Source organism: Coffea arabica, chromosome 11c (assembly GCF_036785885.1).
Source record: "Coffea arabica cultivar ET-39 chromosome 11c, Coffea Arabica ET-39 HiFi, whole genome shotgun sequence".
Taxonomy (NCBI): Eukaryota; Viridiplantae; Streptophyta; class Magnoliopsida; order Gentianales; family Rubiaceae; genus Coffea; species Coffea arabica.
The window spans coordinates 31,069,272-31,141,360 of NC_092330.1; the positions used below are offsets into that span (position 1 = coordinate 31,069,272).

A 72,089-nucleotide genomic window follows, 5' to 3' on the forward strand; every position below is an offset into this window, starting at 1 on the left:
AAATACACTGGATTAGCTGGACTAAAATGACCCAAGTTAAAGGCAGAGGGGGACTGGGATTTGGAGACTTGGAATGTTTTAACAAAGCTCTAGTGGCAAAGCAACTTTGAAGAATTATCACTCATCCAAACCTACTAGTCAATGAAGTTTTGAAGTCAAGGTACCTTGGGGGAGGCAAAGCTGGAATAAAGAGCCTCCCAAAGCAGCTTCTTGGGTGTGGAAAAGCTTCATGGGAGGAAAGCAATTGCTAGACAAAGGGACGAGACATAGAGTGGGGGATAGGAGAACTATGCAAGTGTGGAGAGACAAGTGGATCCCAAGTGATGAGGAAGGAAAGATCAAAACAGTAAGATAGAAAGAGTGCAATATAGAGAATATGGAGGAACTAATACAGGAAGGGGAATGGAATTAGGAGCTGGTAAAAAAGTGGTTTGAAGAAGAAGATGTGCAGAAGATTCTAGCCATCCCACTAAGCTTGATAGGGGGAAGGGATAGAATGCATTGGAAGTATACAACTTCTAGACAATTCACTGTCAAATCTACATATGCAACAGAAAGGGAAGGAACTGGATAGCAGGGTGAATTGGAAGACAGGGAGGGTACTATCTACCTTTAGCAGAGATCTAGAAGGTGGAAAAGCCTGTGGTCATTGCAGATGAAGCACAAACTTAGGTATTTTGTATGGAGATGCTTGTTAAATAGCTTACTAGTAAATGAACAGATACACAAAAAATCAGGGAAGCGAGATGGGTTTTGCGATTGTTGTGGATAAAAGGAGGAAACAGTGGAACATATACTATTCCTTCGTAAGAAGTTGAGCTCACGTGGAGAATTGCCCCAATAACTTGGGATGAGTTAAATGACATGAGAAATAATTTTGTCAGATGGTGGAAAGAGATATTAGATGCAAAACAGAGGGATAAGGGACAGGAATACATTGCTTTAATTGTAAATATTATGTGGCAGATTTGGAAAGCAAGAAATAGGAAGATATTCTTGGATAGGCCTGTCAATCGGGTCTAATGGGTTGGGTTTTCATAAGCTCAAACTCAGCTCATTTAATTTGGAATATTTTCGGGTTTCGGGCTATGAGTTTCGGGTTCATAATTGTGAAGCTCATATTTAGCGCACATAATATTCGGGTTATGAGCCTTAATCGGGTTTAGCCCAAACTCACTTATTACTTCTTAATTTTGTTAATACAATTACTATAACTATTAAGTTGTAAAACTAATTTAACATTTACAAGACTATAATATTAAAATTAAATATGAACAAATAATAGTTCTTAAAAAGTATATAAACCAAAAAATTTTCAACAATATTTATATTTAATTAGTTCAAAATACATGAAAAATAGTAATAAAACATGCGATCATAAGCCAATACATCTTTAAAAGTTGAAACTTTTTTATAATCTTGTGATTTGTATGCAAACATGCTTGATGATTTGTGTTTGTAGATCAAAAATAAATCAACCAATATTATGCCAACACAAAAATTTATTCAACCAATAAGAAAAGTTAGAGATTCAGTTATGCATTACTAATATTGGCTCTGAAGAAACCTCATGAAAAAGTCTTTAGATGTATTTTTGTATTTTGTAATTTATATATATTTAGTATTTAATAATAATATATTTGGATATATAATTATACATAATATCAAAATATAAATATTATATATATAAAGGTAATTAAAGGGTCGGGCCTATATCGGGTTTGAGCCTAATAAGACCCAAGCTCGGCTCATATTTAATTCGGGCCTAATTTTTAGGTTCAAAGTCAGATCGACTCACAAAAAGGTTGGGCTCATCGGGATTTTTGTCGGGCCAAACGAGCCGAGCTCGGGCTGGCCTGGCCCAATCCCATTGACAGTCCTATTCTTGAATAAGGAGGTAGATGCTAGACTCATTGTACAAAAAGTATAGAGAGAGTGGGTAGCATTCATGGATGCCCAGAATAGTGGAGGAGGGGCGTACATTGAACAAATAGGAAACTCAAAGTCAGCAACTTGGAGACCACCCGGTAAGGGAGTGATAAGGATTAACACGGATGCTGCATTCTCAATAGGAATGGACAAATATGGATTAGGAGTGGTAGCAAGGGACTAGAAAGGAAGGATACTGAAAGCATGGGCAAAATTTGCAAGGAAAACTAGTGAACCACTGGTGGAGAAAGCTGTAGCAATCGGAATGGGAATAATAAAGGCACGGGAATCTTATTGGAAGAAAGTAGAGTTTCAAACAGACTGCAAAGCAGTAGTGGAAATGATAATGGAAGAAAACATCAAGGATTCCAGAGTTGCTGTCTTACTAGAGAGGACATATAAAACATGAAAAGTCTATTTGACAAATATACTTTTTCTTTTGTTAATAGACTAGGAAATGGATATGCACACAATATAGCAAAGTTTGTTGTCAAACTTGTTGGAGAAGTAGACTAGGAAGAAAATTTTTCCATGTGGCTCAAAGAGAGCACACAAAAGGACCTTTTGGGCTATGTTTTCAGACTCGGACCGGGGATCGACTTGGCCGATCTCAGGGGTCAGAGGTCAATGGTTCGATCGGGGTTGATAGGAGATCGAACCGAATGACGTCATAAATACGTCATATATATATATATATATATATATATATATATATATATATATATATATATATATTAATAATAAATAAACAAAATAATAAATAAAATTTATCCTTAAATTAGTGGTTTACAACTTCATTTACATATTTGATAAGTTTAGATTTAGTCCAAAAGAATTCAATTTAAAAAATTTTAAAAATTATAGGTAAAAATGTAACTTGGAAAATATATTAGATTATTCTACAGTTTGTTAAAATAATACAGGGCCAGAATGTAACATAAACTTTTAGGGTATTCATCAATGCTAACAATTATCAAATCTAATCCATCTTGTTCCTTATTCTTTCTGGCCGTCAATTCCTCGTCTTAGTGCTCTCTCTCTCTCTCTCTCTCTCTCTTAATTTTCCTTTTTTCTTCTTCTTTCTCTACACCAAGACAATATCTTTTTCTTTCATGACACACAATAAACAAATATGAAAACTTTCTTTTCTTCTTTTTTTTTCTTTTCCCCTTCTCTCTCTTCTCTTTTCTTTTTTCTATTTTTCCTATTTAATATGAAATCTTTCAAGAACTTAAAGAATTTAGAGAATGGAATTTTTCTCTTAATTTGGGTTCTTAATGAAACATTTCAGATTCAATAAAAAGAACAATTCACCTAAGCCATGAATTGATCTCAGATTCAAGCAAAGATGAAGGGAGCTCCTTCTTTTCCTCCATATTCTATAAATGACAGCAGAGTTGAGAAGAAAATGATGTGTCCATGGCATAAATCATGCGACGATCTCCAAGTGAATTGATTGACACTCACCATTTCATTTGGATTTTTCGGATGTTGGAAAGTTGCAGAGGTATGAAACTCTCTACATGGTGAAAGAGTCAAAGGAAAAAAAATAAACAATCATCAAGATAGAAAATTGGAAAAATCAGGTTCTAGTCGGTTTTGCCGGTTTTCGGTGAGTTTTGACAACGGGCTTTTGAGGAAGACTCGGACCGGTCCAGTCTGAGTTGAAAACATGGCTTTTGGGTAGTAATCTGGTTGTAACTGAGCTTGTGGTATCAAGTTAGCAAATGAAATATAAAAATGCTTTTGACAAAAAAAAAAATCTAATGTGAAATTGTGCCAAGTCCAAAGTGAAAGTTTAGATATAACAAAAGAGGTTTCAAAACTTCTAGATCTAAGAATAGAAATCCAAGAAATTTTAGATCTAACAAAAAAAATAACAAAAAAAAAAGAGAAAAAAACCAACACAAGGCACCAATTTGGCAAATTTAACGCACCAAGTGTATCTACTAATACAAATAAAAAAGAATTAAGCAATCCTTTAGAATTAAAAATTCTAAGTAAGAATAGCTCTTTGTTAATTTTTGCAGAAGTTCTATGTGATATCAAAAAGTATCTTTTAGAATTTGATGCATCTTTTATAATTGTGAAAGTAAATGAGTTAATTGTCATTAATCTAAAGCTTTGAATTGACTTATATTTAGCTTATCAAGGCTCATCCAGTTGAGCTAAAACCAAAATGAGTAAAATATGCAAAATTAGTTTTCAATTATCTAATGTTGGACCTTTTTATATATTGTGTGCCAGAAGTAAAAATCTGGTCTCAATACCTCAAAACTAGCAAAACTCATTCCACTTCTTTCCATATCTTAAACCCCTTTTTCCATTTGTTGAGAATTTTAACTGTCATTTCTTCCTTTGGGGTAGGAGTGGACTGGACAGGGTTAGGCTAGTGTATTCATCCATATGGTTTTTCCAAAGATGATTTTTGTGAGACTGGAGAGGTTTAGCAGCTCTTACAGTTGCTAACCCTCTACAAGTGGGAGATTTTTGTAATGACGTGGGAGATTTTGGACGACTCAGTCTATAAGTGGAGTCGTAGATCGGATCTACCCAAGTTTTTGTCCCATTTTTAATCTACAAGTTAAATGACGTCGCTTATGATTTGAGCAAGGTGACTTGAGCCTTCTAAATCCAAATTGGCCCTAGAAAAATATGGGTCGGGTTAACTAAGGCCTTTTCCCCCCTAAAATAGGCTCCAGAAAAAAGGGCCTATTTAATTTTTTTAATTTTACCCTTCAATTATTCAAAATTTACTTTCGTAAGCTCGATAAAAAAATGAGAGCATGTGCAAGTTATGTGATGAATTACGAGTAAAAAGTTGTCGAAAATCTAGGTTTAAAATTTTCAAATCATTCCATTTTCCCGATTTGATTTTGTAAGATATTTAAAGTTATTATTTTAAAAGTAAATGACAAAAAATTCATTTAGTGAAACGTGAGAAATGTTATGAATAAATTTCCCTTTTGCCAAATTGTTATGTTGTGCTGTGGAGGAGGAGTAGGTGAACTTTTGTTGGCGAAACTAAATAGACAAAAACCCAATTTCAATCCTAAACTTTTGGTTATTCATTTTTTCACACTTCATGTTTATAATAAACTTAAATTCATTTTATCCTTTAACAACTCTTTTCCTTATTGAATTTAGATCCATCAATCGAAACGGATCCTTAAAATTTTGTATACAAATTAAATGGCTCTAAATATATTCAAATATATATAAAAAAAGATGTAGTAATCAAACAAGATTAATAGAAAAAGCACTGAATATATAAATTTTAAGTGTTTTAATGGAATCATCAAACACTCTTTAAGTCTTGTACTTTATTAAAGAATTGTATCCTTTTTCTTGTTGAACTTGTGGAAGTTTTTTATATTTTCAAATCGAGCAAAGGGAAATAATGAAAGTGTGCAAAAATTCTGTGGGCTGCCCACGAAATTTTCAAACTGATAACATAGAAATAAAAATTTTCTTAGAAGCGAGAGGTAGTTCCTCCACGCCAATGTTAATGGTAAGTTTTAGTCCTTTTGACAATTGTAAGATTGTAAGCTGGAAATCATTACAAAACAATTGATATTGCCTTATTGTTAGTTCATATTTGATCATAATATTTATGATTTACACTATCTTATGATGTACAATTTTTCATCTCACAAATTATTATTTGAAAGTAATTTTGCCAACTCATTAAATGTGTATGTTTGAGGAATTTAGCCTATAATAGCTGACTCTACAACTATCTGGTCATTTGTTTTAGAGTAAATCTTGTATACACTAACATTGTATACATTATCACAGTTGGATGCATGACACATGAGTAAAATTTAAATTTTAAATTTAAATTTAGATAATTTGTCACGCATCCAATAATGATAGTGTATACACCGTCAGTGTATAAAAAATTAATCCTTTATTTTATATGGGTCATTTTAAAAGTTGTTGCCCCTTAGGTATTTATCTTTTGTATAATTTTCTAAAAAACAAATAAGTCTATCAATTGTGATCTGGCTATGCATTTTTAGGATTCTTTAAAATAGTTTCTTAAGGGTAGTGATTAACACACGTCACTGAGTCACTGACTATGATGGTTTATCATTTATAACTTCTTATTCAATGTTTTTGAAAAATTAACACTTAAACTTTATCCAGAAAAAAAAACCTAAATCCCATGTAACCTGTGGTCCAAGGACACTCATTAGATTAAACAAGTTACATGGAATGCCTAGAAAGAAGACAACTTTAGTTACTTTTGGATTCTTCAATTTTTAAAAAACAAGTTTTTCATATAAAATGTTACAGTAATATACAAACAAAAACAACTCTAAAAACATCACATCCATACAATATATCAAAAACAACTCCAAATATACAAAAAAAAAAAAAAAAACCACCACCCATCACTCTCCACCACCACCACTACCACCTTATCGCCACCACTTCCACACTCACGACCCTCCCTCCTCTCTCCTCTCTCTCTCTCTCTCCCCATCTTTCTTCGCTCTCTCCTCCTCTTCCTTTCTTCCTTTTCCGCTCTCTCCTTCTCCCTTCCCTTTCCCCACCCCCATTCTTGCTCCCCTCCACTGACCGCAACCTTCCTCGTCGTGATCAAATCTGATCACAACCAGAGAGGCCGTGACTCATGGCTTCTGGTTGCGACCTTTCTGGTAGCGACCAAGAAAGTGGTGGCTAGAGTGGTGACGAGAGTCGCAGTCACCACTCATGATTGGGAGAGGGGTTTGGGGTTGGGAGAAAGGAGGGGGGAGAAAGGAGATGAAAGAGGGAGGAGGAGAAAGAGGAGGAGGAGGAGGAAGGGGAGGAAACAGAGGGGAGGAGGAGAGGAAGAGAAAGGAGAGAGGGGGGAGGAGGACGGAGGGGGTGGTGATGGGTGGTGTAAAATTAAAAAAAAAAACCCCAAAAAAGTTGTAAATTATAAACATATCCCAAAATATATTTTAAAAATACCTCTAAAAACAATCCAAAAAAAAATCTAAAAGATTTTGATATACACAACTACAGTAAAGTTTTTGAAAAATACCTCCAAAAACAGCTAATCCAAATAGAGCTAATTCTCCTCTTTATGTCTTTGACTTCAAAATAAAAAAGAGTTACTCAGCAGTAAAACATTCTTTCTACTCAACGGCATGCTATGTAAGTCCTTTTATAAGTTCCTAACTCCTAAGTGAACCAATTAATATGTCAATGAAGTACAAAAGTTTACATGATAAAAGTACAAATGTTTTTTATCATGTAATCAAACTACATATCAGATAAGTCAAAACTAAATTTAAGTAGGAAGATTAAACATAACAATCACACCACAGCTTATTTGAATCCATCAGTTGTGACAAATACAAGTTTTTTTTTTTACCTTAGGGTGTCCTAGCCTCAGGGCTAGACTAGTTCCCTAAAACTGTGTAGAGTTTTGCCTTAAGAATATACAAGAAGTCAGCATATAAGGTTAATTACGGGACCTGCTGGTAACTATCAGATTACAGAATCCGTCGAACTACCTGTGGGGGCTGACAAATGCAAGTTCATTAATTTGATTAAATTTGCATCCACACCTAAAGCCTTCATAAAAAATAGTAATTAAATCACACGAACGCAGCTTTAGAATGAAATAAGTTCCATTGTCGAATGTCAATAACCTCAATGCATCAATATTATCTAGAGCACGAAAAGGGCAAGAAAAAGCACCACATTAACAAAAACTATCAAAATTACACGCCCCAAATTTTCTTCCATATGTTAAAATTAACAAATAATAGTTAATATGGCGACAACTCACTCGAGTGCACCATTTACGCGATAAATAATTAAGTGTCTTTTCTTCTAACACCACTGTCAATGGATTTTCAGAAAAATCCAAGTACAAGAATTTTTGGTGTCTATTTACAATTTCAGGGACATCTTCTTGGCCAAATCATTTTTCTTTTTTGCTTATTTCACATAAATGACCAATATTTCATTTACATGCATCATCACAGCTCCTTGTGAGATTAGAGAAGTTACAAGAAGGTAGATTGTGAGATGTGATGCACTATCCCCAAATGGTAGTATTCTGACTTCTTAGTGAGTAAAATACATCAGAGAAATCCCATTTTAACTGAAACAGTAGTAAATTAGCAGGACAGGGTGACAATGTTGGAACTTGTGAATCCACTTTACATCTTAAAGCACAACATTTTTGGTCTCTTCACTCCAGATAAGAAAAGCCACAAAAAATGGATATGCTGCTGCATTCAGCAGAAACTCTCAAGTAAAATAATCTATCAGAAAAACGAAAACTATGTGTTGATTTAAGATACGTTTATCGAATCATCTAACAGATATGTTTAAGGAATCATCTAACACTGTTAGCACATTACAGACAAATCAAAAGAAGCACTCATTGTCCCCAAATGTGCCTTTTAATAAATGCCAGGAAAAGTTGTTAAGCTGGGGTGTCTTCAGGGTAACTTCTGTGACCCGGAAAGAAAAAAGAAAGGGAAACAAAATGCAATCCAACCACTTTCATACAATTGTTTCGATTTTACAGGACAGCCAAAAAAAAAAAAAAATCTTTTCCTGCAGACAGAAATTTCCCTTTAACAAGCGAGTCCTTCAAGTCATTTATTTAAGAACTAACTCTATAGAAATACAGGAGAGGAAACAGCATGCATGTTCATGTTCAAACCATTCCATGTGTCAACAACAATTATGTAAGACTATTTCTCGTCTTTATGAAAGTTCAATCAGGGCAGCAATCGAGGATGGAAGTTGGACTGTCCTAAATGACAAAAACAATTTGTCATTACCACACAACCCAGCTCCATACATGGACGTTTACCTCTCAGGAACATCCACAGGGTAAATTTTAACTGCCTTAACATCCACAGGGTAAATTTTAACTGATCCGTAGGTTAGCAGCTACACCTACAGTGAAATTCTGAAGCTGCATATCGCAGTGCATCAATACCTGGAAGTTTTGCTTGTCTGAGCTAGCCGTTCCATTTTGATGCTGATGGACCACAGAAACAAGGCCCTCTCTTTAATACAAATTGAAAATAATAGAGACCAAACCTTGCACAGAACAATAACAGATGGTAAGATCAGGAGTTGAAAGGTCATTAGGATGAACACCAATCTATGAAATGCAGCGCATTTGCCAAGTTTGGTCAATTCACTTAACTGCACGTTGCTAGCACAGGATGAACTGTAGTAAAAACAACTTGCATCTCTAATCATGATAAATAAGAGTACCAATCAACTTTTATCAGTGTCATGTGTAAGCAGCACTCACGTATGCACTGCTTGTCAAAATTCATGACCAAACTGAAAACTTGAGAGAGGAGAAGAAAGTCAGATTCAATCAGGGACAGCAGGAGTTTTGAGAATTACAATTAATGAATCTGTTGAGAAATTCGTCTCTGGAAAAGCTACATCCATCATCATTCACTTTACAAAAATTAATGTACTGTTATCAAGGTTCAGGATGCTGTTTATGCATATAAGAGAAACTATGTAATTGTTCATAGTTTTCACTTCCAATAGTAATTGCAAATGACTGACACTTCTTAAGAGAGTCAAGTTGTTTCAGATCTTCAACCACCTCGAACCCACTCCCCAACTGGACTCAACATCTCAAAAGAAACAAAGAAAATCCAAGACTCATTCCAACAGCCTCTTTAACCCTGGCAAGCACCAGCTCTCTGACTCTATTACGCTTTACCTGTCAGTGATTACCTTATGCAGCAGCAGATATTGCAGCAGGCCATAGCCACCCATCACAGACAAGGAGAGCCAAATACATTCACGCACTGGTAAAACAATTACTGTTCAATCTAGGCCTAGGTTATAAAGTATCAACACAAATTCATACACTTTTGTCCAAATGATTTTAGCTATAGCATAACCACTAAAAAGAATTAATTAAAGAGTTTCAATTTCCAATTGAAAAAAACCTCAATATTTTTGAGTTCATCTTAATTTCTGATCTATATCCATGGTACCAGCATGGAGTGCATCACCAGTGTGTACTCATGACTGCAATACCGGGAATTAATGACCAATGACTCATGATATTGTAGTAGAAAGGCAAGAAAACAACTAAAGCAAGTGAGAAGGGAAAACATAAATAAAATTTGCTTGCTTGGAGTCAACAAACTGAAGTTTGAGTTCCTTCAAAACAAGAAACAGAATAACCGTAATTTCCATAAACCAGTCCTGATACGACATATGTCCTTTTCCTATTCTTTTTTATTCTTTTTAGTTTTGCTTTACCAGTCTTCTTCACGAGAAACAAAAGTAATGTTACATGAAGTAGACTGCACAGTTGATTTATTTGTCTAGCATCCTCAACTTCAATTGTTACTGAACCCCTTTTTTGCATTTTGGAAAGTTTCATTTGATGACATTTTTTCCTTTCATTTATGGTTGGGAAAGCAGAAATTTCTGGAAAATATACAAGGCAAATTGTAATGTCACTTATAAACGATTAAATGAGTAAGCAGATTGGATCTAATGTTTCTTAGAACCCTTTGCAGGATCAATTTTCACTAAAACCAACAGAGATAGAAAAGCGGGATCATCTCTAAAAATGTAAACTTTTGCACAGAATGTAGTGCTTGCTTTGAATACTTAGAATCTAAATTATTCACCAAATGTACAACTTCCAATTACTCAATTGAGACCACGGGTCTGAACTAATTAGACCCCAGCATATCAACTTTAACAAAGCATGACAAATCAATAGATGAGACAGAGCAGGAAGCAATTCTGAATCTAAATTATCCACCAAATGTACAAACTTTCAATTTCTCAACTGAGACCACGGGTCTGAACTAATTAGGCCGCAGCATACCAATTTTAACAAAACATGAGAAATCAATAGATGACACAAAGCAGGAAGCAAGTCATCGAGGTCAATTCTGTCAGCTGTGTTGATCTAATCATCAATTCTAAGCACAATAGGATGGACAGCAAATCAAAGTAAAGAACTGATTCTTATGTTACTTATTTCATATAAACTACAAAGACTGTATCCATTATTCATCTCATCAAAAGCATCTCTAGCTTACAGTTAAGCGACCAAATTCGCTAAATTTCGTCATGAACTTCAAAAAAAAAAACTCACGCTGCCCGATGAGTTTCTGGCCTCCAAGTTGGCAGAGAACAGAACATACAACCAATCCATCAAAACTCTGAATCAGAAGCCAAAAACTCAATTCTCGTTCTCATCAGTTCCAAAAAGCTTCATCCTTGATAATGGAGTCCTCAAGTAGCCTTCAACCTCGAATTTCTTAGGTGAAAGCTCGCGATACTTGGCAAATTGTTCTCTAGCTTCTTTATTCCTATCCAGCAAACTATAAATCATCCCTTTACAAAAGTAAGGCCTAAAATCTGTAGGGTCCTCCTTCTCAAGCTCCTCGTAGCTCTGTAATGCTTCCTCCACATTCTTCTGCAAGAACTGTACTTGTGCCATTATAAACCTCACATCTCTAGCCTCTTTCACCTTCTTCTCCTCCTCAGCTATCTTCAATGCCTCCTCTAATCTCCTCAAAACCGCGGCCCCTTCTCCACACCTGTCCATCAACAACGCATTTTCAAACAATGCCTCAAACAACAATGGGTTTCTCACTAAAATCTCTTCAAAAACCTCTCTTGATTCTTGAGTTTTCCCCATTTCATTCAACAGCCTAGCCATCAAAAACTTCCACTCTGTATTCTCCGGCTGTGCTGAGCTTAACTTCCTCAATATCTTCAACCCCTCCTCATCCTCGCCCACCTCGAGTTTCTGCTGGAGCAAGCTTTTCAAGGCCTCAACAGCCTCAGAATTGGATTCCAAAAACTGGGTCAACGGGGAATTTTCTTGATCTTCTTCAAATCTTCCCTTATGGGTTTCTTCTTCCAATATCTCCTCTTGTTTTTCAAGAGTTGGTGGTGGTGATGGAGGGCTGGCCCTGGCCGGCAACTGGTGGAACTTTCCAAAAACTGCGGCGGCAAAAACTATGGCTGCAGTGGTCGTTTTCAGACTGGAAATTAAAGGATCTGGATTGGAGGGATTAGAACTAGGATTTGAACTTGAACTACAATCTGAAGAAGCTTTGATAATGGTGAAGTTTCTACTGTTCAGAGGCCTAAAAGAAGAGTGTTTGAAATTGAAAACGGGTTGATACAACTTTGAGGTTAGATTATGGTGAAGGAAGGAAGATGGTGATGATGATGCCATGATCAAAGTTGAATCCATTGATGAAAAAAATATTTTTTTTCCTCTGTGATTTTGGGGGAAAGGTTTTAGAGGTTTTGCAGAGTGAAACTGGAAAGGAAGAGGTAAAGGGTTTGGTAAGAAGCTGGAGTTTTTAAATGAGGAATGAGGAATCAATGACCGGTTTTGGCATTGACGGTCTGACCGGACTTCAGCTCTGCTGATCAGGCCGGACTTTGAATGATTTGCTCAAATGTTAAAATTTGTTTTTTTTTTTTTTAATTTGGTTGAAAACATGAAATATATTAACTAAATGTTCATCCATGTGAAAAACGTGGAATTGAAATCCTTTCAATGTCTTTTCGGAATAGTATTTGTGAAAATCTTATTTAAGGAAATCATAGTAAAAGTAATAAAACGTAATTGACTTTTTACTTCATTAAAAAATATACACATTTCTAAGGCAGAAGTGAACATAATGTGAAAAAGGACATTGTAAGGATGAAACACTGATTCAATAAAAAGATCATATGCATGCAATTGAGGACCGAAAACTAATACCTAAAGAGCAAAAACACTAAAACAAGAAAATCGTTCATATAATAAAACATAATCATCAATAAACATACTTTTTTGACTAGTTTTGAGCAAATTGTCCAGAATATGCCAATCCTAGCCAAAGCTGGAACTAAGCTTAAGGTGCTCAAGTTTTGGTTCCACATTAATATTTAAAAGCTTGTAAAACTCCAAAAGTCCTTTAATGGATTGCATTTTTCATTATTTTTCATGAAAAAATTACTGTAGCGATTTGATGTATGTGAAAGGAAAAAGATAATAAAAAAATGTGATCACGAAAAACAACGTAATTTTCCGACGAAAAACTGCAATCCAAACAAGGCCTAAAATTTAAGCGTCGGTTTCACTAAACAAATGTTAGAGCACAAAGTTAGTAATAGCATTCTTGCCACTAAATTCTAAATCCAGGACCATCTCCATCAAGTCCACCTCCTTTCTAAATGAAGGACTGGCTTGATTTATCATCACTGTCTCGAAGTTTTCATGTTGCTTGGGTCAAGAAGAGTAGTTAAGGCATTGCCTCCATCTAATATACTCTCTCCGTCCCACTTTGATAGTCCTGTATTCCTTTTTTATCTGTCCCAAATTGTAGTCCACTTTCCCATTGAAGAATGTAGTTGTATTTTAATTTTTCTAAAATACCCTTATTCAATGTAAGTAGTTGTTACTATAAACCTACCTCATTTAATGAGAGTTGATTCCTTTTTGACCATCAATTCAATTTTCCATAAAGTTATACCATATTTAATGTGAGGGTATTTTAGAAAAATAGCAATCTAAATTTACTTTTCCAATAAAATTAACTACTTTTTCTTAAAATGTGTGAAAAAAGAAACAGAACTATCAAAGTGGGATGGAGGGAGTACGAGAGAGATAGAGGTCCAAGTACATACCAGCTGACTGATTATTTTCATGAGACCACCTAAATAGGATTTGGTCGGCAATGGAAAAAGCCCATAATCCCAATTCCCACCAAAACACTGATTATTACCACTAAAGCTGCTATATCCAAAAGGATTAAATGTAGTAGAACACTTGTTCTTTCGATCAATCTCAATGTCTAGAGGAGCCTTTCCTTTATTGTTCTCACTGAACGAGGAGGCATTGAGATTATTGCTCCCAAATAAGTTTTGCATGAAGTTCGTCTCATCATTGTAAGAGTCTTGAATTAGATAGGATGAGGAATCATCAGTGAGAGAAAAAGGTAATAGGGAAATGTGATCACGAAAAACAACGTAATTTTCCGACGGAAAACTGCAATCCAAACAAGGACTAAAATTTAAGTGTCATTTTCACTAAACAAATGTTAGAGCACAAAGTTACTAATAGCATTCTTGCCACTAAATTCTGAATCCGGGACCATCTCCATCAAGTCCACCTCCTTTCTAAATGAAGGACTGGCTTGATTTATCATCACTGTCTCGAAGTTTTCATGTTGCTTGGGTCAAGAGGAGTAGTTAAGGCATTGCCTCCATCTAATATATGAGAGAGATAGAGGTCCAAGTACATACCAGCTGACTGATTATTTTCATGAGACCACCTAAATAGGATTTGGTCGGCAATGGAAAAAGCCCATAATCCCGATTCCCACCAAAACACTGATTATTACCACTAAAGCTGCTATATCCAAAAGGATTAAATGTAGTAGAACACTTGTTCTTTCGATCAATCTCAATGTCTAGAGGAGCCTTTCCTTTATTGTTCTCACTGAACGAGGAGGCATTGAGATTATTGCTCCCAAATAAGTTTTGCATGAAGTTCGTCTCATCATTGTAAGAGTCTTGAATTAGATAGGATGAGGAATCATCAGTGAGAGAAAAAGGTAATAGGGAAATGTGATCACGAAAAACAACGTAATTTTCCGACGGAAAACTGCAATCCAAACAAGGACTAAAATTTAAGTGTCATTTTCACTAAACAAATGTTAGAGCACAAAGTTACTAATAGCATTTTTGCCACTAAATTCTGAATCCGGGACCATCTCCATCAAGTCCACCTCCTTTCTAAATGAAGGACTGGCTTGATTTATCATCACTGTCTCGAAGTTTTCATGTTGCTTGGGTCAAGAGGAGTAGTTAAGGCATTGCCTCCATCTAATATATGAGAGAGATAGAGGTCCAAGTACATACCAGCTGACTGATTATTTTCATGAGATCACCTAAATAGGATTTGGTCGGCAATGGAAAAAGCCCATAATCCCGATTCCCACCAAAACACTGATTATTACCACTAAAGCTGCTATATCCAAAAGGATTAAATGTAGTAGAACACTTGTTCTTTCGATCAATCTCAATGTCTAGAGGAGCCTTTCCTTTATTGTTCTCACTGAACGAGGAGGCATTGAGATTATTGCTCCCAAATAAGTTTTGCATGAAGTTCGTCTCATCATTGTAAGAGTCTTGAATTAGATAGGATGAGGAATCATCAGTGAGAGAAAAAGGTAATAGGGAAATGTGATCACGAAAAACAACGTAATTTTCCGACGGAAAACTGCAATCCAAACAAGGACTAAAATTTAAGTGTCATTTTCACTAAACAAATGTTAGAGCACAAAGTTACTAATAGCATTCTTGCCACTAAATTCTGAATCCGGGACCATCTCCATCAAGTCCACCTCCTTTCTAAATGAAGGACTGGCTTGATTTATCATCACTGTCTCGAAGTTTTCATGTTGCTTGGGTCAAGAGGAGTAGTTAAGGCATTGCCTCCATCTAATATATGAGAGAGATAGAGGTCCAAGTACATACCAGCTGACTGATTATTTTCATGAGACCACCTAAATAGGATTTGGTCGGCAATGGAAAAAGCCCATAATCCCGATTCCCACCAAAACACTGATTATTACCACTAAAGCTGCTATATCCAAAAGGATTAAATGTAGTAGAACACTTGTTCTTTCGATCAATCTCAATGTCTAGAGGAGCCTTTCCTTTATTGTTCTCACTGAACGAGGAGGCATTGAGATTATTGCTCCCAAATAAGTTTTGCATGAAGTTCGTCTCATCATTGTAAGAGTCTTGAATTAGATAGGATGAGGAATCATCAGTGAGAGAAAAAGGTAATAGGGAAATGTGATCACGAAAAACAACGTAATTTTCCGACGGAAAACTGCAATCCAAACAAGGACTAAAATTTAAGTGTCATTTTCACTAAACAAATGTTAGAGCACAAAGTTACTAATAGCATTTTTGCCACTAAATTCTGAATCCGGGACCATCTCCATCAAGTCCACCTCCTTTCTAAATGAAGGACTGGCTTGATTTATCATCACTGTCTCGAAGTTTTCATGTTGCTTGGGTCAAGAGGAGTAGTTAAGGCATTGCCTCCATCTAATATATGAGAGAGATAGAGGTCCAAGTACATACCAGCTGACTGATTATTTTCATGAGATCACCTAAATAGGATTTGGTCGGCAATGGAAAAAGCCCATAATCCCGATTCCCACCAAAACACTGATTATTACCACTAAAGCTGCTATATCCAAAAGGATTAAATGTAGTAGAACACTTGTTCTTTCGATCAATCTCAATGTCTAGAGGAGCCTTTCCTTTATTGTTCTCACTGAACGAGGAGGCATTGAGATTATTGCTCCCAAATAAGTTTTGCATGAAGTTCGTCTCATCATTGTAAGAGTCTTGAATTAGATAGGATGAGGAATCATCAGTGAGAGAAAAAGGTAATAGGGAAATGTGATCACGAAAAACAACGTAATTTTCCGACGGAAAACTGCAATCCAAACAAGGACTAAAATTTAAGTGTCATTTTCACTAAACAAATGTTAGAGCACAAAGTTACTAATAGCATTCTTGCCACTAAATTCTGAATCCGGGACCATCTCCATCAAGTCCACCTCCTTTCTAAATGAAGGACTGGCTTGATTTATCATCACTGTCTCGAAGTTTTCATGTTGCTTGGGTCAAGAGGAGTAGTTAAGGCATTGCCTCCATCTAATATATGAGAGAGATAGAGGTCCAAGTACATACCAGCTGACTGATTATTTTCATGAGACCACCTAAATAGGATTTGGTCGGCAATGGAAAAAGCCCATAATCCCGATTCCCACCAAAACACTGATTATTACCACTAAAGCTGCTATATCCAAAAGGATTAAATGTAGTAGAACACTTGTTCTTTCGATCAATCTCAATGTCTAGAGGAGCCTTTCCTTTATTGTTCTCACTGAACGAGGAGGCATTGAGATTATTGCTCCCAAATAAGTTTTGCATGAAGTTCGTCTCATCATTGTAAGAGTCTTGAATTAGATAGGATGAGGAATCATCAGTGAGAGAAAAAGGTAATAGGGAAATGTGATCACGAAAAACAACGTAATTTTCCGACGGAAAACTGCAATCCAAACAAGGACTAAAATTTAAGTGTCATTTTCACTAAACAAATGTTAGAGCACAAAGTTACTAATAGCATTTTTGCCACTAAATTCTGAATCCGGGACCATCTCCATCAAGTCCACCTCCTTTCTAAATGAAGGACTGGCTTGATTTATCATCACTGTCTCGAAGTTTTCATGTTGCTTGGGTCAAGAGGAGTAGTTAAGGCATTGCCTCCATCTAATATATGAGAGAGATAGAGGTCCAAGTACATACCAGCTGACTGATTATTTTCATGAGACCACCTAAATAGGATTTGGTCGGCAATGGAAAAAGCCCATAATCCCGATTCCCACCAAAACACTGATTATTACCACTAAAGCTGCTATATCCAAAAGGATTAAATGTAGTAGAACACTTGTTCTTTCGATCAATCTCAATGTCTAGAGGAGCCTTTCCTTTATTGTTCTCACTGAACGAGGAGGCATTGAGATTATTGCTCCCAAATAAGTTTTGCATGAAGTTCATCTCATCATTGTAAGAGGCTTTAATTAGATAGGATGAGGAATCATCAGAGGCGGACTCAGAGAGCTCTGGATAAAGCAGATTGAAATGAGTTGATGTGAAGTCCTTCGGTAGAACAAAATTAGGCAGGGTTGGATAGGTGGTTGCACTGTTGGCTGGTGTTACAGTGGTGGAGTTGAGGTCTGCGTCAATGGCGGTTTTTTTTTTTATTTATTTATTTTTTTTAAATCTTCTCCATCAGCCCAGTAACTTACCCATTCTATAATGAGATTGCCGTGTATTGGCCTTGTTTGGTAGACGAGTTTTTTGCCAAGTTTGTTTACTACAAATTTTTTAAAAATTTTAATAATCTCAAAAAAATTTTTAAAGTTTTTAAACTATACACTTCAAAATATAAAAAAAAAAAACACACTTTAAAATTTTTTTTTAAAAACTTTTACAGTAAATTACAGTAAAATTTTAGACAAACACCAAAAAAACTCACTTGCTAAATTTTATTGTAAAAAAATTAGTGGTGGATCTGAAAAGTCTCATCTATGATTTGTACTCTGTTTTTTGGTGGAATTGAGGTGTTCTAAGTTTTAATAAGATTTTAATTTAATGATTCAGATTTTATTTGATTATGAATTGGGCTTGTTTGTGGCAAGTTTGGGAGTATAAAAATGAAAGATTTTTGTTCTTTTTTTTTATTTTACGTGTTAATTGTAGAAGAAGTTGAAAAATTAAAGAAGAGAGAAAGAAGCCAGGACGAAAAGGTCGCGGAGCTGGGGAGTCTGGCAACTAGTGCGTGGTGTGGGGCACGGGAGAAGAGAAAGCAAGCAAAGAGTCAAAGACACGGTAGAAATTAGTTGAAAATATTACTTAAATGTTGGCTTCATATAGGGCAGTATGGTTATTTAAACCAAAAGTAGTCTGAAGGTAAAATTATTGCTCTGGAAATCTCACCATCCGTAACTTTAGAGAAACACAAGACGAAAGACTTCTTCTCATGTTCCTTTATTTGTATATTCTTCGTGTTGAGGTTATTTTTTCGCCTTTGTAATTCTTTTTATTTAATTTCTAATTACTTGTTCTATGAGTCACATCCTTCTTTTATTTTTTTTTTCTTTTTGTCAGTGAAGAATTAATCCACTTCGGAGAGTGAATTTTGATAATGGATTCATGGATATTCGATGGCTGATTATCTAAACATTTTCAATTTTAATTTTATTTTTAAATTTTTTTTTTTCAGTAGAGAAAGGGTGGAACTTAAGAAATAAGAAGAGGGTAGGGGGATTTCTAGTTTCATTTGATTGATATGCTTCTCCAAATCTATAATTAGATTGAATTGAGAAGTTCTTCTATTATTTGTTTAAGAAATAAAAAACTTTTGATAATCCATTTTTTTGTTTCTTTTGAAATTGTTAGAAGTAATTTTGTTTTTGCTTTTAAAATTTTTAGAGCTAGAAAATATCCCCTTTTTAACTTTATAATTTTTGTCACCAATTACTTAACAATATTGAACTCAAAAAATGAAGATTGTTTTATGGGAGAACAAACGGAATAAGTTTACACTAGATACCTTATTATAGCTTTACGTACAAGAAAGACAAAATTCAAATATCAGATCATTGGTAGGGAGCATTGGTTTATATAGTAGGGTGAGAGGAATTATAAGTAAGAAGTCATGATTTAAAATCTCTCAATTAAAAAAAAAAGATATTAAATCCTTGACATCAAATCAATCACAAAACAATTTTTGTCTCGACAAAATACTTCTTCCTCAAGTCAAACCCTTTTTTTTTTTTTTTTTTTTTTGGGTGTTCCAGGCATTTACAATATTTCAAGTGAAGACATCTAAAGAGTTTATCTCTGACCCAAAAAATAAAAATAAAAATAAAAATAAAATTCAGAAGCCACTCGAGGGGAAAAGAAACAAGAGAATGATGTAAAATTCAGGCTGTGGTCTAAGATACCTTTGGATATAAAATTTTCATGGTACTTGAGTATGAGAGTGATTTTATTATTTATTGTCTTCTATATTCTTGCTAATCTAGATATGCTTAGACAATACAAAAGAAGGTTAGAGGGCAATCAATGGATAAATCCTCACCGAATCTTCAGACAGACTGAAGTCAATCCATTATCTCATTGTTTGGATTGCTATTTTTAGGAGTTTTTATAGAAAAATGTACTGTAACTATTAGATACATGTGAGGTAAAAAGATAATTAGAAAAATCGTCGAAATTTTTTTGAGAAAAATGCCTTTCCAAACATGCACGGCCAAGTTGCTATATTCTAAGCTCATAAAAACATATATTCTAACCACGGCGGGCCATATTGCAATAGCAATTCAAGACCTGGTACCAGAGAGTTCATTTGAAAAGACAAAATAACCATTACAATGCCCATGATATTGCAGCAAAGTATGAGCCAGCACAACCAATTGTTTCTGTTAATAAGCTTTAGGAAAATAACAAAGTTGCAAACGTGTGATTTTGGAAGTTACAATATGACTAAACTCCGTGCTTAACCTCTCAGGGTGTTTTCTTTCCTTATTCCTATTCACCTCCTATTGTTTAAACACTTGACCTTATATAAATATCATGGTTAGAAAGCAATACGAGAATTTGTAAGTATTTCAATTACTAAGTATGTTATAGCGTCTATGGTAATACTTGTAGGAAATATAAACCAAACTTAAGTTATTATTTGTTTAGTTAGTATGATGAGGGCCACGTGGAATTTAATTCCCATATGTAATAGTATTAGTCATTTTGGGTAAGAGCCAAATAGGGCTTGTTTATTTAGGGTCCGTTTGGTTGGAAGTAAAATATTTTCCTTGGGAAAATATTTTTCGTGGAAGTAATTTTCCGGGAAAATCATTTTCCTTTCATCATTTTCAGGTGTTTGGTTAACCTATTGAAAATATTTTCTTACTTCATTTTTCTGGTGTTTGTTTAACTTTTAAAATATTTTCACTTTTATCTCTATCTTTACTTTCTACACATTATAACCACATACTTCCTCTCATGCAAAATAAAAAAAATTATCTCATTGTTTAACTTTAAAAAAATCTTGGAGAATATATATGAATAAAAAATATCTCCTTAAGCAATAAACAAATTGTTGGCCATTCAGTGTTAAATATCAATCACATGTAATGTTTATTGTGACACATATCTTGCACTCTCACTGCTGAAAGTTTCTCTAGAAAAGAATGTCCCTATTATACATAATTAATTACTAGCATAGGATGAGCAGGATGTGGTCTTTTTTTTATTTTGAACATACTAGGTGGGAGGGTTGGGTTGGGTGGTACAGGGGGAGAGAGTGTAAATAAGAGGTCTTGGGTTCAAGTTCTCCTGCTTACACTAAAAAAAAAAATACTACAAGATGTTTTCAGTAAATTTGGAACATACTACAGGGGGGATGCATGCATTTCGGAAAACAACTTCAGTAAGTTTGGAAGGAAAGTTGTTTTCCATAAGATGAGTGAAAATATTTTCCTAAGTAAAATATTTTCAGTAACTTTTGTGCAACCAAACATGGAAAATTAGGAAAATATTTTCCTAGAAAACATTTTCACCCGAAACAAACGGACCCTTAGTAGCCTCCAATTTCATGTAAAATTAGTAGGGCATAAGTTTTGTCAGCTTGGGAGTCGCTTGAAGTATCTGTTGTAAAGTCCCGCAGCCAGGTATTGTGAATGGAAGAAAATTTTCCTTTCCCTTTTGAATTGATTTCTTGAGTATTTCGTGTGGGTTTATATTATTGTTGATTTGAGTCAATTAGAGCGGTGTTAGAGCAACGGTAGATTAAAGTATGGTAAATCCTAATTCTAATATTATTTGCTCTGTCCAAAAACTGAAACTGATGGTAGAGTTTAATTTTTAGCAACGCATGTGAGTTACATCGATATATTGAAACAACACTTGCTTGGGATGTTAGAGACGATGAAAAGATGAAAAACAGTTTGGCATTGTTGCAGATTCATCAAGCGAATGATATGTCAGTTTTTGAAAAAATTGCTACAGTTGATACGGCAAAAGAGGTTTGGAATATTTTAGAAAAGACATACAATGGGACCGTTAGGTCCAGTAAAATAACATGATTATGTTGAAGAGGAAATTTGAATTTGTAACAGTGGAGAAGCTCGAATCTATTGAATCTTATTTTTCTCGTTTGTCAGATATTAAAACGAGATGGCACTTAATCAGTAGCACCTCTCTATCAAAACAATTGTTGAGAAAGTTTTTAATACCCTACCCATGAAATTTAATCATATGATAATTGTGATTATAGGTGGCAAACAAATCCATTTATCTAACTTTATTCATATCCACCAATGAATAGATATGTATGGGTATCTTAAATTTTTGCATATGGGTATAAATGAGTTATCCAATAATACTCATTTAACCCATCAAAGCCAATTAATCCATTTAAAATTGTCTTCCCCCAATTCTCCTTTCTTTCCCCATCCATTTTTTTTTCCGATTTTTTATTTTGTCATGATGTTAACTACTTTTATTTCATTATTATTATTATTTGTTGGTTTTATCTTATCATTTTATTTTATCTTAGTTTTTTAACTTACTTATTTTTCAGCATTACCAATTTATAATAAGTTTTAGCCTCTTTTCGTACCTTTTCAAAATAAAATTTTAAATTTACACACGAAAAAAATACTAGGGGTTCAAAATTTTTGAATTAAGTTTTTATGTTAACTTTTATAGTATTTAGTTCAAAATTTTATATTCTTATTGTTCAATTGTTAAATAGTATATAATTTTGCGACATAGAGCATGGATGGAAAAAAATTGGTAATTAAACTTATTGAACATTAGAAGTAAATATTTAAAACTAATGATGGGTGCAAAGAGTGGTATAAATTGATAACTCAGTTTGCAAAAATGAATTTAAATAAGTTTACAAAAAGTTAAAATAAATGAGTTATAAATGGGTATTAAGGTTATCCAATTCATTTTTGGACTTACCATTTATATTATTCTAATTAAATGGGTATAAATAGTTAGACTCACTTGTACCTATTACTCATTTTAACCAACCCAAACCTGTGCAAATCACCCCTGTTGACACCTCTAGTTGTGACGCAGGTTCTTCTCTCGACTACAATACATGATTACAAATGAAAGGTATTGAGAACTTAAGAATAAAGAACTTGAAAAAATCACTCGGCTACTATCATGCGGGAACCATTTTTGTTTTTGTTTTGGTTTTTTTGGATAAATTACTTTTAACCCTCCTGTAATTTTATATAATGCCAGATGAACCTTCTCAGGTTTCAAAATAAATCACATAACTTTCTTATAATTTTATGTAAAGTGAAAAATGGATAGAATGTACAATAAGTTACAGCGTTTATACCAAATGCGCTTTAAAAGTGCGTGTGATTAAATTTTAATTTCTATATAATTCCTTATGATTTGTATAAATATTCACTTTACTCCCTATGATTTTTGCATTTATTCACGTAATCCCTTTATACTTTTGTATATGGTAGTTAAGCCGTCGATTGATTTAATATTTAAATAAGGACATTATTGGTATTTCAATTAACAATGTTACACAAGCTATTTTTCATAAAATTTCAACTTTACATAAAATCATAAGGAAATGAAGTGAATATTTTAAAACGTTAGGGGAGGTCATGTGACAATAAACGAAACCGCAGTGGAGTTATATATAATTTATCCATTTTCTGTTATGATCTTAGGTGCAACCGTGCGACAAACATGTGGGCCTCATACGTGGATCCCACATGTAGGGCCCACATTTTTGTCTGAAATTCAGTGGGCTTGAACAGGACAGCAAATATTAGGGTATTTTGCCCCTGCCAAAACTCAAAAGCTGCTCTGGCGAGATATATAATTTGCTTTGGCAATTGCACAGCGCAAATGATATTAGTATATTTTTAGCCCAAAAATCAAGGATGCCCCAATGGCACAAGGCTTGATACATTTCTCATTATTGCCCAAAAAGAAGACAGAAATGATCAATTCATAAGTCAACAAATGTTTGCCTTCATCTCTTAGTGCTGAATTAGTCACCAAATTCCATTATTGACTTACAGTATACTTCGAAAGTTTAGGTGACATTTGTCTCCACATAAACACAAATGAAACCTTCCATGCATGGAAGTTTCTGAAGTCAAACTTAAGCTCCTCGAGCTGTTGTTATGTACATGAAATGTTGCTTCTGCTCCAGACAACTGGGATTTAAAGATGTCTATATAATTCAGTGTGCAGAAGTGAAGCAAGCAGCTGTAAGTACAGGATTGAGAACATTCTGGTCAGAGACGGAAGATGGTGACATTAGGTGCTCAGAAACGCATCGTAGTGCTAATCCCATTTCCATTCCAGGGGGGCACGTGACACCACACCAATGCTTCAGCTTGGGAAGATTCTTCATTCAAATGGGTTCTCAATCATAGTAGCACACACTGATTTCAACTCTCTGAATCCATTGGATCATCCTGAATTCGTTTTCCTGCCCTTAGCAGACGGGTTATCAGGCTATGACGTCTTTTGGCAACATGGTACCTGTAATAAAAGCTATGAACACCAATTGCAGAGGACCTCTTGTTGTATACTTGCTTTAGATAATGAAAGATCCTGAGGTGTTTGGTCAGGTCTCCTGTATCATATATGATTTTATCATGTATTGTGGTGATGCCGTGGCCAATCATCTAAGCCTTCCAAGCCTGGTTTTCCGCCCAGTCAGCGCTAGTTATGTGCATTCTCATCATGTTATTCTCCAACTTCAAGCAGAAGGGCATTTTCCCTTGCCAGGTATGATGTTCATCCATCTACTTCTCAGTGTTGAAAGATGAACTTTTTTCCGTTTCTTTTAGATTGTATTCCTTTGGAAAATCCTGATTATTAGCACTAAAAGTCGTCTCAAAATGACTTTTGAGCACTTATTATCAAGTTAGATTCTCTAGTACATTGTTCTTCATGTTGACCTTTTTCACATCGCAATTACAGGGTCTCAGCGGCGTGATCCAGTGCCCAATCTCCATCATTTGAGGTTTAAGGATTTACCCCTACTTGTATCTTCTAAAATATCAGATGGTCTACTAGAACATTTTGCTAATAACATCAGTACAGGCAATTCTGTGGCTGTTATTTGGAACACAACAGAGGATCTGGAACATTTATCATTATCACAGCTTCAAGAATTACACGAAGTTCCGTTTTTCCCAATAGGTCCAATTCACAAAATGACTTCAACCTTATCTACCAGTTTGATGAAAGAAGACAGAAATTGTATGATGTGGCTGGATAGGCAAGCTCCCAATTCTGTTCTTTATGCAAGCTTGGGTAGTTTAGCAACCATAGATGAAAAAGAGCTAGAGGAGACTGCTTGGGGACTGGCCGACAGTGGCCAACCATTCTTGTGGGTTGTTAGGCCATCTTCAGTTAAAGGTTTACAATGGATAGAGCAATTACCCAAAGGCTTTAGAGAAGTAGTCGGATAAATAGGTTGCATAGTGAAATGGGCACCTCAGAAGGAGGTTCTGGCACGTTCTGCTGTGGGAGGATTTTTCAGCCACTGTGGTTGGAATTCAACACTGGAAAGCATTCAAGGTACCTGAGTTATATATGGAAGGCAGGCCTGGAATTAGAGAATGCCAAGGACAGAGTTGTTATTGCGATAAGTTTTTTGTTAGAAAGGGGAACTCGCAGCCGCTACCCGATAGTGCGTATTGGGTAAACTCCGTTCCGTGCAATAACCCGTCAACCTCACGGAGGGATAAGACGAACTAGGTAAGAAGACTGGTGTTGAGAATGAAGGAAAAGAAACGAGGCAGAGAATGCTTGCCATGAAACAGAAAGTACAAGCTTCTTCGCGGAAAGATGGTTCTTCATACAATTCCTTGAATGATTTAATAGCATTCATTTCCTCATTCCCATGTCATACGAATGTCAAGGCCACCTTAGAAAGGAAAGTGTCCGGTGAAGATTTTTAACAAATTGGCATATCAAGGGCATATGTCAAATTGTGACTGTATCACTTCCTCCAAAGAGAAAATTAAGGTGATTTCATTATGCATTCATTGTCAAAGCTTGTAGCTATACTTGTACCAAGAATTCATAAATAGAATCTTTAACTTAACCATTGTCTCTCTATTCATTCGACACCAGTACAGGATCCACATATTGGCTAAATTAAAGTAGCCCATGTTTGTTGTGCCTAAGTAATAATTTCTTGTTTCTTAGCTTATTCAGCACTAATCACTAAAGGAACAAAACAAAAACCGAGAGAGAGAGAGAGAGAGAGAGAGAGAGAGAGCTTATGGTTTCACAATTGGATCATTCTTAGTGTTAAAAAAAAAAAAAAAACGTGTGTACCAATCATTGGGTCATGCACTTCTTTTAGCCGAAATTGTTCGTCCTAGTGAACTAGCAATTTGTATCTCAGAAGTTACTCAGCCGTTTGGTAAACATTCCTCAATCACAATCAATATGAATATCATTAACCCCACTATAAGCATGGGTTTTGATGATTCCACCTAATAGGTTTGGGGTTTGATGATTCTCCCTCATATGTTTGGTTCGATAATAGAATGGGTATCATTATAAAACTATTTGTTTGGTTTGCTTATATTCAAGAATGGGATCCAAGCAAATTTTTTTTGAAGTATTTGAAGTTTTTTTTTAATAAAAATGGTTATTTGTTTCCAAGCATTATAAAAGTTTTCCTACTCTAAAAAGGGATAAGTCAAAATTAGCTAGTCGGCACATTGCAAAATCATACACAATCACCATTTTCTAAAGTTCTATTCTTGATATAACCTTTACTCTATAGGGGAATTACATCAAGCCTTTTTTTTTTTTTTTTTAATGGCAAAACCTCGTACACGAGGGAGAAACGCCACCCTTTTATTTTATTAAGTATTCAAATAAATTACAGAAGGAGATTGTTTAGTTTACTGTGCCTGAAGTGCTTGAAGATTAAGAATAGGAAGTTTCGGGTCAAAGCGCTATTCGAAGATACGGAGGAAAGATGATAGAACTCCTCGTACGTCTTATCTGTTCATGAGAAGTTTCGCAAAAGGTGCATTTTTGAACTACTGGGATGCACAATCGGACACTTCAACAAAATCTTTAACTATTCAAAGTGTATCCATAACGGACCATCAATGCACTAATTGGCGGAGGGAAGATGGAACGCTCGAATACCATCTCAAAGATATGAGTTGCAAAACCATCATATTTCAGCTATGAGGACAAACGATCGGAAACAAGAAACACTACTTCAACTGTCCTAAAGCCCTATCAAGATGATTCTACCCTGGATACCTTGGGGCAGAAAGGATGCAAATTAGGCCGTACCATGATCATCCAAACACGGTAGCGACTAGTTAGTCGATCATTAATTTCAGAAGTAGTCTGAAAGCTGTAAAGCTACTTTTTGCTTTGTATAAATAGTTATTGAGATTAAGCCTGTAATAACAGCCATGAGCAAGTGATTAGTAATTGCACTAAGGGTCTGTTTGTTTCGGGTGAAAATATTTTCTTAATTTTCTGTGTTTGTTTGCACAATAGTTAATGAACATATTTTACTGTGTAAAAGATTTTCGCTCATCCTATGGAAAACAACTTTCCTTCCAAACTTATTGAAGTTGTTTTTCGTAAATACATCCACCCTGCCTACTAAATGTATTTGTCAAACTTTCCAAGCTTGTAGTATGTTTAAAATTAAAAAAAGGCCTCACCTTGCTCACTCCAATCTCTTCGACATCGATGAGTTTGCCTTTGATGCTGATGAATTTGCTGGTGACGGCGACACTGTGAATTTGTTAACAATTTGGATTATTATCAATTTTCATTGTCTTTCTTCAGTCATTTTAATTTTCTTTGCAATGTTTTCTTAATCAAAATTATGTATATTTAGCTCAAATTTGCCTTGATTTTAATGCCTTTGAGGTTGTGGTTTGATCGCTGGTATATGATCTTTAAACCATATTTCATATACGAGTCAATAAGAGCACTAATCATATGAAAAAGAACAGAGCCTATTTCTTCAACCTGAGAAGATATTCATGCCTTCTCTTCCACTTTCATTGATTAACCTTAATCACCAGCCATTTCATGGTCTTGATATGTCTAGCTTGGTAATGTCTTCTATGGTGCCAGTAGTTATGAGTCAAAGAATTGTCCTTATACCTGACTTGAATTCTTCCATTTTGAGTGGTTGTGCTATGTTTAGTGGTAGGAACTAGGAAGATTGGTTTTCAGTGGTGGAAGAGAAAAGTGGGTGGCGGAAGGAATTGAATTTTGATAATAAGAATGTAGTTAAAAATTTCAACCAAATATCAGAAAATATTGAAAAAGGTGAATATTTTTGCGGAAAAGAACTTCCGTGGAAAATATCCGTTTGGATTAGTTATTTTTTGGGGTGTTTTTGAAAAATTTTGTTGTAGCAGAGTTTTTAGATTATATTTTGGGATATTGTTAGAAAATATTTTGAGATATTTAAGAGTAAAAGAGTTTCTAGAATATATTTTAAGATATTTTTTAAAATTTTAAAAAAAATTAAACTAATTTTTAGATTACCTTTTAGAGTATTTTTTAAAAAATTTTACTATTTTTGAAAAACTAGTTTATGTAACGGCGTCACCTAGTAACGGCGTCACCTAAAATGTCAAAAATACCCTTATGTAAGGTTGAAATTTATGTATTAACCAAGGGGGGTTATGTGTATATTTTGAAAATCATAAGGGGGTTATATGGTAAAGTATTAAACCATAAGGGGGTTATATGGTAAAATATAAAAATCATAGGGGGTTAATGTGTCATGTATTTATAAGGGTAATTTTGACATTTTTAGAAGTTCCGTTACGAGTGACTATTTCCGTTACTTTGACACTTTAATCCAAACCATGAGGGGGTTATGTATAGCTTTTGAAACCATAGGGGGGTTATGTAAAAAAAGGGTAAACCACAGGGGGGTAAAATGTAATTTACCCTTTTGAAAAACACTCCCATCCAAATATAGTTCTGATTGAAAAAGCTCTTCATAGTGAGTTTGTTTAGTTTTCGAACTTACAATTCATAATCTTTCCAATATCTATCAAATTCCAGTTGTACTAACTTTACTTGCAGGAATAACCTCTCAAGTGCCCAGCCAAAAGTTTAAAATTTTATAGTGTTGTCTTATTTGCTGCACAACCTAATTCAACCGCCTCTTAGGTTGCCTTGCTTCTAACATCTACTCTGACTTCCCCCATGACTAAGTGGAGAAACTCAACATATGAGCTATAAACTCTAATAACATAATGGTTGGACCCTTGATTGGCAAGTGCATCTGCAGGATGATTTGCCTCTCGGAAGCAGAGAGTGAAACTGATGAATGTGGGAACGAAGACTAGATATCTCATCAAACGCCGGCTGAATGAAACATGGGTACAGATAAAGGCCCTCATCAAGGAGTCAGACTCAACACGAATAAGAGAATAGCCCCTTTTCAAGCAAAGGTGAATACCGAAAACCATGGCACGTGCCTCTGCCTGAAGACTAGTAGCGATTCCAAAATGACATGAAAAAGCCACAATTAAGCTCCCTCGGTCATCTCTTAAAATGCCACCACCTCCACTTATCCCTGTATTTCCTTGGAACTACTGTCAATATTTAGTTTAACCACACCCTGCATGAACGGCTTCCATTGAACCACTTGAAAAGAACAAGATCTAGTTGCTGTCAAAATGGAATCCAAGAAAGTCTGCCATGACTCTCTCTGCATATTGATTCACCCAACCTGAAGAGAAAATGCATCCTTAACATCCTGAAAAGTCTACCTGCACAATGTGTCACTATTAACCAATTGTGCAGAAAAAATGAAGGCATTACAAGCCTTCCAAAGATTCCGATTAATGAAGATTAATTTACAGAATATGCACAACAAATTTAACAAACTTGTTATTGCTTTGAGTCAACCACCAAGTGATGAGTCGGACATGTAAACAAGATTCTAAAGCAGCAATCCCAACCAAAGCTCCAAAATAATTCCAAATCAAATGAGACACATCCCCACAGCTAAAAATAAGATCTCTGGGGACCCTAGGACATATGTCTCTTCCAGCTGGCCTCAGTTTACATCATCTGCTAACAAAACACAACCTGATGGCTAAATAAGAAGGAAACCATAATACGCATAAACTACATGAGAAATATGATCAAAAGTAGAAAATTTTATATTTGGTCTTTTCCATACGTAACATTTGAAAAAGCTGCTGTTTTGTTCATGCCGCATTACACAAAAGTGAGAATTGCCAAATTTTCTTCACGTTTTGCTAGGCAGATGATTTATCATCCAAACAGGAGGTCTTATGTTGAACTAAAAGTGGAGAGAGGCAGGCAAACTTGGACAAGTCCATGCCACTAGGTATTTAAGAGATCCAACTGCAGGGCACAAGAAATGTTTTTAAGATTTTCAGTCATGGTAAAATCCCACACTCAATGATGGAGCCAAGGGGGGCAGAGGGGGGCCATGGCCCCCCCTAAGTTTTGAAAATTTTAATTCATAATATGTAAATATGTGTGTAAAATAAAATTGGCCCTTCCCTAAATTTTTGCAATTTTAGTTTATATTATGAGAGTTGATATATATATATATATATATATATATATATATATATATATATATATATATATATGAATTAGTTATCAAGTGGATATATTTCTTGCAACAATTGATTATCAATTGCAAGAGTTACATAGCAGGTTTAATGATCATACCGTGGAATTGCTTGTTTTGAGCACTGCTTTAGATTCTAGAAATGGATATATGCTATTCAAGATTGATTATATTTGTAAACTTGCAGAGAAGTTCTATCCGAATGATTTTATGGAGCAAGAACTAGTACGTCTAAGAATAGAACTTCAACATTTTGAGTTTGACATTCCAAATCATCCTGAATTGCAAGAATTATCTGGTATTCATGAGTTATGTCAAGGTTTGGTGAAGATAAGAAAATCAGTGATATATTCTCTTATTGACAGATTGATTAGACTTGTTTTTACTCTTTCTATATCAACTGCAACTACAGAGCGGGCATTTTTAATTATGAAAATAATCAAGACAAAGCTCCGAAACAAGATGGAAGATAATTTCTTGAATGATTGTCTAACTGTGTATATAGAAAAGGAAGTTGCTGAAAAATTTAGTAGTGATTCAATCATAGATAAATTTAGTTCTATGAAAGAGCGTAGAACTCAATTTACTTCTAAGAATAGATGTTGAAATTTCAAAGTATGTTAACATAAGTTTTATCTTTTTTCAATTGAAAATAGTTACACATAGTGGAGAGCATCTTCTCATAATGTGCAAATTGGATGGTTTGTGATGTTATAAGATATTTAATCAAAAGTTATTTTTTTTGTTAGTTTTTGTTATGACTGTACCGCATATTTATGAATAGACATACCTTTATAATTAAATTTAATATTTGATATTTTTAAATGTCATATATTTAAATAGAAGAAAATTATTTTGAACATAATATATTAAGATAATTTTATTAGGAAAAAATTTTGGCCCTAAAAAAAAAAAAAATCCTGGCTCCGTCACTGCCCACACGGTTCATTCCAGCCTTCTGAACATATGTAATCGATAAACTAGAGCATTTGATGTGAAAGCACTAGCAAGTATGATCACAACCATACTGACAGGACAGCCTAAGTTACTACCTTGAAAATGAGAATTCTAACCAAGTTGTTTCAGATCTTCAACCACCCCAATTCCCAAACCCACTCCCTTCTGGACTCAGCATCTCAAAAGAAACAAAGCAAATCCAAGACTCGTTCCAGCAGCCTCTCTAACCCACGAGCTCTCTGACTCGATTACAATCTACCTGTCAGTGATTGCCTTACTGCAGCAGCAGATATTGCAGCTGGCCATGGCTGCCCGTCACAGGCGAGAGCATATATTCACGAACTGGCAAAACAAATACTGTTCAATCTGGGTGTAGGTTATGAAGTATCAACATGAATTCACACAATTTTTTCCAATTGATTTTAACTATAACATGATCATCAAAAAGAATCCATTAAAGAGTTTCCAATTGAATAAAGGGATAATTTCAGAAACCTCCCCTGAGGTTTCTGACAGTCTCAATCACCTCCCCTGAAGTTCCGAAATTCTCATCTATCTCCCCTAAAACTAAGTAGATAGTATCAGATTCAACCCAATTGAGGTGGACAATGAATATAAAATATGTATCAGGAGAGAGAAAATAAAGAAATTCCACCTCTGCCCTCAAGATTGTCATTAGTGAGGATGTTTATGTTGAATAGTATAAAGGCTTCTAGTTCCTTTGAAATTTTAGGGGGTGTATATAAAATTGATGGAAAAAGGCAAGGATGACTACAAGAAAGTGTCTTCTGCTTCATGCCAACGGCTCTTTGTGCAGTTGTTTGTAACGGGAAAAAGAAATAGTAGTCTTGCTTTGGAGCTCTCTATAATTGCAAACTGGAGTTGCAACATAAAGCATTTGGCTGTTGTTGGGTTGTGGCTGAGGTAAAGCAAAAGTGCTCATACAAGTATAAGCTGAACTAGCTACAAATAGATGCACATGGCTTCTTCAAGCCTGGTAGATTCATCATGGAATTCTCCAACTTCATTTTCAATAAGAAACAGATATTGCCATTGTCATCGGAAAGCAACCATTAAAATTTCTGAGAGCAAGAGGAATCCAACCAAGCTTTATTTTTGCTGGTCAAATTGCAAATTCTTTCAGTGGTTCAAAGGGCCTGAAGATGGTGAAGTGAGCAGCCAAAGAACAGATCAACGTTCAAGCATGCAAAAGGAGGATCAAGTGCAGTTTACCAAAGTAGAGCAGTCGAACTCCATAGTGAAATGACTGCTTATAATGAACCTTTTATTCATAGCTATTTATGTTTTTATGTTGATATTCTTTCAGTGGTTCGAAGGTCCTGAAGATGGTGAAGTGAGCAGCCAAAGAGCAGAAAGACATTCAATCATGCAAAGAGAAGATCGAGTGCAGATTGGCAACGTAGACCAGTCGAACTCCATAGTGAAATGGCTGCTTATAATGAACCTTGTATTTTTAGCTATTTATGTCTTTATGTTGATTGTAAAAGAGATTAAATGAGATGTAGTTTATAATAGTAAAGAACTAGATTCTTCAATGTATCATATTCTAGTTTTGCTTATTGAATACCACAAGCATTGATTACACAAAAACACAATCTAGAAGTAATACTGCAAATGAAACTTCAGTTTCTGTTCAATAACCATTTCATACTACTTAGTTGCAGCAATACAAAAGCTTTGAGTGGGCTGAAATTTATATATACAACAGCCAAATGGCACCACTCAGGCATCCAGGTTGATACAAAAAAAATACATTTCTCCAAAAGATCAGATATCAAAAGTTCAGATACCAAAATGAGATCACCAAAAGATCAAATATCACATTTCTCCAATGTTAATACCATATGATCAGATATTATGTATCTCTTTCATCCAAATAACAAAAGACTCCTAATCAGAGACTACTAAAAGGTGAAGCTGCTACTGACATTGTGAGTATCATGAGAAGTTGAAGCATTGATGTTGGCAACTATTTGTACTTCAACACTTCCACTGGGACGTAGTGCAGCAGTAGGCTGAACTACAATTGGTTGAGGTGCTGCTGTTGAAGTTTTCCTATTGGGGTTATATGCAGCAGATGGTGTAGATTTGTTTGAAGGCCGTCATCTCTGAAATTTTGGTCTAAGCATGTATTAATATACAGGCATGTATATTAGCCAAATTAGTGGAAATATAATGTAAAAGGGATTAAGGAACAAATACCTTTCTCTTAATAGCATTGGTTGTTGTTTGCAAATTTAACTCAGCATTCATTGCAGTAGATTGAGTTGATGGACTTGGGTTGCTGCCTTGACTAGAAACCACAATAGGCACATTGCCATCAGCATGATCCTGCAGAAATCACCCATGCATTAGCAAATTGTGCCCTGTCATCATAGGAAAAATCTCTATGTGAATCTAAAAGAATTGTAACCCATAGAACAGATCCTGCAAGCCCTGTATTTGCAATTCCCTTTCCTGGCTTTCCTCTATTTTGAGTAACCTGACATGAAAATTGATAACAAATTACAAGCTTGCTTAGCAAAATCATTGCTGTCAATTAAATCACTAGATTGAACCTTGTTCGTGCCACTGCTGCTTGTACTCTTTTGTCTCACAGGTGCTCTTTGACATGTTCTAGTATTATGGCCAAAAACTTTACAGTTTCCACATCTCATAGTGGTTGACCTTTTTACTTGAGATTGGCCTGGCTCATCAGGCCCTCTTCTTCTATTAACTCTTGGACGACCTGGAGCTCTTCTCAATGGTGGTGGAAGGACAGTTTTTGGTGTGACATCAAGTAATGGAGGCCATCTCTTCTCGTGAGGAATTGGATGGATCATTCCACTGTATGTCTTGAGATACATTTCTGTTGAGAAGCAAGGATCACAATATGTCTCCAATTTCTGTCCTCTGTATATAATTCCAAGTGCAGCATGCTTGCATGGGAGTCCTGACAATTGGACAGCTCCACAATCACATGTCTTCTAGTTCAAATTCGCTATAAATGCTCTGTCACCATCACTAACTTCAAACAAATCGTCACTTGCCATCTGCAATGAACATCTCCTAGAATGTATTGCAATTTCCTTTAGCTTTTCTGTAATGTTTTTTAGGATAGCAGACGTCCATGTGCAAGCCTTTTGGTACCTTTTGTGCAATTTTTTCATAAATTTTTTTCTCAAACCTTCAACAAGTGTCAGTATTGGTTGGCCCCTTAAGTATCCAATGCATGCCTTAAAGGATCCGTGAAGTTGTTTGTGACATGGTCATATTTCATCTCTGTTGAGAATGCATGCCTAGCCCAAGCAGAAATTGGAATCTTGGATAAGTACCTCCATGCTTCTATATCCATGTCCTTGATACTCTGCATTGCTTCATTAAATCCAATTGCATCATAACTCTTAGCAGCTTGCCAAAAGAAGCTGGTCAGTAACATTCCAGGAAACTGAGATTTGAAGTTACTGCAAATATGTCTGCAACAGTATCTTCCAATCACAGATGGCAGTAGCTGTTCATATGCAAGGTTCAGCCCCTACATGAAAAGCAAAACCAGTCAGCAGAGGATACCATTTCTACACAGCAGGTTGTCCAAATTTTAACAAGTTCAGTGTTTAATAATACCTTTTGTCTATCACTCATGCAAGTTAAGGGAATATTGTTATGGAGTGGTCGAAAGAATTCTTCAAAGAAATGAAAGAACCAACTCCAAGTCTCTTAGTTTTTGACTTCAGCAATAGCAAATGCAATTGGAAATATGCTGTTATTAGCATCCAATGCTACAACAATCAGCAATACTCCATCAAAACTACCTTTCAAATGACATCCATCAAATCTAATAAAGGATCTACAACCAGCTAAAAATCCATCTTTCTGTCCTTTAAAGCTAATAAAAGTCTCAGGAATCTTGGTTCAACTAGTAGATTTGGTCTATCATAATGAATCTTACATACACTACCATGATTATGTTGCCGTAGAAGCATAACATACTTTGGCAGTTTACTATATAATTCAGAATGTGTGCCTTCAATCTCTTCTCTTGCCTTTTGTTTGACTTTATACACTTGTTGTTTGCTAGAATGCACATCATATTTTAGCATCTCAGCTTCAATGCCCTTTCTTGACAGGTGAGGATAGGTTCTCATCACAGCAACAAGTTTCTTGGCCATCCAATCAGAGGTGGCCTCACGATTTTTGTTATCCATCACACATGTGTCTTCAAGTGTGTATGATTTAATCATAAATGTTATTGAATCAGCTACAGGGGACGCATGAATCCTCCAACTACATCCATCAACATCACAGATTGCAGTACACCTGGTTTTCTCATTCTTCAGCCTTTTGATAGGAAATCCTTTTTGGATAACATAATCCTTCAGTGCTGCTCTAAAGGCATCAACATTAGTGAATAGTTGTCCCTTCTTGAAATCTATGTCCTCGCTTGGATTGTAAGTCCATATCTTTGATCTTAACACTTCTCTTAAAGAGTCAATTTCTGGCTCAAATTCAGAATCAGGTACAATTTCAGCTGCATCATTATCATCAAACTCTGGAAAATCTTCATCACTGCTATCACTATCGGACGGTGCCATAAGCTCATCACCTATATCATCTTCATTGTCATCATCAAATCCTTGCTTCCATGATTCATCAGAGCTAGATTCACAACCATACCTCTCATCCTCACTATCAATAACATGAACATTCTGCTCATCTGAGCATGCAAAATGTTTGTTTTGAATTTCTATGTGCTCATGGTCACCATCAATCTTTCTGTTCAACAACATGGCAGGTTGTTCAACAGGGATAATGTCCATGTTGAACACCTCTATGTTTATGACTAGTTGACCTTCATACATGCAGAACATATCATGGACAGCTTCATCATCATTCATATCAATGTAACTTTCTGTTCCAGGTATTGCAAATCTCATATGTATAAGAAGATTAACATTTCCAGACATTTCATGTAATGCCTTCTAGGCAACATCATTCAGCAGCTTAATGAAGGAGTAATTTTGAGGATCTATATTAGGAATTCGTACTTTTGCCCCACCACAATGGAGTACAATGCCATGAACATTGCCAGTCACCATCCTACAATGTCAGATCACCATTTGTGAACTTCAATGAATACAAACATATAATACTAGCTCAGACTAACTCTTCCGACCTCATGCAAACCACTTTGTATGATTCATATAAACAGCACCATCAAATATGCATGAATACACATTCTAGTTTATAACTATTATAACCAGAAATAATGAAAACATTGTCATAAAATCAACTTTAACACAAGCAGACACGCAGAGCAAATGCCCAAAAATAAGAAGACATGCTCAATGACACACGGCCAGTAACATCTTCAGCCATATGCTACGTAGTATCTAACCTTGCTTTGCTTCAGATGCTCTCAGAACAGCAATACTTCACCTTTTCCAGCAATACTTCACCTCAATTCCTTGAACTCAGTTTCTTCAACTCTCCCGCTTCTCCTGGAGCTCTCAAATGCTCTTCTCATTCTTAGTATCGCTGATGAAGGTCTATTCCTCACCAAAACAAACGATCAGTCAGCTCTCATTGTCACATCAACAACCAAATGAGTGCCCCTTTTTGGCGCCTTTTCTCTTAACCGAAATTAGGAATTCATTTTGCATCCAAATTCTAGTTAAGTTAGTTAATCCTATGTATTACTCATTTCACTAATTAAGCCATCCCATTATCAGAATATATTACTTCAACAGCAGGGATATTTTTGTCAATTCATCATCCATGATGTCATATTTGAGGCCCAATAATCTGACAAGAGAGGTAGATGAGAATTTCGAAACTTCAGGGGAGGTGAATTTCGAAACTTCAGGGGAGGTGATTGAGTCTGTCAGAAACCTCAAAGGTCTTTGAGGTTTTCTGAAATTATCCCTTGAATAAATCCTTGATATTTCCATGAGTTCATCATAATTTCTGATCTATATCGATGGTACCAGAATGGAGTGCATCACCAGTGTGTACCTATGACTGCAATACCCGAAATCCATGACCAATAACTAGTGATCTTGTCATGGAAAGGCAAGAAAAACAATTAAAACAAGTGAGAGGGGAAAAGATAAATAAAATTTGCTTGCTTGGAATTTATGAACTGAAGTTTGAGTTCCTTACTTCAAAAGAAGAAACGGAATAACAGTAATTTCCATAAACCAGTCCTGATACTACATGTGTCCTTTTCCTGTTCTTTTTTGTTCTTTATAGTTTTGCTTTAGCAGACTACGTAATTGATTCATTTGTCTAGCATCATCGTCGAGTTCAATTGTTACTGAACCCTTCTTTTGCCTTTTGGAAAGTTTCATTTGATGACGTTTTTTCCTTTCATTTACGGGTGGGAATCAGGGGTACGGATGGTGCATGCAGGAGTTGATTGGAGAAGGTGAGGCTAGTTTATTCTTTCCGCATGACTGGTATTCGCAGTTTGAAATTCTGTAAAGCGTAGATGGAATAAGACGTGATGCCATTTAGAATCTGCACTTAATACATTTTAAGCACAAATTTTCGAGGTAGATACCCAATTTTTACCTAATAACAAGATCAGGGGCAATTAAACACTCGTTGAGCAGGACCTTCATAAATACAGACTTCAAGAAAACGAAGCAAGAAGAGAAAGAAACAAAGAACCCTCTAAACTAATTCTAGAAAAAACAGATATTTGTGGAAAATTTACCAAATTGCTTTTCAGTCTATAGATGAGGCAAATTGTAAAGTCACTTAAACGATGAAATCAAATCAGTGAGCAAATTAGTTCTAATGCTTCTTAGAACCTTTAGCAGGATCACTTTTCACTACAAGTAACTGAGATTAAAAAGCAAAATGTAAACTCTTGCATAGAATGTAGTGCTTGCTATGAATGCTTCAGACTGTAACTTATCCACCAAATGTACGAACTTTCAATTACTAAACTGAGACCACGGGTCCGAACCAATTAGACCCTAGCGTATCAATTTTAACGAAACATGACAAATCAATAGATGAGACAAAGCAGGAAGCAAGTCATCCAGGTCAATTATGTCAGTTGAGTTGATCTAATCTTCATTTTTAAGCACAATAGGATGGACAGCAAATCAAAGTAAAGCACTGAGTCTTATGTTGCTAACTTCATTTAAACTACAAAGAATGTATCCATTATTCATCTCATCAAAAGCATCCCTAGCTTGCGGTAAAGCAGCCAAATTTGCTGCATTTCACCGTCATCTTCAAATAAACAAAAAACCTCCGGCATACCCTACTGATCACTTTCTGGCCTCCAAGTTGGCAGAGAACAGAAAATGCAACCAAATTATAAAAACTCTGAATCAGAAACCAAAAACTCAATTCTCGTCCTTATCTGTTCCAAAAAGCTTCATCCTTCAATATGGAGACCCCAAGTAGCCTTCAATCTCGAATTTCTTAGGTGAAAGCTTGCAATACTTGGCAAATTGTTCACTAGCTTCTTTGTTTTTATGCAGAAAAAACCTATAAATCATCCCTCTACAAAAATAAGGCCTAAAATCTTTAGGGTCCTCCTTCTCAAGTTCCTCGCAGCTCTTTAATGCTTCCTCCACATTCTTCCGCAAGAACTGTACTTGTGCCATTATAAACCTCACGTCTCTAGCCTCATTCACCTTCTTCTTCTCCTCAGCTATCTTCAATGCCTTTTCTAATCTCCTCAAAACCGCGGCCCCTTCTCCACACCTGTCCATCAACAACGCATTTTCAAACAATGCCTCAAACGACAATGGGTTTCTCGCTAAAATCTCTTCAAAAACACCTCTTGATTCTTGAGGTTTCCCCATTTTTTTCAACAGCCTAGCCATCAAAAACTTCCACTCTGTATTCTCCGGCTGTGCTGAGCTTAACTTCCTCAACGTCTTCAACACCTCCTCATACTCACCGTTCTTGAGCATCAGCATGAGAGAGCTTCGGAAGACCTCAACAATGTGAGGATCGGATTCCAAAATAGGGGTCAATGGTGAATTTGCTTGAGTTGGTGGTGGTGCTGGAGGGCTGGCCCCGGCCGGCAACTGGTGGAACTTTCCAAAAACTGCGGCGGCAAAAACTATGGCTGCAGTGGTCGTTTTCAGACTGGAAATTAAAGGATTTGGATTGGAGGAATTAGAACTAGAATTTGAACTCGAATTACAATCTGAAGAAGCTTTGATAATGGTGAAGTTTCTACTGTTCAGAGGTCTAAAAGAAGGATGTTTGAAATTGAAAATGGGGCGACACAACTTTGAGGTTGGATTACTGTGGAGGAGGGAAGATGGTGATGGTGATGATGCCATGGCCAAAGTTGAGTCCATTGATGAAAAATTTTGTTGTTTTTTTCTCTCTGTTTTTGGGGGAAAGATTTTAGAGGTTTTGCAGAGTGAAATTGGAAAGGAGTGGGGAATGGGTTTGGATGAGAAGCTGGAGTTTATGAAAGAGGAGCGAGGAATGAAGGACCGGTTTTTTGGACTGATGGTCTGACCGGATTTCAGCTTTGCTGGTCTGACCGGACCTTGAATGATTTGCTCAAATGTAAGAATTTTTTTTTTATTTGGTGAAAGCATGAAATCTATTAACTAATTGTAAAAGGCCGAATTTTCTGCCTCTCTTACTTAAAGCCATTTAATTAACTAATATTATTAAAGTGTTGTCCAATCTGCCTTACTTTTAAAGAGAATTACATTATTTTGATTACTCACATCCTTACAACCATTCCATATCTGTTGAATTAATTACCACTCTTCTAACAAAAAAAGAACTAACACTATTTAAAACTATCACAACAGTTTAATTATTTTAAATTACTATTTTCCAACCAAAAATTGTACTAATTATTTTTAATATCTTTTCATTAGTAGTACACACATTGGATGTAACTTAACCACTAGCTATTAATTATTTTACTTGTAGTTTACTTACTTAATTTATTTTTTTAATGGTTGATGTTAAGGTCCTATCCTATGTCAATCACTAAGGGATAGTGGAAGTTGAAAACTAACTAAATGAGTGACTTAACGTGCAAATTTAATAGATATCATGGGAAAGAAAGTGAGGATGGACGTGGACTAGTGGATATTATAGGAGATAAAGTAAAAGATGGAAGTTAATTTGAGTGGTAGAGTTATTTTAGGAAGAAGCGGCTTCATGTGAACTAACTCCAACTATCAGGAGCTGAATTTCTACGTTTCAAGAAGAAAGCCATAAAAACAGAGAATAAGAGTTTCAATTGAATAAAGGTTGACATCAAAAGATTGAGCAAAGGGAGAGAATACAAGAATTCGACTCTTCCATAAGGCTGTGAACTCTTCTTCAAATATTCCTTAGTTTCCTCTTTCACTAATCAAAGATTTTCATTCTTAGGAGCCCTAAAAGATGTCTGAAATATGAGGTACAAGTTTTGTCAGTTTTGATAACTTGGGATTTGGTAAGAGAATAAAGGGAAACAGAGGCTTTAGAAACCTCATATTTGGTTTTAGAAACTTGGGATTGGGTTAGAGAATAAAGGGAAACAGAGGCTTTAGAAACCTCAGATTTGGTTAGAGAATAAAGGTTAGAGAATAAAGGGAAATAGAGGCTTTAAAATCTAATAGGAAACAGAGGGAAGGAAAGCTAAAAGATAAAAGGGGAAAATATCTCCAATAAGCTTCTCTAAATAACAACAGGAAATTATGTTTAATTTGCAGATCTTTGTGGCTATATTTCGGTAAAAGACGTTAACTTGGCAATAGAATATTTTGGTAATTTTAATGGCTTTCAGTGGTGGATTTTATTATGTACTCTTGGCCAGAAACGGTATAACATTGCGCAATAAATGGTTCAAATCTAAGTTACAACCCAAAAGGTTTGATATTGGACTAGTTTTGAATTAACTAATCCTATTGGTTACATTGAGTTCAAAGTGTTTTGAAATTAAACCCGTGAAATATAATAATATAGTGAAAAGCCCAAATTAATTAGACCAATTCATTTTCATAAATTGGATTATTTTAAGAGCCCAAATATGTAGCAATGACCCAATATTAATTAGACACCGTAAAGAATTTATTTTAAAAGTCCAATGTTGTTATAAAGACCCAGTTGTGAATAAATGAACTCAAAGACTCTTTTAAGTGTCCATATAAATTGTAAATCCAAATATAAATATGAATAAGACCTTTTCATGAATGGGCTTAGTTCTATGGTCAAGTCTAAACTCAAATACATTTTGTTTTGAACTAATGTAGGGCCATTTACACTAAAATAGGAAGTTTCTTTATGAATATATGAATTTAGACATTTTCTAAAAAGGAAAAGTTTTCAAATCAGGGAACCTCTTAAAAATTAAAAACTTTCTAAATTAGAATACTTTAAAAAATGGGAAACTTTTCATATTGGAAAACATTTTAAAAAGGAAACTTCTAAATTAAGAAGCTTTCCAAAATTGGAAATTTATCTGCATAAACTGTTCAAGTACATTTTAGAAAATTCCAAACATATATATATATATATATATATATATATATATATATTATTGATTATAGGTTTGAAGCAAATTTGAGGCCATGTTAAGAATCACTTCCAATGAGTAGTTAAAGTAGGTGGTGTTGTCCTACTATATTTTTAAAATGCTATATGCTTATTTTTTCAAATGAAAGACTTACTTTGTTATATGTAAAATGGATCATATACACTTATTTGAAATTCTTTTCTATATTATCAAATATGACATGAATGCAATATGCATGTGATATGTGAAATGAATTTACATTGAGAAAAACTGTAAACAGTCATGAAATAAACAGTAGAGACTATAGTTGTGATATGTTATGATAGTCATGTTAACTGTTGTGTTAGACCGATTGACTCATGCTATATTATGTGATCAAACCGTAATCTAGAAGCCTTTTGATCACCCCCTAGAAGGCGTTTAATTTCTAGATTTAGTACTCAAATGTCGGATATTATGTGTACTTGTTTATGAGTTATGTCTTATGGAAAGAAATGACGTGAATGACATGTTATATGATTTACAAGAATTTTCTACAAATATGATCATATCATGTTACTTGTTTCTATGTCATGTTCGACAGAGGCCACCTCTAGAACCTAGGGATCAAGTGCCATATCGAATGGAGGTCATTTATATGTATGCCACCAACTTTTCAATGAAATATGTATGTGTAATATATGAAACAATGCTAAAGGTTTTCAAGTTGATATATGCATGTGGAATTGCGTGACTAAATTTGTAAATATGTAGTATGTATATAATTACATGATCCACAACAGAAGAATAAGTACTATTTATTGGGCGTACATCATTCAACCTACATTATCATTACTTTTCTTGCAGATCAAGAAGTGAAGAACGATTAAGTTTAGCAGATTAGAGAGAGATAAATAAACTGACAATGAACTCAAGGAATTATAACGTAAAGTGTTTAGCAAGCGTATTAAATGAATTGCTTAACTTAATTTAAGAGTTCGAAATTCTCATGTTATAATCATTTATCATACCGATTAGTACAGATGATTTGAATTTTTATTGGTTTTAATATTGGCGATGTTATCAATGGAGTAAATGTAAGTTTTAAATTTTAGTGAATTTTATAAGTCATAATTAAAATGCATAGTATTTGTGAGAGTAGGATTTCATAGATAGGGTGTGCCACATTATAAAATTGGTCTAGGATCCGGATTTAGGGCATCACACTAATCATGTCCATCCATGTGAAAAACGTGGGATTGAAATCCCTTCAATGTCTTCTTTGAGTAGTATTTGTGCATCACTTTGCTCAATGGTAAATTTTGAAAAAATTTATATTTAGGGAGATCATACTAAAAGAAATAAAAAGTAATTGGCATCTTACTTTGTAAAAAAAAAAAAAAAATAGGATTTTTATCTTGTATACATATTAGTGACTATAGACACATGTCATGTAATCTCAATTTGAATTTAATCTTCAATTTTTACATATGTGACATACATCAATGTTTGCTAATGCATACATTGTCAATATAAAAGGGTAATATGCATCTTTCTAAGATAGAAGTGAACATAATGTGAAAAAATGCATTATAAGTTTCCTAAGCAAAAAGAAGACGATTTTAACACTCTATTAAAAGTTTTAGGCATTATACATTTTACAAAAAACTAACCCCAATTTCAAGTTCAAGTAGCTAGTAATGGTAAAACATGAAGAGAATCATCGGTTGGGCTGAAATAGTAAGTTTAGTCGGGTAAAAAAACAAAATATGGCATCAATGGAGCTCATTCAACAATGTATTAAGAGCATCTAAAGTGGAATAATCCCGCCTGCTGATTGAGGGAAAACATGATGCTTCTTTTCATTAAAAAGTTCAAAGAGTGCAGTGGTGCATCTTTTGGGTCTGGATGCTCACCTTCAACCTCATAGAAGTTCAGTTGGGCTCCTCCCTCCTCTGATAGTAAAGAAGTGGAGTAGATTATTCATGTTAGACAAAAAAAAAAAAAATCTAAAATGGGACAATATTGTTTACTAGGTAAGCCAAATCATGGTAATTAATATGGCAATGGTGATTAACAATAAATGACAAATTTTGCTTAAAAAAAGCCTAAATAGTAGGCAACAATAGGAAAAGTATTGGCACATGACATGCGTTGTTGAAAACATAGGAAACACCTCTAATAACATACCAAACACCAAAGCCAGACCTGTAGGAATCAAAAGTTTCAATTTGTCCCTCCAAATAACATAACTAAATTTTTGATTAATTTGTCCTTATTAATAAGATAGCTATTGGACTAATTTGCTCCTATTTAAAAAGCAAAACTAGAGAAAGGGTCGTTTAGGGTTACGGTAGTTTACTAAAAAGTGCTTCACCAAAATTTTTTTTTAAATAAAAGTACTTATTAAGTGCTTAAGTGCTTTTAAATATATTGTTTGGATACACAGTTCAATGAGTACTTATTGTATTGGATAATATGTAATTTGAAAATTTTAAATGTATTTGTCCCTTTATTTACTCATAATATAGGATAAAATTATTAAATTTAATCTTTTATTTTTTAAAATACAAAAGCTATTTTAAAAACACCAAATTTGAGCTTTCACTAAAAGTACTTTTAATACCAAAAGCTCTATTCCTAATTTTATGAAATGATATTTATCGAACACCCCAAAAGTACTGTTACCACCTAAAAGTGTTTTTTTTTTAATCAAAAACACCGTAACTCCAAACGGGGCTAATGCAAAACACGAGTTTGGACTAGTTTACTCCTACTAATTAATTATATAACCATATTTTCCTAATCAATTTTGGTTTATAAAAAGGTAGACATATAAATTAAGACTTGTGAACCAAAGATTTGGTGAGTTTGAACCCGGTCCAAAATAAAAAAATTTACATGTTGGCTTTAGCCTAAACTGCACAAAGCTCACATATGTAAGGGCTCGATCTCAATCTATTTCTTAATATCGAGTTCAGGTTGATATTGGACTAATTTAGATTTAACAAGTTTACATTTTATATATACTAGTTTTTTGGCTCAGGCAGCGCATAAGCTTGCCTAGATTGCTGCCCAGGTTATGTGAATTTATTGAGAATGTAAGCTTAATAATGAGGGATAGATTGGGGAGGATTCTAAAATAGAAATGATCAAGAATAAAGTACTTGGAGACACTTTAAATAGTTGGAAATTGAATACACTATATATTCGAGTCCATGAATTGTTGGACATACTTTTTAGTACCATAAAAAAACCTTTTCCCTGTAAATACATGAAATGGTGAATTCTTTTCTGTTTATTTTATGAAAGCTAATTCATAGTCTTGCTTGATCAACCACTTTCCTTGTTCTAAATTCATCCACCTATGAGATCACAAGTACAGAGAAAACATAATTAAAATCTCACACTCTAGATGTCTGCAAATAGACTTTAATATTAACACTCAAAACCTCAAGGAGATAAGAAAGCGTTACAATCAAAGTTTGGATATGAATTAGATAACACCTCTAAGTTTCTAAGTCGTTAATTTCTTGTACAAGTAGCTTGGAAATATTTCATAACTAGCAACATCTAAAATAAAATGTTTTGAACATTTGTAAATCCAATCTTCTAATATGTTAACATCTTGACCATGCACCTTATAGTTCATCACACAAGCATTTTGCGAACAAATATGAATAAACACCAAAATTGGTTTAGCACTTCAAAGAAAATAATGGAAAGATCCACAGACTATCAAAATATGGTAAAAAATAGCTTTGTTTTATTAATCAATTGTAAAGTCAAAATTCATACATTATATTTAATTTTTTAAAAGAGTGGAGATAACTAATAAAATTGTGATTAATTATGGACTTTCTTCAGGTACAGAAAGTAACTATAATTCCGTCATCATTGTCCAAAAAGTCCAACTACAGAAATCATTCCGAATATTGGCAAACACTTGCATCTAGATGCAAAACTTAGCAATGTCAGATATTAGCAAACAACTGCATTCAGATGCAAAAATCAGCAATGTCATTCACAAACGCCAGCGGCTTACCGACTTTACATTATCACTTGGTGATATTTGGATGAACGTTCAGAAGGCACATGTATCAACAATATCCACTTCAATATCATATCATGCTCTTTTTCCTATTTCCCCAAGCATCGATCAAATTTATAAACAAATTGATTGAGTAGTGTAAATGCCTCCAGTTACCAATAGAAAAGGGATATCAATCTACCTAGAGGCGAAAAGAATAGATAGCAATCTTTACCTATTTGCCCTGTTTTGGGCTTCCAAATGCCTAAAGCAAGCCTCTTTCGAGGCTTTCATTTTCCTTGTCCCAGCCTTTGGTGCATAAACCACAGCAGGTAAGTTGGTCTCTCTCAACGCTAGATACATGAAAATTTCCTCAACCTTAATTTTGAAGAAAAATCAAGTAGAAATTCTAACAAAATATCGTCACAAAACCAAATTTGCACACAAACAAGAGGGAAAAAAGAAATTTTTGAAAAATTCGAGAACTATCAGACGATATTTCAATAGGCAATATTCAAGAACTATGAACATGAAAAACCTCAAAATATTAAGGCATACGATGAAGTTGAAGCAGCGTAAGAGGGGGAAAAATAATTTTAGCAATAATCCGGACAAAAGTGAGCAGAGATACCCTATTTTTAGCAATAATTTATGCATTTTTTCTGCATTGTTTCTCTTATTTATTCTTGACATGTTTAACTCTTAATGCTTCTGCAGAACATGATTATTCACAAAAAACTGAGTTGAGATCCGCTTTTCTTCTCTCTGCCATTTAATGCGTCCGACATGTATATGCATATCATCGAAGAGCTACAAAGATCTTTTGGATGAATTATTTCCATCAGTGTTCCCTAAATCGTTATTTGCCATGTACTGTAGCACCAAAATGATTGAGGTACGTCAGCTTGCATTACCCTTTGGTGTCGCTTATATGCAAATTTGCCAATTGCTTGTGCATCAGTTTGGTAATATATTTGAACCAGTATTTCATGTTTGCTGATTATTGTCTTACGTGCATCTCAGATATTGTCACAGAAGATGAAGGATCTTAGAAAGGACTCAACTTTGCTCCACAAATTAATTGGTTTTGAGGTGATTTTGTCTAAAGATGCAAAGCATCCAAGTGATCCTGCCACAGAATACTTCATACAAGCACACTCAACTGCTCGTTTCGAGATCGCCACAATTATATTGAATTAAAAGTATAATGTCTACAAACACAGCGTTACATTGTAGGCTTGAGTAGTATTGCATGATTTTACCGCATTGGTGTGTGTTGTACTATTTAATGTGTGTTCTGCAATACACTGTTGATTAAACTTTTCTTTTTGTAAGAGATTAATCTATAAAGTTGTACTACTGATAACTTGATGACTGATGATGATTAAAGAGGGACTATCTTTAGGTGCTTTGAAGCGCTTATAAGATTGGTGGTAACCAATTCCTGTTTATAGTAAAACGGGAATGACTTCTCTGATAATGATATCCTCCTCTTTAGCTTCCCTTATAATCTCTCTGCCTTAGTGTGGGAAACTATGGAACATATGGCGCTAGTAATTCTCTCTTTTTTTTTTTTTTGGATAAAAAAGGTCATTTCATTCAAATAAATTTGCACTAATGACAGAAAATACATTAAACAAATATGACACGGATACATATAGATTTGAAATCAGTAAATATAACAGATCTATATGTTAGTAATTCTTAGTCATAGCATGATGAAGTCAGATCGTTCTTGGAATCTAAATCCACGCATTGCTGCCCTTATGAATGATTTCAATCGCTTCGCAGTCATTTTGAGACTTGGAGTTCTCTTCAATTTCATAAATTAATCATGAAAATAACCTCTCAAGAAAGTTAAATCCAACTCTAATTAATAGGACTTCAACGTGTTTGCCTGAAAATTAAACTAACAACAACGCTAATTAATTCCGCTAAAAACTAAAATTGTAGTAAAGTCCAACAAAAATTCAATTCTAAATCCAATGCCACCACATTAAGGCACCTGAAATTATAATTAGTGTGTTGTTGCATCTTTTTGGACATTATGTGTTCATGGTATGCACTCAGGAGGAGCATTAATAGACAAATCATATTAAATTGAAATTAGAGTTTCAGCAACAACAAAAGCAGCAAAAAATAAACACTCTTTCTCCACACGTATATACCGTCACACAAAAACAATGGATATAATTATGAACTTTCAGAAAAACTGAAACCAGAACAAGAATTAGGGATTCAAACACTATTAAATCCTCTGAGCATTCCTTCAATTCAACATGCAATTTACATCAAATTGAAAAGGCGAAAACATAAAAATTCATTGAACTGGTTAAGAATTTTTAGTTATTAATCACAAGAGTAAAACTTTTTTTTTTAAAAACTTGAAAAGAGTAAGAAAAATCAATTTGATAGCAGCAGTTAACGTTTCGAAATATAACTTTAAACTTTCAAAGTCTAACCAGAAAGCATATACTCATGAACTTGTGAGTGCCTGCTGACTATTATGCTATAACAATTTCTGTTTAATGCGAAATAATTCAGAGAAAAGGATGATTCGGCTCAATTGCATAAACCTAGGAACAGCAGTCGAATGTAACCCAACCTGCTTTTTGTCGAAATAAACCTGGGATGCAGCATATACAAGCTTGAAGATTTCTTGTTACCTTCCATTGTCCTTTTCTTCAAAACCCAAGTATTTTTCTTCCAATCAGAATCATATTTCTCTCGAACTCTAAGCTGTTCAGCAATTTTGATAAAAGAAAATGAAAGACAAAGTATGAACCAAAAAGAGGCCACCATTAGATTTGAAGGCAGGTTCAGAACTCCAAGGGAAAGGGAATAGCCTGTAAAAGGCATTTTTGTCCAAAAAAATTTTAGTTTTTCGTGAATTACATTTTTCAATTATCTTTTTATTTTATGTATATCAAATCACTATAATACAATTTTTTTTTTTTTACAAAACTCCAGAAAATAACAATCCAAACAGCCTCTAAAAGTCCACTCACCAAATTTTCAGGTCCACCTAAACTGACCACAAGCATTTTTTCATGTACAACGTATGTGCATGGGGAAAACACCCAAAAAAGATTTATGCCAACAATCCATCTCCGTTTTAAAATAAAAAATGGGAAAAATGGTGGGCAAGTGTAATATGGTGAAAAAGAATAGATGTTGCGCAACAAAATCAAATTGTTGTTGGAGGTCAAAGATTGTCACCGAAAACCTCAAATCCAGAAAGGCCCCAAGAGCAATATTCATCATGTAACATTGTAACTCTCTCATTTATAAGTTAACGAATGATAGCTTATGCTACAAAAGAAAAAAAAATCTTATGCATTTTTTTGTTTGAAGAGAATAAAATGAAAAGCCAGGATTAGAATTTAGAATTCAAACATAATTAAGAGTTTTAATCATTGCTTACATTCAACAAGCAATTTACATGAAAGTGACAAGGCCAAATGGCAAAAGAAAAAAAATTCACTAAACGGATAAAAAATTTGTCGGGAAGTAGCCGTTAAAGTCTCAATATAGGAATTCAAAATTTTCACAATGTAACACATTTGCGAGCCTGTGCTGGCATTTTTGCTGGCTGGCTGGCGAAGAATCGAATTGCAAACTGATTGCAAAGCCGCCATTGAGACAATATGCAAGACAGGCTTGGGTGAAACACCAATTGGCACGATCATAGAAGATATTAGACATTTGAGGGACATGTTCCAAGATTGTACTTTTTCTTTTGTGTATAGAGATGGAAATAGAAGTGCTCATAAAATGGCACAATTTGCAACTAAACTTGTTTCCAAGGTAATTTGGAAACAAAGTTTCCCCCTGTGGCTCAAAGAGAGTATACAGGAGGATAATAGGACTAATGTCCCTTTATGTAACTAAGATCTTGTATTATCAAGTTCATATATGTATAACAAGAATACCGTTTGGGGAAAAAAAAAAAGTGCTGGCATTTTTGCGGGATCTCTGATTACAAATCATGAATTAGAAATATTTTTCATCAATTTCTTCCACTCTTAACTTGTATCAGGTTAGGGCCAAAAAATAAAAAAATGGGATAATTTCAGAAACCTCCCCTGAGTTTTTTGATAATTTCATGTGGCTCCCTTAAGGTTTCAAAAATTACACCTACCTCCCTTACTCATTTAAAATGACAATACTAACCTTAATATTTTAATAAAACTCTCTTGTTTCCATGTCTATACAAAGGATGGGTTTTATAATTTTTTCTTTTTCTTTCTTATTCATTTCTCTTATATTTCATTAGAAGTATAGAAGAACTATTAATATTGTCGCTAAAATCTATTCAGGTCAAACGTTAAACTATTATTTTTTATGACTTTTAATATCATCCAATTCTTTTATAGCTCTTTTTTTATATCAAAATCAAGAATAAATCAACAATAATTAAAAACAAATGGCTCAAAATCACTACCAAACTATGGTAGTTCCATCACTAAACTAGTCCATAAACTTTTATTAAAAAAAGTTCATAAATTTAAAAAACACAAGGTAATACTTTCTTCTCCATCTTAAAAAGAATCTATATTCCCAATAAAGCACTATAAAAAATAATTTATCATAGCAAAAGATTTATTGTTATAGTTAATTATTAAATAACAAATATTGACATGACAAACTTGTGACTCCTATTTTTTATATAATTGTGTCAAATTACTTTACAATTGTTTAGAAGAATGAATTGAACTTTATAAGATAAAGGCATTTTAGGATATTTATTAAATTTTTTACCTTATTTTAAGGTTTGGTTACCGAAGTGTCAAATCAACGAGGTAAGTGTAATTATAAAAACTTCAAGGGAACTAAGTGAAATAGTCAGAAACTTCTGGGGAGGTGTCTAAAATTATCCCTAAAAAATTTATATAAATAGCATGACTAATTAAATTTGGTCTTGACTTTCAAGTATATTAAGGATCCACTCATGCACCATTTACTCTTTCTCCCATTCCCAAACAATTCACATCTCCCTGAGCCCACCCCCTGCCGCCGCTCGTCATAAGTCTGCAGGTATTCATCCTCTTCTACATGGGAATTTTTCTTAAGGAAAGAGATTAATCACAAAAAAGAAATATCCAGTCTGGCATTGGATTGGTGCGAATGTCTCAATTTTATTTAAATGTTGCAGTTGAATTTCTTGATTTTTTAAGATTCCACCTCGATTGTACTTAGGTTGCCTGCATGCCATTCCCATTTGGTAAGATTAGAATTGATTTTTAGGATTTTATCTTGATTGTTTAGGGGTTACAGACTTATATGACAAAATCCTAATTCACATAAGTTGTGCATGTATTGGATTCCGATTGAAATCCAATTCCCACTGTTTGAAATACATTTCTGCGCATGATTTTTTCATAGGATCTATTTATCTTCATCTGTTTGTGATTGTTTCTGCACATGATTTCTTATAGGATCTATTTATCTTCATCTGTTATGTTGATGTTTGTTATGTTGATCATCGTGGCAGAGAATCATGGTTTTGCTAAATTAAGACTCCTGTTTCATTTCTTCAAACACATTTTTTAAGCCAAGTTTTACTTGTTCATTTTTTTTCCCTCCATTTTTTCCCCTGTCATCATGCTGTAATCTGTAACTGTACCTGTACTAGTATAATTCTCGGTGTTGTTTTGGGAGTTTCACCGCAGAAGAATTGAAGAGGAGAAATGGAGGGATTTCTAAAGATCCTTTGTCAGAGAATAAATAATTTATTTGTTTATTTTTGTCGAGCCTTTGAAAAATGCGGGAAAAAAGATCGTTAGTTTAAACTTGCAGATTTCCCAACTTTGCCCTTGCGGAACTATTGGAATATGGCACAAAATAAAGTGAAAAACCAGTAACTTCTTTTCTTTTCACGGCCAAAATAACGAAAGGAACTTGAATTTGTTCTCTATCCTAAATGACCTAATTAAGCTCCCAACTAGATGAATTTTGATTAGATGGGAAGGGGAAATGCACAATTAACAAACCAACAAATGAATAGTGGTATAGATTGACATCTAATGACGTAGTTTTTCTAATTTTTGAATAATCATAAATAATTGTAAAAAATCAGTTTACATTCTTGAAAAATGACTAGTGATAAGGGCACACCCAATGTGTGTAATTTAGGAACAATTATTTTTTATATGAAAGAATTTAGTATAGAATTTTCATAAACAAAAAAAATAAACTTCAATCGTTTAAAAATTTTTTGAATGGAATTTTAATTAATTTGGTGGTTACAATATTTGTAAATTGTTATGGGTGAAAGTTAGTGCGATTGCATTGGTTGGTAATATGGGTAATATGTAATTAGATGGTAAAGTTATAATTTAATGATTGTGAAAAGTTAAAAATCTAAAAAGTGACAAAAAAAGTTTACAGCAAATTCAATGCTCTTCCTTTGTACATAATATATAGTATAGATAGATAGTTTCGGCATTTACACGATTATCCAAGTCGTAATTGTGCCATTCTACACTACTATTCCGACTAGATGTGAATAATTTTATTTTTTAGAACACTTTTCTTGCTTTGATTTCAACTTTGCTTTTTTTTTTTTGAAGAAAAAAAAAGTATATCTAAGCTTGAATTTTGAAGATCTTATTCTAACGTTATTCTTACTAATGCAGGAAGTGTTACTAAGGTTTCTTTTGATATTTGTCCATCATGGAACCAGGTAGTCTTTACGAATTCACTAAGTTCTTCAATCAGTGCCAGTTCATTACCCTTAGACACGGACTACTAATGGACTCTCATTAATTTCATTTTGCTGGTCATTGACAGGAAACGAGGTGCAACCTAAGACAACTCGGAAGGATGCGAACCTCAATCACTTCTCCCGACTGTCTGATTCAATCATTTATCACATCTGTTCGTTTTTGCCCACCCGAGATGTTGCCTGTACCTCCATCCTGTCCAAGTCCGGTATCGTATCTGGACCCTTTATTCATTTGTTGTCTACCATTTTATCTGCACTATGTGGGGCCAGGACGAAGAACAAAAAGAAAAAGGAGTAGGACGGGTTCAAGAATGTGGTAGAGAGGTTCCTGGTCCAACGTTTGAATGTACTGGCAGCGGCAATAGAAAGGACGATTTCCTGTCAATGGCAGGAAAATTCATCAGACGGCGCTTTATAGAAAACTTAAATATACAGAGATTCCAATTGTACATTGACTTCCCTAAGATGGGCTCACTGGCTCGAAGATTGGATATATGGATTGATTATGCAATGATGAGGGCTGTGCCGGAGCTTGTTCTTCGCATTGACTGCTTAACCAGTGATACACATGTTGGTCACCGCATTAACGCTTTATCAAGTCATCAAAGGCTCCATTATGCTATACCTCAATTTGCTGTTGAAGCTACGTGGCTAAAAATTTTGGGGTTTAGTGGCTGTAGATATGCGACTTGTTTGGACATCAAACTTCCCCAGCTGCTGAGCCTTTTATTATGTCATTCCTGCTTTGATGATAAGTCTCCATTGGAAAGGTTTCTCCTTGGATGCCCACTGGTTGAGAATGTGAAGATATCAGGCTGCAATTGGATGGACAAACTTCTCTCTGTCCCGAACTTACCTGAATTGAAGCATTTTGAGTGTTTGTTCTGTGATATGGTTGATATTATTCAAATCAATGCAGCTAAGCTTCGTACTTTCTCATTTGCGACATTGAAGGAAGTCAAAGAACTTTGGCCAATGACCATTGACTGGACAGCCTGTGCTACAGCACTGAAGGAGTTGAAAATATATGTGAATGGTGCCGCTGACATTGATATGTTAGAGACACCGATATCTCAGCTTCTCTTTCTTGAAACATTGGATATACGGGGCTGCAAAAGTTATGCGGGTTTCAAGATCTCAAACCAAACTCTTAAGAGATTGATCTTTAGAGATTGCAGTCACATGTCAGCTACTCAACTTGATGCTCCAAAGTTAGAGTTGCTTGAATTCAACAACTGCGATAAACCTTTTCTTCCTTGCAATGCCTCGAATAAACTTCAGATTAACTTTAGTTTGTTCTTTTGGGGACATTCAATTGAGTGGCTTTTGCGATTGAAGTATTTTCTCAGGACGTTAAAGCATTGGGAAGATGTGAAACTGATCGTCTATCCTGAACATCAGGTACTACACTTCTTTCTTAACCACTTAGCTAAGGTTTTATGAAATTTTTTTTGTTGCTTTACCTGGTTAGAGAGTTATATGTGATGCTATTCGACAATGGACGTAAAAATCTTAAAATTATTTACTCCCCTTGTCACGCCCCATGCCCGCACGTGCCAGTCATGTGACATCCCCGTATCTTCAAGTCTCGCTAAAAAATACAAGACAATATCATACTATACTAAACTTTAAAAGTATTAAATAATACAACTAGATAAAGTGCGGTACAAATCTCATATGAAGGATAGTCTACGAATATCCAATAAGTTCGTACATTTATTCTCTGGTTGAAACAACGGAAACAAAAGTAAATAAAACTAACAACTAGAAGTAGCTAGCTTGCTAACTTCTGTTCACTTAGAAACTAATAAAAGTCGTTCTCAGGGTCTTCTACGTAAATCAACTTATACTCTTCAGAATCTGTAAAGATGGCAAAAAAGTGGGTTGAACGACAAGTCGCTCAGTAGGTAATATCTATCCCTCTGTTGGACCATGCATTTATAACTTTATAAGTACACACACACACACACATACATAAATCAAATCATTTGCACACCGTTCACATCTATAATCATGAAAGTAATGTTGTTTATAAAACAAACAGTAGTAACGAGTGACAAGCAATTTAAAAGCATTTTATTGATAACTATATATGAAAAATCATAAAGTCATAATCATTTTATATCAATTCATAAGTCTCTTCATATCAGTTCATAAATCATTTCATATCAGCTTATAACAAATACATGTGATGAGCGGCTACTGAGTACTCAATCTAGAGATTAAACCCCTTCTAGGTGGGTGACCAATAGGTTTCATGACTATTGATTGGTCTCATTACATACATGGTTAATCGGCCGGACTTTATACCAGACTACCATGACCTTGTCAATCGACCGAACTCTATACCAGACTATCATGACCATTAGACAGGACTATAGCCCATACCGTCTATTCCATAACTGTTTTAAGTTTTTCTTGACATAATTTCACACGTCACGCGCACAGTTCTTGATTTCATAAAAGATACAGCTCATTTGGTATATAATAACATATCAAGAAATTTTAAATAAGTCGCATGGTCCATTTTTTTGTATAGTCAAAATAGAACTTGCTCAAACAGTCAAGTAAATCATTTAATCAAAAACAATTCAGATTAACACATAAAAATATAATTGATGACAAAAATTTTACTTTAAACATTTGAAATCTCAGAAGGGTAAGTACCACCTACCTTTGTCTGGCTGCTCGAGTGGAACTACCTTAGGCCTTTTAAACTTGTGTTGTACAGGTCTAGGTGCTTAGTTGTTTGCTTGTTCGACGACGACATCTTCTCCTTCTCCTCTATTCTTAGTCGATTCTTGCTCTAAGGGAGGCAGACAAGGGAAAGGTAGGAATAGTGTTATTTTTCTCTCTATTATTTTGATAAAAATCCTAAACCCTAGCACTTCCCACTAGAAGGTGGTTTAGATAAGAGTCTTAATTTATTATGAACTCTTATCCTACCTTATCTCCTTACTAACCCTAATTACTCCTCTACCCTATCCTACTAATAAATTTATATTATTATTTTTTTTCGTCCATAGTAATTTTGCCTTTTTAATTAATTGAGCAAAATAAACTAAAAAAATAGGCAAGGACGTGGGTTTTTGCATTCTACCCCCCTCACAAAAAGTTTCGTCCTTGAAACTTACGTACTTTGATAAAAAAGATAGGTGTATCTATCTTGCATGTCCTTCTCCAACTCCCACGTTGCCTCTTACGGTGTATGATTCGTCCATTACACCTTAACGTAGGGTATAGTCCTTCTCCTTAAAACTTGGTCCTGCCGGTCCACGATTCTTAAAGAAACTTCCTCCACTGATAAGTTCTCCCTCACCTCGATGGGTTGATCCTCTAAAATATAGGTCGGATCCAATACATACTTCCTCAGTTGGGAGACATGAAAAATATTATGTATCATTGACAAAGCAGGTGGGAGAGCCAATCGATACGCTAGAGGTCCAACTCTATCCAATATTTCGTAAGGCCCTACATACCTCGGATTTAACTTGCCATTTCTTCCAAATCTCATCACTCCCTTGGTAGGGGATACTTTCAAATATATCTTTTCTCCCGATTGAAACGCTAAAGGTCTCCTCTTGGAATCCACCCAACTCTTGTTTCAGTCCTAAGCTATTTTTAATCTTTCTCAAATAATCTTAATTTTCTCCAAAGTTATTTCTACCAAATCGGAGCCAGTGATCAGCTTTTCATTTATTTCATCCCAATATAAGGGGGATCTACACTTTCATCCATACAACGCTCCAAACGGTACCATACCTATATCACTATGATAGCTATTATTGTACGAGAACTCCATTAGTTTCACCAACCTATCCCAACTATTCGAGAAGTCTAGAGCACAAGCTCTGAGCATGTCTTCCAGTGTTTGTATGGTCCTTTTCGATTGTCCATCCGTTTGAGGTTGGTAGGCGATACTTAATCTCAGGTCAGTCCCCATAACTTCTTGATAGGTCGACAAAAATCTAGACGTGAATCTAGAGTCTCAATTAGACACTATACTTATTGGAACACCATGAAAACATATGATTTCCTCCATATACATCTCTACCAACCTCTCCATTGTTGCCCCATTCGACATTGATAGAAAGTGGACAGATTTGGTTAGCCGATTGACTATAACCAAATGGCATCGTTATTCCTAATCGTTCGAGGCAATCCTACCACAAAATCCATTGCCACATGTTCCCACTTCCATTGGAGAATTTCCAGGGGTTGTAATAAGCCAGTAGGTCTTTGATACTCGGCCTTTACTTGTTGGCATACCAGATATCTCGCTACATATTTCGCTATTTCTCGTTTCATCCCATTCCACCAATAATTCCTCTTCAAATCTTGGTACATTTTAGTTCCACCAGGTGAATTGAGAATCTCGAATTGTGTGCCTCCTTTAGCAATTCTTGCTTCAATCTTTCATTCCTTAGTACATATAATCTACCATCTTTCTATAAACTTCCATTGTCTTTCAATTCCCTATCGAAGGGTTCCACTCTAAGTTTTTCTTTAATCTTTGCAAACCCATCATCAGAATGTCGTGCTTCTTTAATCCTATCTATTAAAGTAGGTGTGACCACTAAGGCAGCTAACATTTGAACCGTAGAGTCCACTATTTTCACTTCAAAATTCTTCATTTGATCCTTTACCGTGGGTTGTCTTAATACCCTTGACTTCCTACTGAGGGCGTCTACTACCTTGTTTGTCTTGCTCGGATGGTAACTGATTGTCAAATCATAATCCTTAATTAATTCTAATCACTTTCTCTGCCGCATGTTAAATTTTCTTTGAGTAAATTGATACTTGAGACTCTTGTGATCGGTGAAAATCTTACATTGTACGCCATATAAGTAATGCCTCCATATTTTCAACGCAAACACTATTGCCGTCAATTCCAAATCATGGGTGGGATAATTCTGCGCGTACAGTTTTAGTTGGCGGGAAGTATAAGCAATTACTCTCCTATTTTGCATCAAAACGCATTCTAAACCATTTTTAGAGGCATCACTATAAATCACAAATCCTTTCGTTCCAGAGGGTAGGGTAAATACTGGAGCTGACATTAGTTTCTTCTTTAACCTCTAGAAACTCGTTTCACATTTATCTGTCCATTCAAATTTTGCTCTCTTTTGAGTCAACCTAGTAAGAGGCATAGTAATGGTAGAGAATCCTTCTACAAATTTTCGATAATAGCCGGTTAATCCTAAGAAATTCCTCACTTTGGTTACATTAGTGGGCCGTGGCCGGTCTACAATTGCTTCCACCTTCTTTGGATCAGCGGACACCCCTTGAACTGATATCACATGTCCTAAGAAGGCCACACTCTTCAACCAAAATTTACATTTACTAAACTTAGCGTACAATTTCTCTCTTCTTAGTATCTCTAGGACTTCCTTAAGGTGGGCAGCATTGTGAGGACCTGAAAATTTTCTTATTTTTATATAATATTACTGGAATATTTAAAAGATTATTCACTCATTTTCTTCGAATTATTTATTTCGACCATTTTAAATTCATTTATATGGAATGACGCCTCTTTATAATTTTAAAACATTTTGTTGGAAAATTCACTTTTCAGAAATTCGTTTAGTTCGAAATAACAAGTACACGTTTTCGAGGCTATACTTGAATCAGGAGTGTATTAATATTGGAGAATTAAAGATGATCAATAATAGATTAAGAAAGATTAATTGAGGAATTAATACTAGACTCCTGTGAGGACTCGCGAAATTTATTATTTTAAATTCCTATTTTCGAGCTCATTTGTATATTTAATTGCCCATTTATTTCGAATAATATTTTCTAGCCTTATTAGACCTAAGTACATGGTTTTATAGTTTCGTTATATTTTTAAAGCGCCTCATTTCAAAAATTATTTTCTTAAAAACTTGATTAGCGAAAAAATGAAAACGTGTCTAAACACTTTAGCCAATTGGGAGTACAATAAGCTCAAAAATTTGAGACATATACAATGGTCCTAAAATAGGCAATTTTAGGTTTAAGTACTCAAGTGATAACTAGTGGTACGATTGTTATAAGAATTTCTCAAAGGTTTTAATTTTTATTGCGCCTAAATTAGAAATACGTGTTTTCACGTGCGCGCTTAATTGAGGGACTTTGGACCATTATTTTGGGACAATTAAGAATGAATAATATTTATATGAATGTAAGGGCCCTAGAGGTTTAGTGCACTAGTGCAACAAACGTAAGAGAAATCGGACACAAAACGCGCGCGTAGGGCACTAGTTATAATTGATTTGACGTATTTAATATAATAGACGTCAAGCGTCTTTCGTACGCAAAGGAAACCAGAAACCGCATTTCCTTTCCTTCTAGCTTCATGGTCGGCCAGTTGCTGCAGAGGAAACAACCGAAAACTTCTCAAACATTTCCTCTACAAACTTCACCTCAAAAATCTTGCCAAACCTTCATAGATTCACCACACAAGCTCAAGACAATTTGGACAATCACTTGGACAAAGAAAGAGCTGCACATTCACGGATCTTCTTGGAGTTTTAGGGGCACCAAAATCTGACTTTTTAGCACACAAGTAAGGTAACCATGATCCACTCTTCAGATCTTGTTCAATAAAGGCCAACTTACACTTAAGAGCTTGATTATGCTTATGGGTAACTTATTATCGTTGAAAATTGTTAAATGTGGGCTCTATGAACTCCCACTTTGGGTTGATGACTGTGATGATGTTTGATGATAGTTTTATTGCTGAAATACTGCTTAAGGAAGTAGATTAAAGGTGCATTATTTCCAGAAACGTTATTGAGTTCTTGAAGCAAAAAGTTCCGATTTTACCCCTGCTCTGTTCGGTCACTTTACTGCAGATAATTGAGGATTTAAAGGCTTGATTATGTTGTTTACATGTTGTAGAAGTTGTGTACAAAATTTTGTTGAAAAATATTGAGTTTTGATTGCTCAAACGAAATTATTTCGAAAACTGGTAATCTGGAAAACGGTTTCGCCGTAATCCAGACCAGTGGTTGTATTTTGTCCATAACTCCGTGCTCCAACGTCGAAATCAAGTGCCGTCAGCGGCATTTGAAACTAGACGTTCCCATGTTTCCAACGGTGTATAATGAACATTCTGGTTCTATGTGTGTGAGCCACACCATTCATCTGAAGTCGGCTGTCCTGTTTCTCCGTTCTGCCGAAATGATTTGATGATACTGCAACTTGAGGCTTGATTTTGAACCAGTTGCATGCTGAAACTTAAAACGATTTCTTCTGTGAAGTTGTAGCCCTATGAATGTATTTTCTAACACTATCAACCATTTCCAATTCCGAGTTAAATTGAGGGAGTTATGATCAATACACGGAAACTGCCTCGTTTTTGAAAACCTTAGCTTTGGACAGATTGCTTTAAGGATTTTTCCAAACTTTGGTTGATTGAATGATCACCCTTCCGAGGGTATTTTTCCATGAAATTTGATAGAGAGATAACCTTCATATGGAAGTATTATACTGCAAAATTTGGTGTCAATCCAAGTCCGTTTCGGCACTTAACTAAAGGTCCAAAGTTGGAACCAAATCTGGAAATTTTGTAACAATCTTGAATTTTTCCCAACTTTGAGCTACCGTATCTTGGTATTCGGAACTCCGATTCTTGAGCCGTTTGTTCTGTCCAAAACTTTACTTGCACTTCTAATTGAGTTATAAGTTTCAAGGGCTGGTTTGCAAAGAGTGATTTTTGCCGAATTTCCAAAGTTAGCGAAAAACCAACCCGGCTCAATCCTAGCAATCTAGAACAGCAACTTTAGGCTCATTTTTTAATACCTTCCACTTAGATTCATGGAATGGTGTCTTCTAAGAACTTTTAGTACTTTCAAAGACGATTCCAATGGTACCAAATTTATCAAGTTTCGATTAGTAGAAAAGAAGTTATGATTTTTCAAAGATTTGACCAAAAATCGAAAATTCTGAAATTCCAAAGGAAATTCGCGAAGGAGCAATTTCACCAGAATCCGGCCTTGAATCCGGCCAGAAACTGGCCGGATTGTCGGCCGGATTGGTGGCCAAAATTGAAAAAAAAAGGAGGTTAGCCACTGCCTCCAATCCGGCCAGAAATCCGGCCGGATATCCGGCCAGGTTCCGGCCGGATTGTGACGTGGCTAACCTTCCTTCGATTTCGATCGTTCGTTTTGCAATCTTTTCGCTTGTACTTGTTTCCAACCAATGATTTTAAGGATAATAATCCAATTTTTGTACTTAAGTTTTACACCCTTTTGAGAATTCAACTTCAAAGGCAAGTCAAACGAAGTTTTCAATTATTTTCGAACATTACTCGTGTTCAATCTTTCTCACCACTTGGGGACCTACAGTAATTATCTAATATACGATGTTCAGGCACGCACGAGGACCTCCAAGAGGACCCTACTGTGGAAGTTTGAACTCTCCCTCCAACTTACTAGCTTGCATAACTTGGTGAGTGTCAAGTGTATGCCTACTTGAACTCTAAAGACTTGATTCATGCTTGATTCACCTGATTTCATGCTTAGCTTAACTGATTTTGACAAAATGGAGTCGAGTGTGTACTTGATCGCACTCGTTCTCATTTGAAACGAATGACTCATGCTTAACATGATTTGCTTGGTTTACATGACTTGAAATGTCTGCTTAAACCCATCAAATGATTGAATACATGAAATGGTATGCTATGATTGCATACGTCGATGGAGTGAATCTCCTCGACATTTACATGACAAATGGGGGACGCCCAAACTCATAGGCCGACCTTGGAACTCGAGCCGGCATGGGCTTGGTCGGGAACCTCGGTGAGCCATGAGATTCAAATGATAAGCTTGATCTATTGAGAGATCTCGCTTGGCATACTCGTATAGTATCGCCTTATAAATGTAGTGCGGGCCCGAAGTGGTGTATGGTGGACGGATGGGAAGTAAGTGGTGAACTACGGATATGAAAATATCAATCCGGTTGACGGAGAGTCATCACGGAAAGATATATAAATGGTATCGGCAAATGTGGAACTTAACTCCTGAGAGCTTCTATATCCTTGAATTGTTTCTGGTTACAGTTTATTGGTGTTATTAATTACTTGCAAGCTAATCCCTGAATTGTTATTTGGGCTTGTTATCTGAACTATGTGTTTGCATGTGTGTTCTTGGCCTCACGAGCGTTTTGCTCACCCTGTAGATTTGTTTTCCTTAACAGGTTGAGTTCGGAGGTAAAATGGAGCAGCCCTCTTGATGTGCTTTTGTTTTAGGGTTGCTATTACTTTTGGTTATGCCTTGATTTTGGGATTGTACTTTTGGTACGGAAATGTAACCTTTGGACGAAATGTATTTTGTATACCGACGTGTGGTTTGGAGAATGGATGACTATTATTAAGTTTGAACGTTTCCGCATTTTATTGTATCTAAGTTATTGGCTTGTATTGTGTGGTCCAGCTATAAGTTGAATGGAATTGCTTGAGTCCTGGCGAGAGTTAGGCAGGCGTCCCGCGGATACCCTTTGGTTCGCCTTAGGGAGAAGTGGGGGCGTTACAAGCATGAGTTTCTTTATTTGGAAAGTACACTAAAATGTCATCAATAAACATCACCATAAAATGGTCTGGTTACAGTTTGAATAACTATTCATCAGATCTGTAAAGGCTGCCGGAGCATTGGTTAATCCAAAGGGCATCACAAAAAACTCAAAGTGCCCGTATCTCGTACGAAATGCACTTTTTTGGATGTCTTCGGCTTTAATCTTTAATTGATGGTATCCAGATTTCAAATCTATTTTAGAAAATACTTTAACTCCCTTCTATTGGTCAAAAAGATCATCTATCCTTGGAAAAGGGTATTTGTTCTTTATTGTGATTCGATTCAACTCTCCATAATCGATACACAACTTCAGGCTACCATCCTTTTTCTTTACAAAGAATACTGGTGTACCCTAAGGGGAAACACTAGGTCTAATGAACTTCTTATCTAGTAGTTCCTGTAATTGTTCCTTAAGTTTCTTTAATTTTGCAGGCGTTATTCTATAGGGGTCCTTAGATATAGGAGTCGCCTCAGGTCATTCTAAAGACGTCTCCTCTTTCCCCGTGTCTATAACATAAGCCAAATATGCCTCACACCCTTTTCTTATTGCCCTATACATCTGCATGGCAGATAGAAGAGGTAACTTACGAATTTTCCTGTCACCAACAATTCCTTGATAAGAGAAATCCTTCTCGCTCGATTTCATGAATAACACCCTCTTCTTCTTACAATCAATTTGTGCAAAATGTCTAGCTAGCTAATCCATTCGTAGGATAACATCAAAATCACTCATATTTATTTGTACTAGATCCACATCTAATCTCCTATCCTCCAATTTCACACTTCAGTTTGGATACCTAGTATGAGACACTAGGATTCTATTTCCTGGAGCAGCCACTCAGTAGGGGTGGTTCGTCCATTCAGGAGACATGCACAAGTACTTTGTAAAAGAGTGACTAGCTCCACAACCAAATAGCACGTATGCAGGCACAGAATTAATTAGAAGAGTACCCGTAACCACGTCGCCTGCCACCTCCGCCCCAACATCGGTCATGGCATGCACTCTCGCGTTAACTTTTGGCTTCTTATCAGTGAGATTGCCACTCTTATCTCGTTCTACCTTCCTATTTGGACTATTCATAGCTCTATGCCCCTGCTGTCCACATTCAAAACAAGTTCCTGTTCCAACTCGACATTCTCTTCGGTGTATCTTCCCATAAGTTTTACACGTGGGGAAAGTTGTTTTAAGCCGGCATTCTCCCCGATACATCTTTCCACAAGTTTTGCACAAAGCAAAGGTGTTTCCACTAGTTATCTTTTGTGGTGACCCGCGACCTTTCTTAATTAAGCGTAACTGTCAGCCAGGTTTCAGTGCTCCCGCCACTGCAAGTTCATTCCCTAATCTAGGCCTTTTATTCCTACTCTCTTCATCTAATCTTTTGCAATCAGTCTCAACTTTAATGCTGGCGTCCAACACATCATTAAGCGTAGGGGTATAAGAGGTGTTCACCTTAGTTTGAATTCTACTCGACAACCTCCTTATAAACTTATACTTTTTCAACTCCCCATCTACCATTATTGATGGGACGAACCTTCCTAATGTCATGAATTTATTCGAATACTGCACCACAAAAATTCTTGGAGTTTGTTTCAAATTGAAAATTGATCTATCTTTTGCATCCGTACAGCCGGTGGGAAAAAGTATTTGAGGAACTACTTTCTAAATTTTATCCAACTTACTTGTGGGGCGACAGTAGGTTCCAAAGTTGCCCACCACTTATTGGCTTCTCCTACCAAAAAGGGTTTGATGATTAGGTGTTTCATCTCCTCCGACACTTGCAAAAGTGTAAAATTATTTTCTATTTCATCTAACCACTTTTCTGCCAAATCCGGGTCAGGAGTTCCATCAAAGGTAGGGACATGGACCCTTTTTATTTTGTCATAATATGATTGAGTTTCCCCTTTTCCATGATTTTGGGTTTGAACAGTCTGAATCTGTGCTAATTGTGTCTGGGCTTTTAATGTTTGGGCTACCTCGATTAGTGCAATCACTAATTTTGCGGGTAACATCAGATAAGGTTGATGCCCACTTGATCCAGCCTCTTAGTAACCCATATTCTGATTATTATTTGGTTGATATAGTTCTTGGTTATGATTACCGTGGTCGTTCTCACCATTAGGGTTGCCATTATGATTTCCACCTCGTCTAGTGTTTGGTGCCATTTTCTAAATCAAACAGATAAGTTCCACACTAAAGTATGTATTCTATTCTTTTTTATTATATATATATGAATTTATATTTTTAAGACGACACAACTAAAGTTATCTACTTGTATATTTTATGCATACTACCTCATAAAATAAAATAGGTGAATAAATAAATTTAAAAAATTTAAAATAGAGATTTTATTCACTAAATCAAGATGAAAAGAACGGTCGACTGCTTCCACATCGAAGTCAATATCCTAACTTATTCTAGAAATATCTAACGAATCTAGTGTCCAAACCGTCTAATTATAATCTATGATTGGATAGAAAAACTAATCAACGCAAACAATCACTCACCAACCTACTTATGTTCTTGAAATAGTATCCCCTAAGACTAATCAAATAAATGAATCATTAAATAAAATCTCTCTTAGACCAACTCTATTGCTCATCTGTTGGTGGGTCTGCATCCACAACTGCTCCGTCTCCTACACCCCTCTCAGCACTGTCCTGGTTCTCAACTCCATTTTTCCCCTGATGATTTACTGCGGGCATGTTCTCAGGATCCTCCTCGGGGTCGTTATCTAGTTTCACGTCACTATCAGGTCACAGGTGATTCTACCCAGGCATTTGGGGTGCAAGGGATTGATGGTCATCTATTCAGTTCATCACGCTGCTTCCTCTCTCCATATTTCAGTGCTAAAGTTGGGTACTCCGTATCTCGATTCTGAAGCACGAAAGTTATTTCTTCAAATCCTTCATTATTCATATCAGCTAGTCCCTTTTGTACTTCCATTTCCGCTTTCAACTTTTTGACCTCCTCCTGTAGACGGAGGACCTTCCCACGCCAACCTTCCATGTTCTGTCTCATGTGTTCTCTCAACACTATTAACGTCGAGATCTCGTGCGTTTGGTCAGCTACTCGATCAGTCAACGCTTGAGCCTTCCTAACTCTGTCCATGGCTCACCCTAACTTCTCAAGGTACCTGTCTCTATAGAATCTTTGTCTCTTCCTAAGACGGGCCACATCGCATCCTGTCACATGAACTGGGCGGTCACAATCCTGATGCCAACCGTGTACCAGTTCGACCATCTCCTACAATGCCAGATGGAACACTATTAGTCCTAATTTCTTCCTCTCTAAGGTACACAGATCTTTTCAAGCTTAATTTACTAATTAGTACCATTCGTTTCTTAAACTGTTCTATCTTATGGAGTTATTTCGAACCTAGGTTTTGATACCACTAAAAATATCATGCCCCGAAGCCGCACGTGCCAGTCACATGACATCCCTGTATCCTCAAATAGTCGTCCTTAGGGTCTTCTACGTAAATCAACTCATACTCTTCAAAATCGGCAAAGATGGTAAAAAGTGGATTGAGTGACAAGTCGCTCAGTAGGTAATATCTACCCTTCTGTTGAATCATGCATTTATAACTTTATAGGTATGTATATAGATATAAATCAAATCATTTGCACACCGTTCACATCCATAATCATGAAAGTTATGTTGTTTATAAAACAATCAGTAGTAACTAGTAACAAGCAATTTAAAAGTATCTTATTGATAACTTTATGTGAAAAATCATAAAGTCATAATTATTTCATATCAATTCATAAGTCTCTTCATATCAATTTATAAATCATTTCATATCAGCTCATAACAAGTATATGTAATGACCGGCTACTGAATACTCAACCTAGAGATTAAACCCTTTCTAGGCGGGTGATCAATAGGTTTCATGACTACCGATTGGTCTCATGACATACATGGTCAATCGACCGGATTTTATACCAGGCTACTATGACCTTGTCAATTGACCGGACTATATACCAGGTTACCATGACTATTAGACAGGGTTATAGCCCCTACTGTCTATTCCATGACTGTTTTGAGTTTTTCTTGACATAAATTTATTTCACACGTCATATGCATAGTTCTTGATTTCATAAAAGATACAACTCATTTGGTATATAATAACATATCAAAAAGTTTCAAATAAGTTACATGGTCTATTTTTTTGTATAGTCAAAATAGAACTTGTTTAAACAGTCAAGTAAATCATTTAATCAAAAACAATTCAGATTAACACGTAAAAATATAATCGATGACAAAAATTTCACTTTAAACTTTTGAAATCTCAGAAGGGTAAGTACCACCTACCTTTGTCTGGCTGTTCGAGTGGAACTATCTTATGCCTTCTAAACTTGTGTCGTACAGGTCTACGCGCTTAGTTGTCTGCTTGTTCGACGGCGACGTCTTCTCCTTCTTCTCTATTTTTAGTCAGTTCTTACTCTAAGGGAGGCAGACAAGGGAAAGGTAGAACAGTGTTATTTTTCTCTCTATTATTTTGATAACAATCCTAAACTCTAGCACTTCCCACTAGTAGGCGGTTTAGATAAAATTCTTAGTTTATTATGAATTCTTATCCTACCTTATCTTCTTACTAAGCCTAATTACTTCTCTACCCTATCCTACTAATAAATTTATATTATTTTTTTTCACCCATAGTAATTTTGCCATTTTAATTAATTGAGCATAATAAACTAAAAAAATGGGTAAGGACGTGTTTTTACATTCTACCCCCCTTAGAAAAAGTTTTATTCTCAAAACCTACGTACCTTGATAAAAAAAGATAGGGGTTCTATTCCGCATGTTCTTCTCCAACTCCCACGTTGCCTTTCGCGGTGTATGGTTCGTCCATTGCACCTTGACATAGAGTATGGTTCTTCTTTTTTGAACTTGGTCCTTCCGGTCCACAATTCTCAAAGGAACTTCCTCAACTGATAAGTTTTCCTTCACCTCGATGGGTTGATCCTTCAAAATATAATTCGGGTCCAATACATACTTCCTCAGATGGGAAACATGAAAAATATTATGTATCCTTGACAAAGTAGGCGGGATATCCAATCGATACGCTAGAGGTCCAACTCTATCCAATATTTCGTAAGGCCCTACATACCTCGAACTTAACTTGCCACTTCTTCCAAATCTCATCACTCCCTTGGTAGGGGATACTTTCAAATATACCTTTTCTCCCTGTTGAAACGCTAAAGGTCTCCTCTTGGAATCCGCCCAACTCTTGTTTTGGTCCTAAACTACTTTTAATTTTCTTCAAATAATCTTAATTTTTTTCAAAGTTCTTTCTACCAAATCGGGACCAGTGATCAGTTTCTCACCAACTTCATCCCAATAGAAGGGGGATCTACACTTTCATCCATACAACGCTTCAAACGGTGCCATACCTATATCACTATGATAGCTATTATTGTACAAGAATTTCACTAGTTTCACCAACCTATCCAACTATTCGAGAAGTCTAAAGCACAAGTTTTGAGCATGTTTTCCAGTGCCTGTATGGTCCTTTCCGATTGTCTATTCGTTCGAGGGTGGAAGGCGGTACTTAATCTCAGTTCAGTCCCCATAACTTCTTGATAGGTCGACCAAAATATAAATGTGAATTTAGGGTCTCGATCAGACACTATACTTACTGGAACACCATGAAGACACACGGTTTCCTCCATATACATCTCTACCAACCTTTCCATTGTTACCCCATTCGACATTGGTAGAAAGTGGACAGATTTGGTTTGCCGATCGACTATAACCCAAATGGCATCATTATTCCTAATCGATCGAGGAAATCCTATCACAAAATTCATTGTCACATGTTCCCACTTCCATTGGGGAATTTTCAAGGGTTGCAATAAGCCGATAGGTCTTTGATGCTCGGCCTTTACTTGTTGGCATACCAGATACCGCTACATATTCCGCTATTTCTCGTTTCATCTAATTCCACCAATAATTCCTATTCAAGTCTTGGTACATTTTAGTCCCACCAGGGTAAATTGAAAATCTCAAATTGTATGCCTCCTTTAACAATTCCTGCTTCAATCCTTCATTCCTTGGCACACATAATCTACCATTTTTCCACAAACTCCCATCGTCTTTCAATTCCCTATCGAAGGGTTCCACTCCAAGTTTTTCATTTTTTTTAGTGTAAGCGGGAGGACTTGAACTCGAGACCTGTTGTTTACACTCCCTCCCCCCGTACTACCCAATCTAGCCCTTCCTCCCCGCACTCTAAGTTTTTCCTTAATCTTTGCAAACCCGTCATCAGAATGTCGTGCTTCTTTAATCTTATCTATTAAAGTCGATACGACCACTAAGGTAGCTAGCATTTGAACCATAGAGTCCACCATTTTCACTTCAAAATTTTTCATTTGATCCTTTACCGTGAGTTCTCTTAATACCCTTGACTTCCTACTGATAGCGTCTGCTACCTTATTTGCCTTGCCCGGATGAGTTCTAACCACTTTCTCTGCCTCATGTTCAATTCCCTTTGAGTAAATAGATACTTGAGACTTTTGTGATCGGTGAAAATTTCACATTGCACACTATATAAGTAATGCCTCCATATTTTCAACGCAAATACTATTGCCGTCAATTCCAAATCATGCGTGGGATAATTTTGCACGTACGATTTTAGTTGGCGGGAAGTATAAGCAATTACTTTCCTATTTTGCATCAAAACGCATTCTAAACCATTTTTAGAGGCATCACCATAAATCGTAAATCCTTCTGTTCCAGAGGGTAGGGTAAGTACTGGGGCTGACACTAGTTTCTTCTTTAACCTCTAGAAACTCGTTTCACATTTATCTGTCCATTCAAATGTTGCTCTCTTTTGAGTCAACCTTGTAAGAGGCATGGCAATAGTGGAGAATTTTTCTACAAATTTTCGATAATAGCCAGCCAACCCTAAGAAACTCCTCACTTCGGTTACATTAGTGGGCCGTGGCCATTCTACAATTGCTTTCACTTTCTTTGGATCAACGGACACCTCTTGAGCTGATATCACATGTCTTAAGAAGGCCACACTTTTCAACCAAAATTCACATGTACTAAATTTAGCGTACAATTTCTCTCTTCTTAGTATCTCTAAGACTTCCTTAAAGTGGGCAGCATGAGTTTCTTCATTTGGGGAGTACACTAAAATTTCATCAATAAACACCACCACAAAACGGTCTAGTTGCAATTTGAATACACGATTCATCAGATCCGTAAAGGCTGCCGGAGTATTGGTTAATCCAAAGGGCATCACCAATAACTCATAGTGCCCGTATCTCGTGCGAAATGCAAGTTTTGGGATGCCTTCGGCTTTAATCTTTAATTAATGGTATCCAGATCTCAAATCTATCTTACAAAATACTTTAACTCCCTTCAATTGGTCCAAAAGATCATCTATCCTTGGAAGGGGGTATTTGTTCTGTATTGTGATTCGATTCAACTCCCTATAATCAATACACAATCTCAGGCTACCATACATCTTCTTTACAAAGAGTACCGGTGCACCCCAAGGGGAAACACTAGGTGTAATGAACTTCTTATCTAATAGTTCCTGTAATTGCCCCTTAAGTTTCTTTAATTTTGCAGGTGTCATTCTATATGGGGCCTTAGATATAGGAGTCGACTCAGGTATAACATTTATTTCAAACTCTATTTCTCTATTCGGAGGTAGACCAGGAAGGTCTTCCGGGAACACGTCATAAAAGTCTTTCACCACCGAAATCTTTTCTTGATAACTTACGAATTTCATACGAATTTTCCTATCACCAACATTTCCTTGATAAGAGAAATCTTTCTCGTTCAATTTCATGAATAACACCCTCTTCTTCCTACAATCAATTTGTGCAAAATATCTAACTAGCCAATCCATTCCTAAGATAACATCAAAATCATTCATATTTATTTGTACTAGGTCCACTCTAATCTCCTATTCTCCGATTTCACACTACAGTTTGGTTACCTAGTATGAGCCACTAGGATTCTATTTCCTGGAGTAGCCACTCGTTAGGGGTGATTCGTTCATTCAGGAGACATGCACAAGTGCTTTGTAAAAGAGTGACTAGCTCCATAATCAAATAGCACGTATGCAGACACAAAATTACTTAGAAGAGTACCTGTGACCACGTCGCCTGCCACCTCCGCCCCAACATCGGTCATGACATGCACTCTCGTGTTAACTTTTGGCTTCTTATCAGTGAGATTGTCACTCTTATCTTCTTCTATCTTCCTATTTGGACAATTCATAGCCCTATGCCCCTGCTGTCCACATTCAAAACAAGCTCCTGTTCCAACTCAACATTCTCCTCGGTGTATCTTCCCAAAAGTTTTACATATGGGAAAAGTTGTCTTAAGCCGGCATTCTCCCCGATGCATCTTTTCACAAGTTTTGCACACAGGAAAGATGTTTCTTCTAGTTATCCTTTGTGGTGGCCCACGACTTTTCTTAATTAAGCGAAACCGTCTGCCAGGTTTCAGTGCTCCCACCACTGCAAGTTCATTCCCTAGTCTAGGCCTTTTACACCTACCCTCTTCATCTAATCTTTTGCAATCAGTCTCAACTTTAACGCTGGCGTCCAACACATCATTAAGCATAGGGGTATAAGAGGTGTTCACCTCAGTTTGAATTTTACTCGACAACCCGCTGATAAACTTATACTTTTTCAACTCCCCATCTGCCATTATTGATGGGACAAACTTTTTTAATGCCAAGAATTTATTCAAATACTGCACCACAGGCATTCCTAGAGTTTGTTTCAAATTTTCAAACTGATCTATCTTCTGCACCCTTACAGCCGGTGTGAAAAAGTATTTGAGGAACTTCTCTCTAAATTTTGTCCAACTTACTGGTGGGGCGACGGTAGGTTCCAGAGTTGCCCACTACTTATTGGTTTCTCTTACCAAAAACAAGTTTGATGATTAGGTGTTTCATCTCTTTCGACACTTGCAAAAGTGCAAAATTATTTTCTATTTCATCTAACCACTTTTCTGTCAAATTCGGATAAGGAGTTCCATCAAAGGTAGGTATATGAACCCTTTTCATTTTCTTATAATATGATTGAATTCTCCCTTGTTTATGATTCTAGGTTTGAACAGCCTGAAACTGTGCTAATTGTGTCTAAGCTTGTAATGCTTGGGCTACCCCGATTAGTGCAGGCACTAATTCTGCGAGTAACATCATGTAGGGTTGATGCCCACTTGATCCAGCCTCTTGGTAACCCATATTCTGATTATTATTTCGTTGATATGGTTTTTGGTTATGATTACTGTGGTCATTCTCACCATTAGGGTTGCTATTGTGATTTCCGCCACGTCTAGTGTTTGGTGCCATTTCCTAAATCAAACAGATAAGTTCCACACGAAAGTAAGTATTCTATTCTTATTTAATATTATTATTATTATTATCTATATATGAATTTTTTTTTTTTTAAGATGACACAACTAAAGTTATCTACTTGTATATTTTATGCATACTACCTCATAAAATAAAATAGGTGAATAAATAAATTTAAAATAGAGATTTTATTCACTAACTCAAGATGAAAAGAACGGTCGACTTCTTACACATCGAAGTCAATATCCTAACTTATTCTAGAAATATCTAACGAATCTAGTGTCCAAACCGTCTAATTATAATCTACGATTGGATAGAAAAACTAATCAATGCGAACAATCACTCACCAACCTTCTAATGTTTTAGAAATAGTATCCCCTAATACTAATAAAATAAATGAATCATTAAATAGAATCTCTCTTAGACCAACTCTACTGCTCATCCGCTGGTGGGTTTGCATCCACAACTGCTCCGTCTCCTACACCCCTCTCAGCACTGTCCTAGTTCTTAACTCCATTTTCCCCCTGATGATTTACTGCGGGCATGTTCTCAGGATTCTTCTCGGGGTCGTCATCTAGTTCCACGTCACTATCAGGCCACAGGTGATTCCACCCAGGTATTTGGGGGGTAAGGGGTTGGTGGTCATCTATCCAGTTCATCACGCGCCGCCTCCTCTCTTCGTATTTCACCGCTAAAGTTTGGTACTCCGCATCTCGATTCTGAAGTAAGGAAGTTATTTCTTCAAATCCTTCATTATACATATCAGCTAGTCCCTTCTGTACTTCTATTTCCACTTTCAATTTATTGACCTCCTTCCGTAGACGGAGG

The 72,089-nt window shown here is 35.6% G+C and overlaps 2 protein-coding genes and 1 pseudogene across 2 annotated transcripts; 1 reads left to right on the forward strand and 2 right to left on the reverse strand.

The window, feature by feature from the left end:
• Positions 1-10,900: 10,900 nt before the first annotated feature.
• Positions 10,901-12,267, reverse strand: LOC113715714 (protein SLOW GREEN 1, chloroplastic-like). Its single transcript, XM_027240005.2, has one exon. It carries the CDS (start codon positions 12,155-12,157, stop codon positions 11,132-11,134), a length of 1,026 nt encoding a protein of 341 aa, XP_027095806.1. The 5' UTR covers positions 12,158-12,267; the 3' UTR covers positions 10,901-11,131.
• Positions 12,268-23,850: 11,583 nt separating this feature from the next.
• On the forward strand, positions 23,851-25,517 carry LOC113716017 (UDP-glucose iridoid glucosyltransferase-like; annotated as a pseudogene).
• Positions 25,518-38,176: 12,659 nt separating this feature from the next.
• On the reverse strand, positions 38,177-39,543 carry LOC113716638 (protein SLOW GREEN 1, chloroplastic-like). The gene has a single exon (XM_027241032.2). The coding sequence runs from the start codon at positions 39,472-39,474 to the stop codon at positions 38,542-38,544; it is 933 nt and encodes a 310-aa protein (XP_027096833.1). The 5' UTR covers positions 39,475-39,543; the 3' UTR covers positions 38,177-38,541.
• Between the last annotated feature and the right edge of the window lie 32,546 nt (positions 39,544-72,089).

Coding starts and splice junctions, on each gene's coding strand:
- LOC113715714 (XM_027240005.2), bottom strand. CDS start 12,157: ATGGATTCAACTTTGATCATGGCATCATCATCACCATCTTCCTTCCTT.
- LOC113716638 (XM_027241032.2), bottom strand. CDS start 39,474: ATGGACTCAACTTTGGCCATGGCATCATCACCATCACCATCTTCCCTC.